Raw genomic sequence first — 66,308 nt, forward strand, 5'->3', positions numbered from 1 at the left:
AAGTTATCCTGTAAAAGTGCCAATTAAGACTACTGAGTCGGTAGAAGAGTATACAAGCTTACAAAGCTGACATTTAATGAATTCCTTCAAATACAAAAGAACTAAAACCTGAATGACAACTTGCAAATTAACTTTCCTCTTAAAGAACCTTCTGAAATACAGATAAATGAGGAAGATTCAGAACAAAAGAGTAATCTTTTCTATACCACCCAAGAAAGTTATTGCTCCCACTAGTAAAATCCTGCTTCTTCTAAGACTCTTCTGACACGCCTCTCCAGCCTGTCTTTTCTCTTTAAAACTACACATGAAAAGTGTGTCTTCACCTTGGCCTTTTCACATTAATGCATCAAACAGTGCTCACGAACTGTAAAAATACAGATATATCAGGCATATACCTATCAAAATAGAAAAAGCTCTGAAAAAAAGGAAACTTCAGAATAAAGCTCTGGATATTCCTGCCGGTTGTTTCACATTTTAAGAGATATGAGCTTGGTATCACACTCAGTTCTGTATTAGCCAGCCAGCATGTGAACAGATACCTTTGAGCCTAGTATTAGAATCCCCTGCTTCAGAAAAAGGAAGCCTTAGTCCACTTCAGAAAGCCTTAGTCACACAGGGCTTCAGCCGCCCCTGCTAACTAAGTTTGTGGAGCTGCAACTGGTTTGTAAACAGATGTGAACAGATTCAATAGAGGTTCTAACTTGCTTCTGCTGATTCAAGCCCAAATTTACCTTAGCTTAAACCATTTAGAAAGTCACAGATGCCACTTTTTTCAAAACATTAAAAGTATAATTGTTGAGTGAGGAAAAACTGCATCCAAGAAAAGCTATGATCCCACTCACTCTTGCAGGATAAGAGTCACTCATAGGAGTTAAAACCGAGAGTATGCTGTTCTTTGCTGTTGCTGCTGGGATGGTGGCTGTCCTTGTTGCTGGAGACGAACTTGCTGGGAGTAGGGATCCTCAAGAGATTTAACAAAAATTGTTGTTTTAGGCCCAGTCTTCCAAACAATACCATTTGAATCTATTACAGAGGACTCTACTGTAATGTTATGGGTGCCAAGTATCATAAAGTTTAACAGAAACTGAGTGCTGAAGTAGTCGTTGTGTGGTTCCACACTCTGTTCCATTTCATTGGTCATGTTGTCAATAGGAATCTGAGAACATACAGAGGGTTAAAATGTCATTTCATATAACCCATGAAAAGGAGTTATCTGCTCTCCAATGGAAGCAGAGCAAGATTGCTACCCTCAGTCTTCCTTAACCAATGCACATGTATATTTGAGCCAGTCTTGACATATTTTTCACAGTGACTGTGATTTGTGCATCTACCAAAAGAAGCAAATTGCTCACACCAAGTCCATTTTGTTCTAAGGTCCCTTTTTTTTTTTCCTCTCCATTCAGTAATGTCAGACTAACATTAGACACTTCCTAATCATGTTATCCCCTTAGAAGCAACTGAGGTAAACAAAAGAAACACAAAAACCAGAACAAAGCCTTTCACTAGTTACCATGTTAGCAGAACCTGAACTTCAAACACTCCATGTTTGATAACACTTTGATAATGTTGCTCATTCAAATTCACTATGCATCTCCTCAGGTGTTATTTAATTTGGAAAGCCTGTCTCCTCAACTCAAGGATTAAGAAATTTGGGGTAGAAATTTGGGCTCCCACCTTTTCTCCTGGGAGTTCGTTTGCTATGCACCAAGTCTAATTTTCCTAATCTCAAACAGATTCCTAGTGACTTATCACAAAAATCTCCTTTTGGAATAAAAGTTGTTGCAAGGGTAGACAAAAGAACAGGAGAAGACAGAAAGCAAGCTGAGGACACTGTCTGGTTCTGTACTCCCCATACCTTGTAGTCTTGTCCCGATTTGCTCTGCAGCACCGAAGATACGTTTAGGCAGACGGACTGGATTTTACGGAAGAGGCCGGGCTTCGAGCCGTGCTGAACTACTCCTTCCACCTTCAAGGCCAGTTGCTGATTGTTCTGCACCGCAATAGGCTCTGCAGGGTTCCTCGGAGATGGGGATAGAGCAAGCTGTAATACAGAAAAACAGACAGAAATGTAATCTTAGATCTTCTGAAAAGCCAAGGCAATTCACACATGAAAAGAAGCAGTTCTTAAACTTCATGGAGGGAGGTGGTAAAAGAGCTAGCAGGTGGACTGAACACAAAACTTAAAGCTGAGTATCATCACTGTGACAATTAATAAGCACATGAGAACTACCAGACACAATATTTATATCTGTTTCATTACTTAAAACGCTTTTACAGGGAAGGAACAATCTGCTACAAAATATGCACATGTACGCTCCAAACAGATTGAGCTGAAACAAGTAAAACACACCTAAGTATAAACATTTAAAATCCTAAGACTTTCCCTTTTCCTGGAAAAAAAGAGCACCTGAGTTCAAGGAAAAGTTCTCTCTTCTTCCCCAGCTCTCACTGAAGGTCACATATAGCCATTCTTACCCTGTCAACTGACAAACACTACAATTCTCTCCCAAGGTAATTAATGTTATTTTTTAAAGGAAAAGGAACAAAGCAAGCTGAGCAGAGTAGCTTTCCCCCAACTGGAACACTACCTAGCTTTGCAAGCTCAGAATCAAGGAAAGTTCCAAAGCCAGTAGCTTTTTACCTTTAAGGCTCTGCAGTCAAACTGAATCCCTATTTGCTTGTCCAAGTCACAGACTAATAGTTCCTCATAATCTTGTGTACTTATTACTCTTGCTGATCCCAACAAGCAAACACAAGTGCTATTTGCGTTTAAGCTCCTTCACTAAGGTGGCTGAATCTTTGTGCCTTTAGTAAGGCTGTATCAACTGTTATATCATACAGAAAAGACTCTATAAATGGAAATTTTAAATCCTATTTGAGCAGTACTTACCTTAATGCTTGTAGACTGCAGTTTTTGGAAAAAGTACCTTTGAAATGAAAGGGGTACCTTCAACAAGGCAATGACAGCACTGCACAGACAAGCTGTATGCTGTAATAAATGGGAAATCTTTTATAGCACAAAGAAAGCAAATCGTCTTAAAATACTATAACTACAGTAACTTCCACTGAAAGACTGAAAATGCAGTCCCTAAGGTAAAAGTCACTGGGATGTGATAGACTACATGAAACCTCTTTATTTTCTACCCTTTAAAAGTATTCTGCTCTGCAAATAAGCAGCCTTCTGAAAAGAAAAGCCTAAATCATTCCAGCTTTAATTTAGTATGTTTTTATGAGTTGTACGTCCTATTTCCCCATCTTCCTCCTCCCCAAATCACAGAGAACATCCACCCCCTCAAAAAAACAACAAAAAAACAACCCTCAAAGTTGGGTAAATAAACAAATAAAACAGCAAGATTGGCATCTACCACGTTACAATGGTTTAAATTAAAGCCTTTTGTCTATTCTTCCTTCCTCTGCTTCAGCATATCCCCTTTGCTCAGATGAGAAGGGTCAACACTACTGCAGTCAAGGAGCTTCAGTGGGGCATGGAACCTGTGATGCTAAGTTTACAGGATTTACCTTACATTGCACATAACTCATTTTACTGCAGAGCTTGGAATTGGTAAGGACTGATCAACTGGGAAACAGGGCAAGTAGATGCTATCCATGACATATGGACTACCCCATTTCCATCAGCACGGTCTTCAGCTTTACGATGCTCACTGCAAGTAAAAGAAGACCTACTAGCTCTGTAAAAGCAGCCTGTTATCAGCTCCTGTTTGCATTCAGTACACTTTACATTGTGTTGTCTGATGACCTGCAGTGATAAGAAATCCTATACTCACAGAACACTGCACTAACTGTCCACAGCTCAGAAACTGAAGCGAGGCTAGTGTGGGACTCTGCAGGGCTAGAGTTCCCTCGTAACAACAGCACAGACTAACAGAATATTCTTCACTGATACTCAGTGCCAAGGTGGAGACCTGACTCAGACTTGGTTATTACCTTCAAGCATCTTGACTTTTATCAGCATCTGCTATATTCTTAGTGCTAGGATTTAGAAGTATTACTTTTACTTTTCACCTGAACAGTAAGGTTACAGATTTTTTTTTTTTTTTTAAGTATTAAAGTCTCCTTAGAGACCACTTGTGCTATTAATGGTTTATGTTAACTAACTACAATGTGGTAATGTGGCCTTTGGTTTCTTGACCACAATGGATATATGGAGGTGGTAGGTGGTGTCTGGAACCTTCACCTACATATCTAAAAGCTGTTACTTGCCAAGTAAGAAACAGGAGCGTATTTCCTGTTGAGGGATTCCACTTCTTCCAATACGTGGTTAAATACAGACATCATCCTTCTTTCATATTCACTCTCAACATGTGCTGTCCCATTCGAACTATATTCTTGGAAGCTGGAAAATGAAATACACTTGTTGTGCCCGGTAAATTCCCTCCAACCCCAATACAGCTGTTTACTCCAACATGCCCAACACCACCATCCTCTTTTACAACTTTAGATTCACTAAGAGAGAACTCTATTTTTAAACCATCTACTCAGTTTCTCTATTTTCCCACTTTAAGTCTTGCTCTTTACATTTAAACCCTTCTTTACTATAGTTTATTCATCACTTTCCATGCTGCTCTCTTGTACTCAAAGCAATTAAAGGTCTAACTGAGATAGGGCAAGTAAGCATGCTCAAATTTGTATTTGTCTGCAGTTTTTAAGCTTTAGAAAGCTTCACAACTTGGTGACGTATGGAATAGCAGTAGGTATAAAATTTGGCTCACAATCAAATACTTTGAAAAAATTCTACCTGCTAGACCCCTAACTTTTGGAAGATCCACAGCTTCACACTTTTTACAGCTGTGATTAAAACACCTGCTACATGAAGCTTGATTCATGAGCAGGGCAAACTCTCCTGGGTTGTCCCCTTTTTATTCACATTATAGAACTGCACTTTTAAAAAGATGTTTAGCCACTTTATCTTCCATTTAATCTCAACTTGCAAGTTTCAAAACCTGATTCATCTTAAAGTTGCTTCCAAGTGATTTCTGTTTGGGAGCGTAAGTTATTTGTACCAAAGGGGGTGGATTTACATTAGAAATTTAAAATAAATCTGACATTTTCAGGACTCTGAAGGAAACTAAGCACAGGAGTGCCAAACAGCAGATATGACAGCTAACACGAATGACACAAATTAAAATAGTAATAAATAATAATAAATAAAATTATCTAATCTCTTAAAAAGAGGATATTAGAAAGTTGTTTTTTATTTTGATGAAAATCTGTATTTAAGACAAGTCCACTCCATCTCTTTCAGGAGCACAATGAGTACACAGAGTAGAACCTGAAAGGCAGTCCCTACCCTGCCAACTTCAGGACAGCTCCTCAAGCCTGCCCAGAGCAGAGTCACAAAGGTCCCTTGGGACATTTTCTGAATTCCCAGCTTGAAGCCCCAAGGAGTAGGGAATGAATAAAAAGCAGAGAAGCTGAAAGTAAAATATCAACCCACCTTGCAGACTCTGGATCCAAGATTAGGGCTTCTATTGCATGTGAAATCAACAGACAGCTCTGCTGTTGTCTGATATTAACATTAAAGATTTAAAAGATTTATAAACTTGGTACCTAAAACAGGAGATATGATATTTCATTACTAACAATATTCTTTGGTTCTCTAGTTTTAAAGAGGTAATCCTACAATAACTATTCCTTTAGTAAGTAGAGACAAGAACTACAAAAATCTCAATCTTTATGCTACTGGAAGTTTCAAAACCTAACTTGTTCAGAAACCAATTTGAAATAATAGCCCAACAATACTTATTTCCAAATATACTTTAAGCATCACTTTGTACCTGATTTTATGCTATTATTTGCTTCAATATTAGTTTGCGTCTGCCTTCACAGAAAATTGGCAGAAAATTCTGCCTGCACAAGAAGGGAAAGAGAAGGGGCCAAATTCTGAGCTTTTAAAAGGATACAATTCTACATTCCTTAGAGTCGCCGAGTCTGCATCAAAAGACGACTGATACAGATCCCCATACCGTGTAGCCAAGTTTCTGAATTCTTCCATGGAGAGTTTCATCTACAGAGACAACGTTACTAATCACACATTAAATGTTACTAGACAATTTACTAGACACATATAAACAAACAAGCACTTCCTCCCCCCTTCAACTATGCTACAAACTACAACACAGAGGGGATAAGACCACATACTCTGACAGAACATCTATAATTCCTACTTCTTCGCACACATGAAATGCACCAGGGTGACACAGAAGTTAGTCAACACTTTCCAAAGAAATATTGCAGCATGATCTTTAAGTGCATTTTCTTCCTTTAAACTAATGTAATCGCAGTGCATGAGGCATTCCGCAGCAAGATGGAAAGATTTCACTGGTTCTAAGCTGGTTTCTATATACATATCCTTAGAAACTGTGCATGCATGAATATGTGGAAAAACATGCACATACACACCTCAAGTGAGGCATGCACAAACCTCAAAACCAGGTCTGCCACAGATAGGTATTTTTACAGTCATAATGGAGAAAACAAGGCCTACTATTTAGCGAAACACTTTACTGCCACTTTCCACTTCTTTTCAGAGCTGAATTTGGCTTCTCAACAGGTACTCCAGATAACAAAACTGCACAAAAAAACCCCTAAAACAACCAACACGTGCCTGGTTAGAGATACGCCCACATCTTTGGAGATCATTTCCCGATGTCATAGCAATTGTTGTGGCAATAGCTGGTGGTGGGCTTGTTTTGAGGCTGTTGCAGGTACAAATGAGTTGAGAAAAAGCTTGCAGAAGGTCAATCCTGAGTTTCACAAACCCACACTGAAAGCTGAGAGGATTAAGCGGTGTACTGGCAGCCTGAAACACAGTAATAGGGAAGTCTGCAATGTAGGTCAAAAGCAAACATGGTAAAATAATTTTGCAACATCACTGAATTGTCTCATCAGACAACAAGACACTTCAATTCTAGAAGTTGCTTAAAAAAAAAATAGCAGATTTGCTCCATTTAAAATCATACTTGAAATGAACAACACAGAAGTTTATGTAATTACTAAACTGTATTTCAAGCACATCAGCCTTAAAACCAACATCACTCAAGTGGCTACAATACAATTAGGGGGCCTATTTCCTCTTTTCTGCAAGACCAAATCATCAGGCTTCAAATGACAGTGGTCCAGACATTCCTTGGCAGAAGAGAGAGGATACTGAAATGCTGAACAGACAGAAACACAATGACTGAGAAAGTGATTCTCTGCATCAGCCAGAAGAGAAAGAACTGGTTGAAGTAAAGTAACCTGCATCAAGTGGAAGGAATGAAAACCTTGATTTCCTTGGAACTGCAAAACAGACAGGAAAGGCAAGGAACCTCGTGTTTGATGACGGCAGAGACAGGGGTCAGTGACAACTGAGAATATTAAATAACAGAAGACCAAGAGGGAAGACACGCTGCTATTTCACAGAACTGTTATTTCTAAATAACTGTGCTCCCTGAGAGCTTATGTGACTCGTATAAGCATCTGTGACAGCTTAAGGCACCCAGGAGGGGGTAAACACAAGTCAAGCCAAAATCAGTCATTTTTCTTACACTGACACATTTTGAAAACCTTCCTGCCTGCCTCCCAGAAAAGGCAACTACCAGGATCCTCTCTTACTCACAAATGGATGCACGATATATTTATGCACACGATTCTCGTTCCTCACCAGGAAAGGCCACTTCTGGGCACAAGAAGTTATGATCCCTCACCGAGAGCAAGCTCTTTGCTGGCAAGAAACCAAACAAGTTTATCTCAAAACTTCACATCTGAGAACTACCCTGCTATTGACTAATGTGAGGAAACTACGAGCATTTTAATTAAAACTACTAAGCTAGATTTCAACCTAAGAAATGAGACTATTTCATCACTTGAGCATTTCAGCCCCTCTTATCACTTTGCTTTGCTTTCTCTAAGGGCATTTATAGAAATAAAATAAATGGAAATTGCTCAAGAGTTTATTCTGGAAGAGTGGTTTCAAAACCCTCCATGGAAAGAACCTCACTGTACTGTAAGTGCTCTACAAAGACTACATGCTTTTACAGAGAATAAAGAACCAGTACTTTATAACAGAAAATCCAGACATTTTTAGAAGCACAAATTAGACTGGATTCCTGTAAATGGAAATACAAATTTGCCTCATTAATAATACAATTTACCTTATCTTCTATGGATAGGGCCATGGACAAGAAATGAGCTACTGTACTTTCTGTGAAAACCACAGAAAGTGTTCTTTAGTTTAATTAAGTTCTTCAAGTAACACCACTGTTATCAGCACATTTGGAGTGCGCGCTGCTTAATGCTCTTTTCAAATTCCGTATCTTCCCTAGAATACCTGTAGCAAAAAATAAGCAGAAAGCTTCCAAGGAGATGCAAGTTCTGGGCCAAAAAAAAAAAATGAGCGAGCCCTATTTCTAAACTTTTGGTGACTACAGCAAGAAGCCTACAGCAAGACAGATGGAAACTGTGGCTGATGCACTTTACAACACATCCCCTGCCACACACACACACAAATCCAATCTCTCTTCTATAAAGTCACTTAACTTCTTCCAAGTGACATAACTCACATGAAAGAAAATTTTGCATACGGCAACACAAGAAGGATGAATACCAAGAAGAAACTGAGTAACTTCATGAGCAGGTGTGATGCTGTCTGCATATTTCACCCTAATGCTTCCAGCTGCAGGGTGGGCAACCACGCAGGCGTTGCCCATGGCCGAGCAGCCTGCAGAGCAGGCTGGCCCTGCAGCACCTGCAGTGCTGAGGCACACTCTGCATGGAAGCAGAAGCAACAGGACAGCTGAGAGGGAGGGGGAAGAAGGGAGGGCACAAGTCTTGAGCATCATCACGTGCCCTTAAGACATTTTGCTGCTTTCAAATGTTGAGTTGTGTACACAGTGTTGTCTCCTTTCACAGATGAGACAAACATGCTTAATAATTTGTTCAGAGTGATGCAATAAGTCAGCAGTGGTCTGCTGTAAAACCCAGTTATGTCTTCTCCAAAATCTGTACTTACTTCTCTAGACCACAACAGTCCATAGAGAAGTGCTTTTCTGAGTGCAATCTCTATGCAATGCACAAGATGCAAGGGCAGCATAGGAGATGAGAATAGTAATACTTCAACAGAAAAAAAAAAGGTCTAAGAAAAGGCTAATTAAATTACTGAATCACAGAATGACCTATTTAAGCAAATTGTTTTTCTGCTTGTATTAAATACGAACATCTAATTAGATGGGTTTCCCATTCCCCTGGTCCTTCAAATGTTAGAGAAATCTTGAAATGTTGAATTAAAAGCATTATTCACTCAGCCAAAAAAAAGCAAATACTTCAAAAATTATGGAGTTTTCTCTCAAAGGACACAGGCACGAAGCTCATGTCCTTCCTCCTGACTTCAGAGCAGTTTGTTAACAAACACCAACATCTGAACTGTCTTGGCACTGACAGTCCTGGTAATGGCCAACAGCAAGCAGCTTCATTCAAAAGACATACAAAACTCCACACATAAAAGTCTGCTTATGGAAACCAAAATATGAAAGAAAGCTTTCTGTAAAGTTGGGTCATCTCATGCTAAAAAGCAATTCCATTGTATGGGCCTGTGGTTCTCATTCATCAATGCCTTGCCCTCCCACTGCTTCCCCTCCTCTCCTCCTCCTCTCCTCACCACAACCTCGAGTTACTTTTACAACTTCAGCTGTGAAAAGGAGAAACTATCTACTTAAAGAATATGCAATCTGAATTCTGCTGACTTGAGAGATTGACTTGTCCTCCCTCATTCTACTGTATAGTGTTACCTTATATTGGTGAGGATTCCTTAGGATCCTATTGCCAAATACATGGCAGTATCAGTTCAGTCGGAGGAAGGAGGACAATTCAGTCCTTTTCCACATCTCAAAAAATCAGCAGTCAGTTTAGAAAAATTCTCCCAGATCACACAAAAGGGTTCTAGAAGTGCTTAAGTATCTTCACCACAGGATGTTCTTTCTGAAGATGCTGTAGGTTACAAGCAACTTTCCCCCTGCAATCCTTTCAGGAAGTCCACCAAATGCCAGACAAACTTCCAAATTTTTAGGAGATTTAAGAACAGAAACTAAATGCCTCTGCTACATGTGCACACAGAATCACCAAAGCAGAAGATCTGTGCTAACCGTCAGTGATGCTATTCCCTTGTGATAGGATTTTAAAGCCTCAGCAATGCAGGAAAGTGCTGAACTGTAGTTGTCCTCTTGCAAACCTGTCAGACACTGCTCTGCATGAGAGAACTCCTTCAAACTGTTCAGCCAGAAGTAAAAGTGTTCGGAAGCCACCTGAGTCAGCAGGCTTTGATACAGTTCTCTGGCCATGTCGTGGTTGCCCTGTAATGACATGAAGGTTTGGGAAAGGGGACAAGAAAGAAGGTTGGAGGTTTCTAAGTAACACACACAAATAAGCGAACAGTATCACCTTCAGTACTATGCTTCACATCAAACATAGAAACAGAAACTTATTCCAAACATTTGATAGCAGCAATTCTAGAAATAAGTAAAAGAACAGAGGCTTATGCCAAACAAACAGCAGCCTGTGTGCAGTTTATTTACACAACACAGCCCAACAAGGTCAGGAACAAATCTAGAAGTTTGCATTTGTTTTTGCTTTCATCTACGTCCTGTGTTTCCAGCATTTTTGTAGTAACATTGACTTGGAAACTATTCAATGAGCCCAGAGCTTAGAAGCATGAGCTCTGTCAGAGCTACCAAAATAGTGCTATGCTCTGATCTCTGCTCTGCAATGTGTTACTTTCTCTGGCTAAAATTACCCTGGCATCTTGTACTATAATACCTGCATAACTCCAACACCAGCTACAACTTCACTGACAGGAAAAGAAAAACAGAACCTTCTAGTTCCCTTCTTCACATTGAAGAAAGAGAAACTCATAGCAGAAGAGCCTCTATCACCTCCCAAAGAGCAGCCACTCAAAGCAGACGAGGCACATGTCCAAAAGAAGTATTGTGTCATTACTCTCCTCCTTCTCAAATACTTCGAAGAGACAAATGGCTAGAAAAGCCATTCTAATGGGATAACTGCCTTGAATGGCATTTATCTGAATCACCAGTCCACAGAATTAAGACAGAAAATGACATATTTATTTTTCTCTGTCCCGAGTCCTTCCATTTTCCTTACTTTTTCTTTCAGTTCAAAGGAATCGCCAGGCTTCCTTTCACCATGGCTAACCACTGTGCAGCCGGGATTTCACTTACCATTCTGGAGGCCTGCCTGGCTATCCTGTACGCCGTCCACCCGTTGGAGGCGTTCTCCAGCTGCTGCTTGATCACCGTTTTGATTTCTGAAGATAAAGCTGTCTGGCTGGAAACAAATATCACTGTGGCAAGAGAGACCTAGCAAAGAATAGAGGGGTGAGAAGGAAGTTGTAACTCCAGAAAGGTGGGGAAAAAAAAAAAAAAAAAAAAAACCCCAAAAAACACTTTCCTAAATTAGCAAAAATGATCTGCTTGGTTTTGAGCTCAAAACTTTATAGAAGGCTAAATGCACATTTTAACTGAAAAAAATAATTTTAGTGCTATCTTTTAAATACTTACAGTAACTCACGTATTTCTTGTAGATTAAAGCAAGAGTTTAAATTAAAGAATCTTTATTGTTGCTCTTAGCTAGTATTTTTGAACACTCCAAACTGCATTAACAGCAAGCTTATAATTTCTTCCTTAAAATTCATTTTCAAATAGACATAAGAGCATTTTTATCTCTTACTCTATATTAAAAGTCATGGGGAACTATATATAAATTGAGAAAGTTAACTGCCATTTTGTCTCTCTAGAAAGATTATTTCAGCAGAATATCCCAATAATTTGAGTAGTTAGGATCATCTGAACAGTGCCATCTGCTGGAAAATCCAACAGAATACATTGCACACTTCATCTATATGAGCCACGTGAGTGATTTTAACGTTGAACACTAGCGTACATAATTCAAAGTTAAAGCAATACTTAACATATGGCTATAGATTAACATATTTTGCACACAACAAACAGCTTAACTGCCTTTTTTTAAATAAAAAGCATCTACTGCAGTGTCCACAGACTTTGTCCTTTAGCACAATTCAACAGAAAAAGGAGATCTTACCAAGAGTTCCTGTTTTTTATCGGTCACAGAGCGCCCAATGACTTTGTAGAGCTCCATGAGGTCCCCTAGCATCCCATCTGCTAGCACAGGCAGCTGCATGGCGATGGCTGCTAGGCAGTGGCACATGAGGATCCTGGCAGCATCCTGGGCACTGTGCAGCTGGGTCAACAGGGATTCAACCACAGACTGGCTCAAGTGGGGACGGCACTTGACCAACTTCACCATGCACGTTAACGTGATCTGTAATTCACACATGTCTACAATAAACACAGGGTCTACTTAACACAAAAAAACCCACAGACACCTACCTGAAAATATGATTACAGAACTACACAGAAGACAGTATTTTCAGAACCATGTACTGTACAATGATGAGATCCCCTAAGAACACAGGCCCCTGTCCCTGAGTTCACAGCACAAGAACACATCAAAAACTCAAGAGACTGTTCTCCTTATCAATTCACCTTTACACATAACAGTAATGTTATCTGACTGTTTAACAACTTATGCAGTAAAACGAAAGCATAATAGCTCATAGAAGTGTTGTATTCAAGTATATTGTGCCCAATCACCAAAAAGGAGGTGATCAGTTCTTCTTCCACTCTGAACTTGTATTACTGACAGAGAGCAGAATAATCTTGAGCTCTCTCCTCACAGCGCATTATGCTTTCACCACACACAAGCTGGTGCAGCGTATTTCTTCTCCTATATGATCTCTTACTTTAGCTTCAAGCTGTGTCAATAAAAGAGAGCATAACTGTCACCTTCAAGGTTGCTTGAGCTCCTGGACTGTCATCTTGACTACAAAGGATAAGGAGAGATTCCAATCCAAAAACTGCATCTTGCTCCAAAGGCAGGAGATCTAATGGGGGGGGGGAAAAAAAAAAAAAAAAAAAAAAAAAAACACAGATAAAGTAAGTTTCCTCTTCCAACTTCTGATGTAGTAAGTGTAAGGCTTGCCCTGGGGTTGCACTGGTAACAGACACTTCCTAGCACTCCTAGCTTTATTTGTGTTAGAATTAATTCTGACATTCCATATCTCAGATAACTATCCTACCATCATGCAAACTGTGACATTTTTAGGGTGTGCAAAAAACTTTGGACTGAAACTTCTAAATGATTCATCACTCTCTTCAACAGATTTTTGTGCCAAAAGGTCTCAGCGGGAAGGCATTAGTCTATGGCACAGGCGAGACAAGCATTTATTGAGCAGGAGTTCTAATATGCTCATTTTCCCTAAATTAGAGGATGATAGAATCTTCATAAACACTGATGAAATTCTAGAAAACATTTTCTAGTAGGTTACAGTTCCCATGCCCCCCGGCCTATGGAAGGATCATGCTAGCACAGGAGAAGTTTGGGTGTAAGACCAGTTAATGTGTGGTAAGCGCAGAGGCGTGATTAAACCACCACAGTGCACTGTTTTTGCTTTCAGTTACCTTTTTCCTGGCAAGAAACTGTTATATTGGTCAGAATTCTCACTCCATGGGCTGCAATACCCCGGTTATTATGGTAACAGCACTCCTGGGCTAGTTTCACCAAATCAAATGATCTTGCAGTTGTAGTGGCTGCTCCTAAATAAGGACAACAGAAATGGCGCAGGAAACAGCAAAGTCAGTTTTAGCACAAAACCTTTTCAAACACAATTCTGCACAAAATCTACACTAACTTGGTTTAATTTCCTCTTCTTTAGCCTACCCTTTAACACACACCTGCACACTTACATATCTCCTATATTTACAGAGAGGGTCTCCGTCATTTCCTGATCTGCAAAACTCATACAAGTTAAACATGAGAAAGAATTTCGGGTCTAAAGGCTGGTATTTCGTGATGGAGTTGGAGGTCTTAAGAAAGATTATATCCAATTCCAAAAAGCTAGTGAGCATATTAATTATTAAGATGTCTCAGAATGACTGAAGAGAATTCACTAATTTTCTTAATTTCTTCATTTCTGCAGCCCATATAGTTGGGCTCATCATATTCACTTACTCATTGAGGCAGTCTTGCTTTCAGGAAGAAAAAAGAAACAAGGTTTTTATCACCATCATTCTAACAATATAAGAAGGAGGACTTCAAAATGCCTACTTTATTTCTCCACAGGGTTTACCTGTCACTGAAGCAGGTCATTCCCACAGAACTGTCACCTGGCTTCACTGTGCCAGGGTAGCACAGCAGCCCACTCTCACACCATGTCTCGCTCCATGCTACATTGCTCCATTTATTCATACTCAAAAAATCACGCACGTCCATGGTTTCAAAGCATCATAATGAGAAATACACATTCGTGATTTGAGAGGCATTAATTTTCCTCATTTTAGAAAGAAAAGCTGAAAACTCAGAGGTAAACAAAACTTTCAACTAGCAAACTACCTTCCTCCTCCACTCCCCCCAAAATCAGGAACAGAATCCAAGTCGATGACTGTTCTTCGGTATGCATAATACCATTTCAAGCTGCCACAATAAATATGATTCAAATCTCAACTAGAGTTCCTGAATTTAAAAATACTTTAGAAATGTGTCATGAAGCATTTAAATTAAGCCGAGTACTAGCAGTAAGCCAATACATCACAAAAAAAAAAGCCAGAGGCAACAAATTCCTATAGCTTTCTTACCTGGAGCACTGCTGAAGTACTGCTTAATGGCAATGGTTCCCGACAGCGTTGAAAGAACGGACAGCATGCCCAGTTTCAAGCTGTCATAAGGAGTATGAAGAGCAGATTCACAGAGTGCCTAAAGGTCAGAAGAAGGAAGGAGATATCACAGAATGGTCCAGCTCTCTTAGCTGCTTCCCATATGGGAGATGCACCAACCTCTTCATCATCTTCATAGCCGAACAAGAGACTCTCCATGTCCTTTTGTATTGTGGGAACCCAGAATTAGGCACAGAATTGGATATATGGAGGGAAGGAAGCCCCACAAGCTATCTGTTTGTAAAGGTTTAGTTGCATTTGCTTATGGCAAGTTTTGAGAATCAATCTCTTACCACAGAAAATTTTACACTGAATAAGTTAAAAATCATTACTCCAAACACCAGTTTTAGTAGACTGAAGACATGTCTTGTAAGAAACGTGGCAAGGGGTCTTGTACACTAGCAAACACCCAATAGGTTGTTTATTGGTTAAAAATAACAGGAAATAAAATCAGGTCTCATTGATTAAGTGTTGCTACAGCTTTTGAGAGAGCTTCCCAGGCTACTAATGGTGTATCGAGTATTTTGCGCTATCTTCTGTGGTCTCATAGAGTCACAAGGACAATACTGGTCATGAGAAAATAATTTTCTGAGACAAAGTCAAAATTACACTTGCCCTTTTCAGTACACCCTTCTACAAATCCCTTACAAACACTCTCAGTGTTACAAGAGAGCATTTAACACACGTTCAATACCCTAAAATGAACGAGAACATTCAGTTCTGATGAACTCTTCAAATCTTAGCTTGTTAGAAAAATTATTTCTGTACTGTAAAGATGCCTACTGCACTATATTTCTCAAATATTCTCAGATATTTCTCAAGTGTTCAAGTAATATCTAGTGACTCTGTCCATTGCAGTAACAAACAACTATCTGAAGACACACTGTTCCCTCCTTAAACTTCCCCTACTTTTTCTTTCTCCCCACTCTTTTTCTTCTTTTAGAAAAGAATTCTACAGCTCTTTGTAAATTTTTACAATAAAATTTAGCTTAAAAACGTGTAAACCTGAATATTTTCTCTACTCCATGTATGTGGTGTCTTATTGGCCAATAACTTTAAGTCTTGGATTGCAAGTCTCTTCACAGCCTTCCTTGGGTCATTCTTCAAGTACTGCAACAAAAGTTGAACCTATAACAAAGTAAATTCATTGTTTAAGAGGAGGAAATGCTAGTAGAAGGAAGTCTTTTCGAAAGCACTCACGAAGGAATTTTGAGCATACTCAGCTAAAGCTACCATGTTTGATCTGCCAGACTGCTTGCTATGAGGCAAAGTCTCTACTCAAGCTGCAGTGAAAACAGTTCAGCAGTTGTTTGCCACTATTCTTCTCTCATCCTTGTTCATTCACTCTTCCCTGCATCCCCTTGGTACCTAGGAGACCCTGAGAGCTTTTTCAGCAATCTCACCTAACAAATACTATAAAATACCCCCAAGAAGCTGTGTAAACTACTTGTACTATCCTCACTATGCAATGAGGAAGTATGCAGACATTTGAAGCTAACTTAGGTGTCTGCATGGTTCGCAGAGAACACTGCTATCAGCATATTGCAGATGCCTCAGAAGTTGCCAAAAACAATACAAACCATTTATAATGGATGTCTACCACATCCATCAGGATTTATTTTCAGCATCAGCTGGGATACACTTTCTTAAACTTGCTTTGTACTTTAAGTTGAAGAAGCACATTTAAGAAGAATTACCTGTTTAGGAATGTCAACCAAAGAGGAAGCAGCAAGCAGGGTAAACGTGTGCAGAGTAACAATGACCATCTTGGTAGAAGGATATGATGTTACCAGCTGCTGAAGCAGCTGCCGGGAACTGGAGGCCAAGCTAGCATCATGATGCATGTGCTGCAGAATAGGGATCAACTTCAATTTCAAGTCCACAGGTGTGGCTAAACCTGTAACATGGAAGGGAGACGTAGCCAAAGCATTAGCCCTTTATGTTGGCTTTTGACAAATACCGAAATGCATCATATGTCTGCACTGCTATCACTGTTCACAGTGCAGACTCCTTAACTAGTTTTAAATAACCTTAATGTTGGCTAGCAGCATAACCACAGCAGCATTAAGAGTTCTCAGAGGTCCCTGGGAAGGTGACTCTTTACTACGCTGCAGGTACTATCTACACTAGCTCATGCAAAGTCACTCGAGAACCTACAGAAGCTCACTCACCATGCTATAGACAGGCTTTGACTCTTTCCCAAGCAGGTATTTTGAAAACTTACATTTTAAAGAGGACACACAGAAGAATCAGACGTTGGGTTATTCATTAGTTCATTTAACTTCAAAACTGGAATTGTCTGAAGATAAGGGCAATGGCATTCTGGTAATATTTACACATGAAAAATGAAGAATTTTCAAAGAAAACACAGCTTTTTCTTTTATCATTCAATATACATGCATACCTTGAATCATCTCACTGATCTTATTACATATTCCTGCAGCAAAATCCCTGTAGAGAAAAGACAAAGTAACACATTCAATGAGCATCAAACAGACCCAATGTCACTTTTTAACAACAATAAGGAAAATTGCCTAATACATAATTTCTGTATAATAATAAGTGTGTTCTTCCACTTGCCCTTCCTGTATTTGTGAATTTTTCCGTAGTACATCAGGAAAATGTTAAATTTGGGTTTAGATTTCCTACAATACTATTCCTATACATAATTAAATGCTTTGCTACAAATGACATTGCTAACACTATGGGAGCAAACACTAAGTTTTCTGAATGATACTGTCAATGGAGTTTACATTCTCTGTAATACGAAAAAAAAATAATCTTACTTTGATTGTGCAGAGAAGTTAGCAGCAGCAAATATAGCAGCTTCAACTTCCACATTATCGTGGGAATCCAAACTCTGACGGATACTGTGATGTGCATTCTTCCTCTCTGGAATGATAGATGCCATGCTGCCCAGCATCCTACAGAAATAAATCACAGCAGAATCAGGAAGCGCAGTGACTATAAAGAAAGGGAAGTAAAGAAACCAGGGATGTGAAAGGACTAGCTAAAAGACTTCGCTTACATACAGATAAATGTTCATTCATGTCTATTACAGAGACAAGCAAATGAAAATAACAGTCATGTAATTAACATTAACAAACATCGACAGGTGGCTTCTGTTAGTGGTTTAATCAAACTACTTTTAACTTACAATATACATTTACATAATACCTTTGCACCTTGCATGGGCACAGTGAGAAAATGTTTTCACCAAGCATGCTTATAGAATTAAGAGTGCAATATAGTGCTGGGAATACTGAGTATTTTTAAGTTGACGCTTTTATGTTCAAACTCTGATATCAGCATGACAGATTAAATGCTAGAATGTATTAATGGCTATTTTCATACATACATGAAGCATATATTATGGGATTTAATATCATAAATTGGGTAGTCTTACGGGATAAAAGAGGACTTAGAGAGCTGTTCCCAACCTTTCTATCCCTCTTTCCATTGAGAGGGCAGAAGCATATAACTGACAACCATCTGGAAAGTCAGAAATGTTAACCACAGTAAAAGAGCAATGCTTCCAAAGTATTTCCAAAATCAGGTAAGCAAATACCAAACTTTCACCAACTGTTTCTAATATAATTTGCTGATCCAAGAAAGAGTTGTTAGTAGTAGTGGTGTAATCCCTTTGGTGTAAATACTAAAAAAAAGGAGCAAATTGAATTATCTATACTTTTATTAGGAATATCTCAGAACTATCTTTCAAATATGGAAAGTCAAGTATAATCAAAAATCAGGATGAATACAGGCTTTAGACTGATGGCAATTTTAGCAAGACTTATATGTTTAGACACAGCTATCTAGCAAGAAAATTCCTGTCCTTACACAAAGTTTTGTTTTAGTCAACTTTTCTTATGGCATGTTCCTTCTTATTGACACCACTCAAGGAGCACAAAACTGATCAAGATTTTCATACTGCAGAACCAATGACTATTTTAATATGTCTTTCACTTGACATATCTTGTGAATTGATAAACGATTCAAGTGTATTCCTGAGGTTTTCGGCAGTATGTCAAGGTAAGCACACTAAGCAAGTGTAATCTTATTTCATAATGCAGCAGGGAAACTATAAGAAGAGCTAGAAATATACTAGGCTCATAAATTTCTGAAGCATTAGGACATGAAAGCATAATCTCAAATAATTATGTCAAAACAGAAAAGAAATGGATGTACAAGCTAATAAAAACAAAACCCTATTAGCGTGCCCCACCTTTCCAGTACTGAAATCATTAATAGTTCTGAACAGACAGTTGAAAGCGCTTGCAAGATGCAGTTAAGATCATGATGCTGGTCCATATTACAAAGACAGACATCAACGCGACAGGTCACTGACACTAAACAAAAAAATCCTCTTTTAAACTCTCTTTGAAACCAAGAGGGCCAAAGGGAGGGATAATGTATGGGCACTTCCTTAAATATATTGATCAGGGATTGACAAACAGGAAACGTCTATGGCAATGAACAATGAAAAACAGGTGCAACTGTTACAAGGTACACATAAATAATTTTGTTTACAAGTCAGCAAAAATTATTTTGACGTATAAGGAAACACTTTGCTTTGCACTTCTGTCCGCTTCCGTCATTTGCAAATGTGTGTTGCACGTAGTTAGTATGTTATAGTTATGTTACAGCATTGTCTGCCCCATCTCTCACCACCATAACTTTCAAATAAACTTGTTCTTATCAACACCGGTCCTTAATTTTTTTTTACTTACTTTAAGATGACTGTCTCTGCTTTTAAATTCAAGTCCAACATGGAAAACACATCCTATATTTTATTCATGGTAATTGCAGATTTTTATTATTCCAGACTAGGATAATTAGCTAAATGAACGTGACGTACATGAAGTCTTTCTTACAAATACATACCGGAGTGTAATGGCTCGAGCAACTGGATCATTGCTATGAATTACTGAGAAAATTCTTTTCACAAACTCATCCACATTTAAGATCTTCTCTAAGTGCTTCTCACTCTGCTGAGTAACTTTGAGCACACACAGCCTCAGGAAGTTGTTCCTGTTAGAAAACACATCCTTATCTCTGTCAGACCATATTATAATAGAATTTCACAAACACACAGAGCACTTCAAGCAAGCAAAATTACTAAGGATATTTAAGTTAATTAAAACCAGGCAACATCTAACTATATTTTAGTGGACTGATACAGTTATGTATAGTTAGCTATGTATAAGTATATATATAGTTAAGGGAATATTAACACATTACTTCTGCTTTACAGTACATTTAACACCCAATTTAGGCCCAATTATTTTCCAGTAAAATTAATCTGTTGAAACCAATGAGAATGCACTGACATGGATACTTTTTTTGTAAGTTATTACAAAGTAGTTCTAATTCTGCCACACACATCATTTAGGCACCACGCACTTGGAAATACTACACATTGGCCTTCACTATGATGCAAATGCCAAGGCAACTTGCAGGCTTGGGGTGTTCACTTATTTATTACTTTGGATTGTGCCTACAGGGAGGGATTTGCATCACTGAACTTAAATGACTTAGTAAAAGGTGAATCCTTGATTCAGGATAAACGGCAGGAAGAAAGTGTCTCTGATCACTCACAGCCACTTACACCACTAAGGATGGCACAGACAAGCTTTAACTAAAGACACCTAGTCCTGTAGAGACCAGGGATCACTGTGCTCCTATCAAGTAAAGAGAAAGAAAACCAAAGCTGCCCAGATACCAACACAACAGGACTCCAGGCTACAAGACATTACTACAGGCTTAAAGCATCACAAACTGACCGACACTACTCACCCAACTCTGAACACATCAGCTAGCTTGAGGAAAGCCGAGTTAATGAGAATGGGGAAGGGGTATTTCTGGAAGAGCCGGGGGAAACGCACCACGGCTTCGCACTGCTCCCCGAGCTTGCCGGACCTGAGGCCTGCAGCGACAACGACAGCCGTTACTGCGGAGGCAGCTGGCCGCCCACGGCCCCAGCGGCCGCCGCTCGCGCGGGGCGTCCCGCGGCGGGCGTCCCGCCCCCGGCCATACCCTTGTCCAGCTCCATGAGGGCGGAGTTGGCATCCAGCTCCTGCTCCCCGTAGCCCGCATCGGCCAGGAAGGACTTAGTGCTGGCCGCCATTGCCACCCGCCGCCGCCACCGCGCACGCGCGACTGCCCTCCCGCCTTTCCCGCCGCGCGGCTTGTGCGCAAGCGCCCTCAGAGGGGAGGGCGGCACTGCGCATGCGCGCAGCAACGGCCGCGGCCGCCGGCGCGTGCTGGGGAGGGAGGGGCCTCGCGGCCCTGCCCCTCGGCGCCGCCCAATGAGAGGCGGCGGGCGGGCCGCGGCGGGCTCCGGCCGGCCAATGAGAGGGCGCGGCGGGTTTGGCGGGTCGGTTGTTTGGCGGGAGTTGGTGCCGCGGCGGGAGCACCGGGAGCAGCGGGGAAGGACGGGCTGGGCCGCGCGCTGGTCATGCTGTGCCGCTCGCTGCTCCGCCGCGCCTGGGCCGCGCCGCAGCGCCGTGAGTACCGGCCCCGGCTCCCCGCGCCGGTCCCCGGCCCTAGCCCCGATCTCCCGCCCGGAGCCGCGGGCGGCTCGGCAGGGCGCGTGCCGTTGCCGTTACGGTTACCGTTACAGCCGTTTCGTCCCTCCGCAGGTCAGGCCTCAACGTATCCCCTGCAGCACCTTCTGGAGAGCTACCAGTGCCGGCGGGAAGATGACCTGCTGTCCTATGGGGAAGTGGGCATGCCGGTGCCCCCATTCGGCTGCGCCTTTGCGTCAGGTAAAGCCAAAGATCTCTTAATTCATGTTATTTCCACGAATTCATGAGATCAAGTGGTTATTTTATTTTATTTTATTTTACTTTATTTTAATGGGAGCTGTTAATGGTGTAATCTCATGGAGGTACGGTATAAATTGGATCATGGAATTCCTCTATATCCTAACAGAAAGCATTCAGGTGAAGGTCTGAGCACAGAGCATTTATTTTAATGGCTCTCTAGTTCTTTGTCCGTGCCAGTGTGCACAATGACAGGGCTCAGCTAAAGACGTGACAAACTGGGCTTTGTGCAAAACGTGTAAAAGCTGGAGCGGGATGAAGGGCAGTGGGTGGCAATCCAGGAGGGGGGTGTATGGAATCATAGAATCATTATGGGTGGAAAAGACCTTCAGGATCATCAAGTCCAACTGTAAACCCATCACCACCATGCCTGCTAAGCCAGGTCCCATGTGCCTCATCTACATGTTTCCTGGACACCATCAGGGATGATGATTGCACCACTTCCCTGGGCAGCCTGTTCCAATGCCTGTTCACTACTCTTTCCGTGTAGAAGTTTTTCCTAATGTCAAACCCGAACCTCCCCTGGAGTGATATGCCACTAAATGTCCGTGCAGAGCTTCCCTACGATACGTAAGCGATGAAAGAAATAAATGAAGAGGCTCAAGTCTTTGGCCTTTTGGTCAGAACTCTTTCATTTGCAGAAATAACCTAGTACTGGCGTGAGCCTGAGTACCTTTCACTGCTTCCTGCTTTTCCAGCTTGGGCCCATAAAAAGCACCAGAGGTTACAAAGGATGGGTTGTAAAGTAATGATGTAAAGGAGGAACTATCATAGCTGCCAAACAGGCTGGTATCTGAGAGTCTGCTCTTGGAGCCTTTGGGTTTCGCATATATACGTAACAAATCCTGAATGGGGTGTCTAAAAATGCTGCTTGGCAATATTTCTGCATTTTGAAAATGTATATTGTATACATCTGTGTGTGAATATTACTTGTTTTCACAGCAATCTGTTTTTTCTATGAAAAGTGATCGTGAGCCTTGATAAAGGCTAGAGCGATGGCCATGATTTATCTACTTAATATACAAATAAATCTCAATTCCTTTCAGTCCCGAATTTGGAGCATGTGCTGGCAGTGGCAAATGAAGAAGGATTTGTTAGACTGTATGACACTGAAGCTCAATCTAGTAGCAAAGTGATCTTTAAAGGTAAATATTACATAGAATATGATTTTCATTTGATGTGACAAGTATATGATACTCTGGATTTGGAGAAAGCTTTTCTTAAGTTGCTTAAACATAAATATGCCAGTACTTGAATCCTTTCATATCCCTTCATGTGTATTGTTTATAGTGGTGTGAACACATCACTAGATTAGCAGTATTAAGTGAATTGTTCTGTGTTGTTTTTCATGCCTAAGGCAAACTGTTGACAACAAATTTTCTGATTTCGGTGTCTGATTCTCTTTTGCATTCTGCAAAATGCCTTCACGCTGCAATGCACTGAACTCATCTTGGCTTTTCTTTTTCTTGTCAGAATGGCAGGCTCACTCAAATGCTGTCTTTGACCTTGCCTGGGTACCAGGGGAACACAGAATTGTAAGAAGTCTTTCGCCATCTAACTTTATTTTTAACACTTTGGCAACTTGCTGCAGAGAACGACTAAAGCTTTTTATTCTTTCCCTTGAAGGTCACTGCTTCGGGAGACCAGACAGCCAAGGTGTGGGATGTGAGAGCTGGGGAGCTTCTTGGCATATGCAAAGGTCACCAGTGTAGCCTCAAGTCAGTTGCTTTTTCTAGTTTTGAGAAAGGTAAATGCTGATATTTCCTGCTCCTCTGTGGTTTTTTGTTTGTTTTTTTTTTCTCCCTCTTCTTTTTCCCTTAAACATCAATACTTGTAAGGGTTAAAAAGAACAGCTTTAAAAACCAGTGGTCACAAATAGCACAGACAGACACTGAGCAGTGACCTATTCAGTGAAGCAAAACTAACTTGCTGGGACTTTATTTAAGAATATAAAGTGTGTTCACTGTTAAGTTTTGCTATTTTCTGGGGGAAATATTTTATTATAGAATATATTTATATAATATTGTATTATTACAATTTGTTTTGGTTTCAAGGAATTCAGAGTTACAGTAAAATTGGGGCCTTAGGTGCCATGCTAGTATCTGCACTTTTCTGATCTTGGCCAGGTTTAAGACATAGCATTGGAATGATTCAGTTCTTATTCACATACATAAACATGTGAACAATCTTCACAATCAGTTCTTTCTAGAGTAGAAGTAAGGAAAGACTAGGCAGAGTAAGGAAAGCAGTCAAAAAGTGTTACAGGAATTGGGCCTGTATTCTGCTTACCTGGGACTAGCATCCAAAAATTGGGGCAGAAGAGCCAGAGGTGGCATTGTACTGGATTTGGTTAATCAAGTTAACACTCACTGCTAACAGATCTCTCCTTTTCTCTCAGCTGTCTTCTGTACTGGAGGTAGAGATGGAAACATCATGCTTTGGGATACCAGATGCAACAAGAAAGGTAACTGCGCTTTCAGATGTGGCTCAGAAGAGCCTAGAATATTGTGTAAGAAATAGTACTTGAAAGCACTTGTTGGAGTTACAAGGTGGCTTTTGCCACCTTTTAACAGTGGCACATTTGCAGAATGATCTACATTGTCTCCTTATAATACGCTGTGTATCAGTAAGGACATGCTAGGAGCACAAAATATTCTTAAGTAGCACATTATTGAGGTGGACTGGGTGGGTGTTAGTGATTAGTGCAGAGACTTGCACTTTTCTCTCTCTTGAGTTCTTTAGCTCTCAATCAGCAAATGAGCAAAAAGGGAGGCTGCACATGATAGAAATGGTAGGTACAGAAGTAAAGAAAATAGAAAAGTCATTATCTTCTATGACAAAGCTTGTATAGCATTCAAAGTTTTATAAAGTAAGAAGTACATAACAAAAGGATAAATAAATAAAAATAAAATTTTAAAGAGGAAATAGAGTGGAAAAAACACTACCAACCTTCCTTTGAATACCTTTCTACTCTGCATGATATCTGCCAAATGCTCATAATTGGGATGCATGCTGAAAACTGCAGAGTAGTGATTTCTAAAGGCAGTTTGGCTGTACCAGTTCTAGCTTCAGTGGCCAAATAACACTGACCACTGCAATATTTTGTAGCATATTATCCCCTCTTCTATTGTTCTTCTCATCAGTATGACGTATAGGTAAATTTTTGTTTTCAGAATGCATAAATGTTATTTAAAGGTCAGTCTCAGCCACTTTTTAGGAAGTTTTCCAACCTCCTGTCTGTTTAATAAAATGATGGCAAGATCATGTTGGCATTATTTTTTTTTCAGATGGATTTTATAGACAGGTGAATCAAATCAGTGGAGCACACAATGTGGTTGACAAGCAGACTCCTTCAAAAACAAAAAAGAAGAGGCAGAACATGAGAGGTCTTGCTCCCCTGGTGGTAGGTATCTAGGAGACAAATAAAACGTTGGTCTTTTGTTTGGAGAGCAATGCTATGTGTACTAGCGTTCTTAAGAAGCCGCAAGAAACATCTAGCTTAAATATGGTAAATGCTTCAATATCTTTGGCAAGGCATATTTTTGTGTAATGGCCACTTGCTATAGATAACTTTAGGCACTGTTTAATTATCAAACAACCCATGTAAATGAAAGCCATCGCCATGCAAATGCCAAATGAAAATACACTTTTCCCCCCCGCCCCCCAAGAGAGAAGGGATGGCCAGCATTCCTTTTTGTGGGGGAGGGAGTGTTCTATTTTTTTTCTTCCAATTTGACCGTACTAATGTCTGCCTCACTGGAGTAAGAACTGAGTTCATTTAGTCCACTAGGCTTAGTGATTAAGGCAGTGCTGGTTACTAATTGGAAGCTCTGGTTATTGCCAGCAACTGAACGATATAATCTTAAGGTCTCTCTCAAACACTTGCCATTCATTTCCATTCACTAGTGAGAGGTTTGAAGGACTGGTATGTTGTAAATGGCATCTGGTATTCCAGCTTCTTCTGCCTGTAGTGACCAGTTTGCTGGAGAACATGAAACTTATCCTGACAGAGAGAAACCAAGAGGATTAAGCTAGTTCTAAAGCAAAACTCAAGCTGGCCTGTGGCCAAGAAAACTGTAGATCCTCTCTGGCTAAGAGGTTTCCTTGGTTTTCATTTGGCCTTGAACTAAGCAGCAAGATCTTGTTGACCTTGAAAGAAAACAAACAGCTCTTTCTTTTCCTCTTAGGATTTCCAGCAGAGTGTAACTGTGGTGCTGCTTCAGGATGAGCATACTCTTATTTCTGCAGGAGCTGTTGATGGGTAAGGATGTGTGCCTGCCTGTGCTGTTCTGCATGTCCGTTGCGGCAATTAGGAACACAGTCCTCTGGCCCACGTTAGGCTTCTGGGTATTTTTGGTTTGCGATATGTTGCTTATAAGCATTGCAGGTGACTGTTCAATTAAAAGCCTAGAGCCCCTAGAAGTTAGGTTTAGGCCCGGATATTCTGGGGTATAGGCACACAAGATGCCTTCTGTGACTTCACAGGAAAGTCAGATCTATTTGACAATTAAAAGTAACTTTAACAGTATTGCTAATAGCATTGCTCCTAGGTAAGCCCTTTCCTAGAACATACAGAAACGGTTGTATAGCTTAGAAACAGATAGGTCCCCACTCCCTTCCTCAAGTTACAGGGAAGTAACAGCACAAAGAAGTTAAGAGATTTTTCTAAGATCACACAGTGGCCCACAAAGCTACAGTTACTATAAGATACCCGTGACGAATCAGCAGAGCTGTGCTGCCAGCTTGCATTACCTTAGCTGAATGCTGCTTTTCTTTCTTGCTGGAGATTATGTTAGTGGGACAAATTGCACTTATGTGGTAAAGGTTCTTTCAAGTGTCACTGCTATGGAACAGAAGAATAGTTCCTATAATCTCTGTCTATTGTTACAGAGCTATTGGACCACAATTAAACAAACTACTGTTAGACAGTGAGCTGCTTTGGGACACTAGAGGGTGACTGGTGCCGGGATGTGTGTAGGCGTGCTTGGGAAAATGTTGCCTTGGGTCACAAAGGATGCATTCTTTTGGGTGCCAAATCTGCAGCATTTTGGGGCTTGAGCAAACTGCAACAGTTTAACATGGAGATTATCCACTTGGGTCTTGATATAGGCTCCATGTGGTCCAAGCCTTTCTGGGGCCAGTATGATTATGACTCCTCTGCCTGCAACTCCTGACAGAGGCTTGCTCCTGGAAAGCAAGAAAAGCAGTGAAGCAATTGTCGGAATTATAAAAGCATCTTTGCTATTTCCTTTCTTTACCTGAGAAATGTTGACTTGCAGGGTCATGCTGTATCTTGTTTTAGCTACAGAAGACAGTACTGCCTCCTCATTCATTTGCTTTCTGTATCTCTCTGCTCTAGCTTTGCTCACTTGTGCTCCTTCTCACTGCATGCTTCTCAGCAATAAGAAATCTTTCTATATTTTTTCTGAAGCCTCTACCACCACTGCAAAGTAGACTTAAAGTTGAAAACACTTGTGTTTTATATTTCAGTGTGATCAAAGTATGGGACTTGCGTAGGAACTATGCCACTTATCGTCAGGATCCAATGCCATTCAAATCTTTTTGCTACCCTGGGACCAGTACTCGCAAACTTGGTAAGTTATTGGATGATGTATTTACCAAAGTGCACAATCTGAAAACTCCTGACAACCCTATTTCTTATCTTTATAGCCAATTATATATCAGACTGACAGGTTCAGCAGGATTTCTTTCATTGCCAATATCAAATTTTCAGTTTGAAGACTGCAAGTGCCCCATTGCTGCATCCTTATACCAATGATTTAAAAAAATCTGTAGGCTTCAATGGTGTATTTTCAGAAATGAAGCTGACAATAACAGTGCTCTCTAGGTAACATTTAACTAATGATTTTGGTGCATGAGTTGAAATCAGACCGAACTCCTTTGCAAAGAGAACAGAAGGAGATGGAGTTTTTGTTGGTTTTTAACAGCATAATCTTTGAAATTTGAGCAATACTTTAGGCTATTTCTTACCATAAACAATAGTGTTCTTGTTCATGCTGCTCTATACTTCTTTGTATCTTAACTCCTTACAATGCTGTAATCCACTACAGTAATTCCAGATGACTTGTCTAATCAACTTTCTTGATGTAATAATTGTTATCACACTCAGGAAGATGGGGGGAATCCTCTAGGAACTGGCTATGAAACAATTTATAGGATTAAGAAGAATCTTTCCCTTCCAGTATCACCAGCAAATTAGTGGATGACTTATTGTACTGAAGCATGAGGATTTCTATTTGTTTTCTCTGCTTCTACAATGGGATAGTCCTGTTATGCTTGTGTAACTATAAAATAACTGCTTTCCTGCTGTCAAGGTGAGAATTCTCTCTAAACTTCCTGAATTGCCATGAAATAATGTAGATATTGGTCTACAAACTTTACAGCTATAGCAAAAGCTCTGCCAAATAAATAAACTCTCCCAATGACAATCTCTCATATGTGATAGAAATTCTTTCTAAATTTCCCTCTCTAAGCATTCATTTGAATGTTTCCTAAAACAGTTTGTGTGGAGTTATTTCTTATGAAGAACTTCTGACTTTGTCTTTAGGATATTCTAGTCTGGTCTTGGATTCCACTGGTGCTAATCTGTTTGCTAACTGCACAGATGACAGCATCTACATGTTCAATATGACAAGTTTAAGGACCACCCCAGGTAAGAATGATATCTGGAATTAGCTGCAAGTGTCACATGCTGCAAGGTTATAAAGCTCATCCACAAAACCAGGCATCTGTATAATGTAGCAGCAGACAGCATGGAGTCGTGCTGCTTCAAGAGACCTCTGCTTCAAATCTGCTCTTAATTAGTAATGAAGACGACATTTTATGAACTGCAAGTGATTTGGTAGTATGAGGATAAAGAGCTTAGATTCAGCCTTGAGCGCTCATACTGTGCAACCAGCATCATAATTGACACTTGCTGGAGCCTTGTTTAGCAGTTCTCTTAGGCAGGCCAAAGACAAGGACTGTCTCATCACCTTATAGACTGATAATTGGCAATGCTAACAAACACGAGAGTAACAAGACAATTTTCTCCCTTGCAGTGGCTTTCAGAGAAAGCTTAAGGCAAAAGAGACCTATTCCATTCTCATAAGTCTAAAACTATCTGGGAGAAACAGCACCTGCTACAAGCGCTGTTCATCTTTAGCAATAAGCCAAGATGATATAAGTGCAAATACTCATTCGCCTAGATTGAGGCTAATAAAACTTTGCATATTGGAGCAACTCTGCTCCAATTACCTTGTAAGGTAGGAATGGTTATTATCTAGGTGTTCTACATATAAACCAGCTTTGAGTCTTCCCTGTACTGACAAGTTAATTTGGAAAACTCTATTAGGTGTGAATTCATATAAAGTGGTCAGTTGGAATGTTGTATTGAGATATTTTAAGATCTCACCCTCTTCATTCTAGTTTCTATAGCAAAACTCTATGAAAAAGCATCTTCATATTGTAGTGTCTTCAGCTTATTAGATTCCTTCAGTTCTGCATCTGTGGCCTTTATGTTGACAAGATGAGTCAAACTTTGATGCACTGAACTTCTCTGTCACGGGCCAATGGATGTTTCTCCAAAAGCAGCAAATCTTATCAGACATGTTTCAGTCAGACAGACATGTGATTTTTCACTGCCTTTTTTTTTTTTTTTTTTTGTCTTTCGTTTAATTAAAATTAAATGAACAATGCACTCTTCTGCATGCTCTTCAGGAAGACAGTCCAGTGGGAATGCTTCCAAAGCTGAGAAGTAGTGCGAATGTTAAATATTAATGGATCAACTGTTGCTTGTAACCCTGGGCTGTCACTGCTGAGCTGTGGAAGTATTCTCACTGGGCTGTCCCCCTGGAAGCATGAGTTCTCCCCAAAGCACAGGACGCTCTGCCTTCTGGCTCTTGGTTTACTTTTTGCCTTGTGCTGCCTTGTGTCTAACGGATAAAATCTAGAGAGAAATCCTGACGCACCCAGCTGGATTAAGAACATGTGAGTTCTCAGAATGGCTGTGGGAGCCTCCCGCAGAGGGCAGCACCGGCCTTTGGGCTGGTGTGACCAGCTGGGGAGGTTGCTGGGCCACTTTCCTCGATTGCAGCTGCTCTTATCTCATATTGAGACAGCTTTAGTTTGAAGAACGTGAGGAAATCATCCTGTAAAAGGGTTTGCCTATTTCCTCTGTTAGGAAGATATCACTGCTCTGTGAATACTGCATTAAAAGAGCTGCAGGTAAAAATCAAAGGATCTTTAGGAGTCTGGCAACTTTTTGAAAATTGTCAAAGGCAACATGTGGTCTCTAGTCTGAGTCACCTTCCTGCCAAACACACTATGGAAAGGGATTGAAAACCCTCCAACCATCCACTAAGTTGTTGCTTTCTTGTTGAAGTGTCCTGGATCCTGCAACATTTGTGGTTTCAACACTTCCGAGCTTTTTATGCCAGGGCTGGTAGAGGGCAAGTCAGTCACACGTGGTGCTAAATTGGGAAACTTGCCCTTTCTACCCTGATAAGAAGTCTGGATATAGTGCGGCCAAGTGCTCTAGATCCACGTTCAGCCCCTGTGTTGGCTGCTGGTGCTTCCGGTCCTCGCAATATGAGGAACGGCAGCTATTCAGGGTGATGGTTTCAAGGCTTTAGCAGATCAGCTGAAGCATTACTGAGACTTTAAAAATAGGCAATGGACAAATGCAGCTGCCGTAGTGTATGCATCGTTGATGAAACAAAGGTGCTGGCAGCAGGAAAAAGCAGTAGCAAATGCCTCTGCTGCTTTGGCAAAGGTAGGCCCTAGTTAGGTCTTCTACGCGGCTATCCCTGTTAATTTAGGGTGGTGATTGTGGCTGTGGAAAAAGACAAGAAACTTTAGCTAGTGTGTTAGGGTAGCCCAGATGATGTCTTCATCTTGTCTTGATCGGAACAAACAAAAGCTTCAGTAAAGCAGCCCCTGATTACTAATGGTATGGAGAGAATGTTTAGGGAAACCTGCTTTATATCAGAAGTACAAGGGCTCCTATTGAATAATACTTCCTGCTGCCTGGTGGCTGGGGCTTCCAGCCCTAGAGCAAGGGAGCAGCATAACCACTTTCTCTAGAGATGTGGCTAGACAGGAAAAGCCTGTAAGATCAGCGCTGCTTATGTAACCAGCTCCACAGCTGTGCATTGAGGATTGCTTTTATTTTCCTTTTTTTTTTTTTTTTTAAATATTTTTTTTATTTTTGTCTCACAGTGGCAGTTTTCAGCGGACACCAGAATTCGACCTTTTACATCAAATCCAGTGTTAGCCCAGACGACCAGTTCCTGATCAGTGGCTCGAGCGACTGCAACGCGTACATATGGAAGGTGAGGCGCTTGGGAGAAACCCACGGTTGCAGCCCCAGGCTGGCTGCCCAGAACTGCTCTGTTCCTTCCTTTCATTTGCTTTTTTGGGTTCGCATAGGGCCCTTCCTGCCTCCCACTCCTTCTTAACTCAGCGTGGGGTTTGCTCCTGGCATGTTGTGCTCAGAGTGTGTTGTTGTCAAAGCTCGATGTAACTATTTAATGTAAAACAGAACTAACCTGCTGCCATCAATATGTCTCTCATCCCTGCTTATTATTGGAAGTTGCTGATCTTAATCTGGTTTTAATGGGCATTAAAAACCTCACTCAATCTTGCTGATTTGGCCAGGCACGATAAGCAGACGGTTTTTGGTTCATATTTAGCGGTGGAGCACATTAGCAAAGACTTAACAGTTTAATTGTCTTAAAGGGCACTCTTTTTTTCCTCCCTTTTTTTTCCAGCTCTTGCTTCAGACGTAGCTTTTTCTCATGCTTAATTTACAGTAGTTAAACCCTTTGTATTACAGCAAGGGCTCAGTCAGAGCCTTCAGCAAAATTCCAGAGCACTGTCTGACAGCTGAGAGGCTTAGTCACTTGGCATCTTGCGCTGACGTGTAGGAAATGCAAATGTCACAAAGTTAATAGCAGGGACCTCAGAATGAAACATGCTTCGAGTCCTGTTCTCCATAGTTTACAGCTGTATGTCAAAGCTCAACATTCCTCCCGAGCTATGGGAACATAGTGGACTTTAAAGAAACGCAGGTAGAAACGTAGGTGACTGTTTCAGATGTTTTGTAATTCTTAGGGAATGCTGACTTTTCTTACCTCTTTCATGGCAAGATTGAAAGTAAAACAGAAACCTCCCTACTGTGGTTGTGGTTTGAGCATGTAGCCTCTTTGAGTCAGAGCTCACTGTTCTTGTCAGCAGCTAGCCTGCTTACTCAGACGTAGCAGGAGTATAGGAGCGTGGCTAGCCCTGTGTCAAAAGAGGTGGTGCAATTTTAGCCTTCCTAGTGTTCCGAGCTTGTGCAAAAATACCTGTGAAAACTTGGGTTGTGCATCTTTGCATTCACGTGTTTCAATTTCCCTGGAACACAGCCTGGGACTGGGCCAGGAGCATTCAAGGACACTGTAACATCTCAAAGTTTAAGCAAAGACATTTAAAATGCATTTGCCTACAGACAGCTTTATTGCTATCACATGTGGGTAACAGATGTTATTGCATATTTATTAAATAAATCATCCAATGATCATCTTCATTTAAATTCCATAGTCATGTTAGAAAGTAGGACTTTCAGTGAAACTCTATCTCATTTCAGATTTGTCTTATTCCGAGACTTCTTAATTTATTTTAAATGCAAGGAAGTTTTGCAGAGACTGAGGTGTATACATATCTTCCAGGGATGAGCACTTACTATGCTGTGAAAATGTGGTCAAATATTTCATGAGCAATTAAAAGGTAATGTCAGAAAGAGCTTAATGAAAAGCGCTAGCTCTCCATATTTAGGGAGGAATGGAAGGCAGAGCAAAGACATTGTCCACCCAGATTATTTCTTTGAGGAAATTTGGCAGCAGTGCTAAGTTGCGTTTGGGTCAAGGAAAGTGCTGAATGGGCAAGAATGCTGTTTTGGTCTGTTCGACATACAGCATCACTTTCAGGCAATAACATTTTGCTTTGTGTTGATTTTTTTAATTATTTATTTTAATTACTAGACTGATTAATGAACTGACTCTTGAACAACCTTAAGTTTATAAAAACCAGTGGGCAGAGAAGATTCTGTCTACAAAAATGATACATAGATGGTATCCTCTGACTCCCCGGATATAAAACATATCCTTTCTAGATACGTGCTTCCATAGCTCCATAGTCCTTTGAATCCTCTGCTATGGGCCACCCTAACAAGACGGTATTAAGCAACCCTTCGTTCTATATCAGTGTTGAGCTTTTATGCTTCTGTATCGTCTGAAGCATAAAATTAAATGTGCCATTTCATTCTGATTCTTGAAGACGGATACAAAAGCTGTTTCAATGAGTAGGGTACCTGATAAAACCTCATTTCCTCTCTCTCTGTGTGTGTGTGTGTTTTGTTTCTTGTTTTCTTTTTTCTCTCTCCCTACAGTTTCTCACTTGTTAATAGTCATAGCCTCCCATCAAATCGGGCCAAAAGTAGCATGAGCTGAGGCTAATCCTAACACGTGCATGCTGGCCAACTATCTTTGGCCAAGAAGAATGGGTACTGCTGTAATTACGTCCACCCCACCCCATGGGAACACTGTCTTTGTGGTCTCGTAAGCAGGAGCTGTTTCAAGATCACTGTCCTTCTCAAGGCAGGGGCCCACTGGCCAACTTTGGCCAAAAGCTGAGGTAGATAGATGGGTCCCCTCGTTGTAGGAAGTTTTTCTTTCTTAAGGTTCAGGGCTAAATCTGAGTTTCTGGACTCTAGCATTCCAGTGACATAAGGAAATGTAAACATGTAAGTCTTGTAATTCTGTTTTTTTCTAGGACCCAAGGAGAAAGATGCACTTTATTGATAATATAGTCTAACTTTTTTTCTCCTTCAGATTCCAATGACTGTGTTTTTCCTTTTGTGCATGATAGTATAAACCAGTTGTAAGCAGTTTAAATGACACTAGTGTACTGTAAAATCAGTATAGATGCAGAATTTGGCCCAGTAAGTTTAATCTCTTCCTCTGCTTTCCTCTCAGCAATCAATGGCCACTAGACTGCTATTGTGTCTATGCTATGTGTGTATAGCAAGACCGCTTTTAAGTCTAAATGAAGGTGTTCTCTGCAACAAGCTCTCCTGCAGTTTATTCCCTAAATAGGGATTTAAGTTTCCATGGTATAGCATGTTTTGGCAGACAAGGGAATACTCTGAATAAGGCATTTAGTAGGTACTTAGTTAAGTGATTGCCTCTGCTATGATGGGGAAAAAATGGCCTGTTATGGTGAACCTGTTTGTATCAGAACAACTTCAAGATTCTGGAAGTGTACTCAATTTCTGCTTTGCAGGCTGTTACAAGAGGGGATTCCCAAGAGAAACTTGTGCAGAAACTCAAAGTCTTCCCCAACATCTTGCGTCTTCCTTGGAAATCTATATGCGGCATCTCTTCCTTTTCCCACATGGGAAAGGATCTGTTCATTCGCTTAGTCATTTATGCAAATCCTCCTCACAATGTCACATCAGTAGTGGTGACTCATAGCTCCAGAGAGCATTGCCTGCTGGAAGCATGCAAACCGTGGATGTAATCTGTTTGTGTGCATTTGTGTACGTGTGTGTGTTTTCTTCCTCAGGCCACCTAATGCTAGCTTCAGCTCTCACTTATGTGAAGATTAATGGTAAAACTGTAGAATAGGAGAAAGCTTTTTATGAAGGCTATAAGAGAAAGGGGGATAAGTTTAATGAACATGTATGTTTTAAGTAGGTTTTTATGAACTCTTAAGGCTTCTCTGATCCAGTTGATTGGCCATAAGCAGTACTACCACTTGGCAGCTACACAAATAATAATTCTAATCCCAGCAAAGACTCATCTCCTGGATTTTTTTTTTAATAAATCATTGACCTAAGATTGGGACACTTCTAAAACAGCAGTAGAATATATTTGCCTCTTCTAATTCAAAGTAGGAGTTTCCCGCACCATTAAGCATCTTGTCTAGAACAGCCAGGATTACTTAATGCAATAATATGCTTGCTTAGTACCTTGGGTCGACAACTCTCGAGGCAGAAGACCTATGCACAACAAGAGCTAACCAAATGCTTCCAGGAAAGTCAGTACATCTCAGTGCTGACCAGCTTCACCTCTAGAAATGAAACACTGACTGTTTCTTAGAGCTCAGTTAGTCATTGTCTATCAGAAAAGATTGCCCATAGTCCTTGTTGTGAGGACGCTTTATGAATGAAGAAGGGCCTCTGACAGTCCATCACGAGGTACTGAAATGAAACCACGGGCTCACACTATATGGGCTATTGAACAACTGCCATGGAGTAGCTATCTTTATTAATGTCACCCCTGTGAAATTAATTTCCTCCTTGCTTTAAGACTTTAAATCCTATAGAGAACATTGTCTTTCCACAGCTGCTAAGAGTGCAGAAGCTGCAGTGACTTTTGGGAGAGTTTGACACTTTTGAAGATATCTACTGCTGAAAAGTTCTGGGGGTAAAGGCATGGAGATTTACAGCTGAGTTCTCTCAGCAATAATGGAATATGGTGACAGGCATTTGGTTCATTTGTCTTATATGGAAAAAAACAGAAAGTATTCATATGCTTCACAGATGGACTGTGAAGCCCTTTTACTTATGTGTACAAAGAAATCAGACTGCACATCTGATTTTTATACTGCTTTTCCTATGGAATTTTTAAGGTTTCTGAGCCCAGCCTTCTTCCACGGATGCTACTTGGTCACTCTCAAGAAGTTACCTCTGTTGCTTGGTGTCCTTCAGACTTCACTAAGGTTTGTCTTCCAGAAAATTGTCTTTCCTGTGAAATAACAGATATGTCGTGACAACATCTGCTTTTCAAAATTTAAGCAGAGTTTGTTTATTTGGAAGGCTGTTCTTTGCAATAGCTTCCAAAAATATCCAGTGTGGGAGGCAGTAAATCAAACTTCTCACATAAATACAATATATCAAAACTTCTTATTATTTTCAAATAATTTGGACTATTTAATAAGATCTAGCAAATTGTAAATGGATGAAGGCTCCTCCTGATGAGACCTGGTTACACTAACTAAACTGTCTGTGTAGCTATTTCTTCAGGGTTTTCATGAGCCAACAGCTTGTTTTGTGGTTCTGTACTTGTCTTCCTTACCTACATGCACCAGATTTATACAAAGTGGCAAGAAGTTTTTAATGTCCTTTCAAGAACATGTTTCTTTGTTTGTTTTTCCACAAGTATTTATCAGAGAAACCCATGGTAGAATCCACTAAGTATAACTAAAAGGAAGAGAATTATGGTAGGAAGATGCGTAATACAGTCAGCCTAGCTCAAAAAGAGAAATAACCCTGAAAAATCCTAGAGAGATCCCTAACAACAACTAGTTCTTTTCACCCAATAGCATTAAGCAATTCAGCCACTTCCCCTAACTTTTGCTATAGCACCAGGACTTCAGAATAGATTTGCAGTGCAGGAAACAAGGGTCTTGCAGACAAATGTACAAAGAATTTTTCTGGTTGTACAGGGTGTGCAGGAGTAGTTCATATGAAGTATTATTATACTAGATTAAATGTGGTACATGTTGTCCAGTATCTGGATTATGATGGTTTGGAAATGCAGAATAAGGCCACCTTTAAAATCTTTGTTAATGCAAACAAGTAATAGTTAGCTATCATACAAATTCTGAAGTATAAAGACAAATGAAAACATTAAGAAAATGTTGAGAAATGGTAATGTTATGAAAATTTGGGGTATGATTTGAGAGGCAAAATATTGATTTGAATACTTGAAGTTATTTTAGAGGCAGAATTGCTTTCTCTAGGAACTGTATTGGTGTCACAGGGGTCAGAGTAGAGACATTTCCCTGTCCAGATTACAATGAACTTTAGACACAGCATTTCCTTTTTCTTGCTTCTAATTCACAAATGAGTCACTAGGTAATTGGTCCAAAGAGCACCATAAATTGTGGGATAGACAAGTTCTGTCGCTTCTCTGGAACAGGTGCCATAGATCATTGTGGAATGCAACAAACCAAGGCTGGAATCTAGACTAATGTTTCTGGTGGAGTTGATTTCTCTGCCAGATACTGCTAACATCAGGGTCTGTGGAGAGGTTCCTCAAGGCTACTGCAACAACCTTCAGTGTCTTCAGTGTGTTGCAGATGTTTGTCCCCAAGTCTTGAATGAGAGAGGCAGCCCTAGATGCAGGTAGAGAAATGTCCTAGGTTGTTTCCAGTTTCCTGGAGCATATATGGTAGGGCATGACTAGATGGCCTTTTTTGTCTGAGTGGCTGAAATTTCAAAATATGCTTTGGCCTTCTCTGCTACACTGCTACATGAACGAAATGAGGTTCTGTTGTTTCGTTTGTTTTGTGGGCAAATCCTGTACCCCCTCGACCAGCTGTTCTAGATCACTTAGCCTGTGAATCACTGGGTATAGCCTGGTTGCTCCAACAGATTAATTTATACCATAGATTGCCACATGCTCTGACGACAACACCGTGAGGATTTGGCGTTTACGACGTTGTCCTGCGGAGGAGAAACCGGCATTCAGCAAAACTGACTTGGTAGGCTGGGTCACGCAGAAGAAACCAGAAGATCAAGGTAGAGTGGGTAAGGACCTTGGGGTATCTTGTTCTTTTGGGTGTTCTCTGTACCAGCAGAAGCCTTTTGCCTTCATCTTCAATATCTTTCATAATGGTGAATAATGTGTATAATCAGACAGATACTTCTACTACTAAGTACTTCTCCACCAACTACAGGAGCACAACTCAACTATCTTACAGCTATGCTAAAGTCTCTATGACCAAGAGCTGCATGTCAAATATTTATTAACACATTATTGGGCAACCAGATCTTTGCTGGGCATCAGCAGCATAACTGATAATTGGGCAGCCAAAGCAGATGTCCAGCACGGACTTCTTTAACTGCCAGAGCTGAAACACAGAATCATGGGCTTCAGAACTGAGGCCTTGCAGCTCTGAATAAAAAAAAGATTTTGTTATTAGCTATTACCACCACTTTTATCATTATTGTTTTTATTTATTTATTTTTAATCACATAGTACCTGAGAGACAGAATGTCACTTTTTTGTTTTGGTATTTTATTTAGTTAAGGACTAGTGGCATATATAGAGCCCTGGAAGTCTGAGTTTCCTCCTGCCCAGCAGAGGAATTCTGCACTGTGCTTTTTTGCAACTGCTATTGAGTGTCACATTTTTTACTTTGCTTCACATAGTCTTGAGGTACTGACTGTTCTATCCCAGTGGAGCTAAGTGTAAAGACCTAAACAGCCATAGCCAATCACCATGTGTACATAATGTTCCAAAATTAATCAATAACATTCATCCATTCACCTGTTAAAGCCAGTTAATGAATACCATACCCTTTGAGAAAGCCTATATAAACTATACAGCATATTTCCAAAATTGGCAGATCTTGGCTTTATCCCTCTCAAGAATATCTAAATTTGGTCAAGATCATTCTGATATGCGTATGCAAAGGCTTCCAGCAGTAAAGTTCAGTATATGTAGGGTTGTCTCATTTCTGAATTATTGCTCCTCTGCAGAAGAATAGGTAGTCTAGACAGTACTGAAAACCAAAAGAAAGCAACCCCGCATCATAGCATTACTCTTGACTTGTCTGAAAGTTGCATTGTGTTATGTTAGTGAAGATGAATGGAGAATACACCCCTAAAAGTGGGGGATGTGCATCCCCCACTTCACTTTCCCCAAGTGAGATAAAATGGGCTTCTCTGTGTAGTAGCTCTGAAACTAAGTACCCTGAGTATACAATAGCTCTGCAGCAGCTGGTGATGTGACTTCCTGTGTTCCACCTTTCTTTTCAAGGCACTTTCCAAATTAATTTCACCTTGGCTAGCACAAATAGAGGCTGAAGGTCTCCCAATCCCACTAATGGCATAACATTGCTCACCGACAAAAGGTTAGATGAACAGTCTTGCAGGAAGCTTGCAGGACAATAGGAGGGAGAGTGCCAGGTCTGCTCCATAGCTGGTAAATTTGTGTGTGTGTACACTTTGCTTCAGACAAGTCTGGGAAATCACTTTGTCTACTATTTTCAGCAGAAGAGAAGTAAGCCTACGTCTAGCCTAGAATCCTGAAACCTAGTGTAATTTGTATGCTGAACTTTACAAGTCAGCTTTACCTATTATGCTAGAAAAAAATAGCTTATTTCTCCTTGCTCTTGCTGCATTAGAGCAACACAGGGGGAAGAGGAAGTACACAGACCTGCAAACACAACAGCAGGCTTCCTGCTGACCTTGGCTCTTGAACACAAAGCACGTGCTGTTAGAATATACAAGTTATCTGCAGAGCCTGATTCAGAGCTGGCAAGCTGAGTACTATCCCAGACCTGCTAAGATGAGATCAAGGTAGTTCCTCACCCATTTATGTGGAACAAATTAAGAGACTGAGGCTGTGTGTTGACTGTTGACCTATATCATGAAGCATGGCAAGTACAGCTTCCTTTTCTTTGCAAATTGTTTCTGTGGTTTCACCAAGTAGCACTACTTTCCCTATATTTTTGCATAACGATATTTCTGGAGTTGGCCTAAAAGAGAAAAATTCATGACTCTTTAATCTGGAGGTTCATAATGTCACTCTAGAAAACTTGCGGCAGAAGGGAGAGAAGACAGGAAACATCTGAAGTACCTGCTTTAGTGTTATGCAGGTGGACTATAAGTATTTACAATATTCATTGCAAAGAGGTTTGTACATCCTAAATTGAATAGCATTATAAGTGGAAACAACGTGGATCTGGCTTAGCAGAAGCCTGAACAATGCTTACAATAATCTTATAGAAAAGCCTGGTCTTTATGCTCTGTTTCACGGACTTCAGGCTGTAGTTGGTTTGCTTTTCATCATGGCATCCATCCAACCAGACAGTTTGCTTTTTTTCTTTGTTCCTCCATTAGCTAGTGACTCCACAGTGTAGCTCTAAGACTGTGGCAGCTCATGACTGAGAAAGCTCCTGCCCAGCTGCTCCTGCCATATTTCTGCTGTATGAATTTGTAGATGGTCATTAGGGAATGATTACTGCTGAGCTTGCTAGCTTTCTTCTAAGAGCAACTTTTTAAGTGCCAACTAATTCTCCAGCTGAGATATTGTCTTGTAAGTGCTCATTAAAGCAAAGATTAGGAGAACCAATCTTGGCGGTGATGTTCTCTACATCCAGATTGAAGCAAGTGGTTATGAAATAGCACATTTCATCAGGAAAGTGCCTCTGTCTCTACTCTGGGCTTCAGAGTGATTTGTAGTGGGATCTATTAATAAAGGATACTATTCAGTTTACTCTGATGCACCAGTACTAATACGTATGTATATATTATTGTTGTAAAAGGAGGGATCAGAAGGAGGTTTGTATGATATGTAATCAGGATCCTGTGGCGGTCACTCGACATGCTACCTATGATAGTCCAGCCTTCTAAAGGAATGGCAGGGCATTCCCACTTCCTGCTGCCCTTACAAAGGGCTGTACAGTTTAACATCTAATGCTGAGAATTAGGAGTTCAGGTTAAGCCCCTGGTATACAGAAAATGCTTAGAGCCCTTCTGCTCTGCAGTAGAAATGTGTGAGGTAGCTAATGTGCTACTCCCCTTCAGTTGCATCACCTCAAGTGAGGTCAACTGAAAGGATGCATTTAACAGACCCACTAATGTATCCTCTGCTGGAGGGTGATGGGGATAATATTGCTGTAGACCAAGATGTTTGCTACCTATTATTCCCAGGGTTACTGTCAAGGTCCTAATTCCCTACTCATAAACCCACCTATGACTCCTTTGTTTTGTGTTTTAAGAAGCTACTGTCTTAAAAGCAGGGGCTTTTACACAGTAGTTAGCGAGCTCCAAAACCATTGTGACATACTTGTCTGGGGATCATTTGTTTTAGAGAAATGATTTAGCAGTCAGAGATTTTCTTTTCTCTAGAATTTAAGTTCTTGTGCAGAAGGTGAAGAATTCCTCACGTTTGCGTGTGTGTGCTAAATAACTGGCTACTATCTTTGTACTAACACAGCATTGCAGAAAATGCCCTAGCAAAAGGGCAAGAGGGTGAAAGCATGTCCTTTCCTGTTCTTTTTATCTTAAAATATACAGCTGTTAACACCTGCCTAGGAGCATTACTTATATAGTAGAGCATTCTCCTGTAAGGCTGCCTTATGATTAGCTATGCTACCTGCTTGCAGTATTTTTGTCCCTCAACTTAATTATGGAACTATGGAGAGTTTTATTGCACTTAGGAACCTAATCTTGTCCTCAGAGAACTTCTCAGAAGACAGCTATCTGGACGAAGCCATCGCAAATCTTCCAGCAGGACTAGATAAACTTAGAAGATTCAAGACTCATTTTGTCTATCCATCAGTCTCTTGGCTGTAGTTCACATAAGCAGTACTAGTTAGAGTAGAGATAGAAGTCAGACATCAGATAAGCATTCTGTTTTATACTTATCAATGTGATGCAATATTTTTAAATAAGACTTGTGTTAGTTTAACTGAAATTAAGAGGATTTATGCAATCTGTAACTCAAAAGTGCATGTCTGAGAAGTGGGGTCAGCACTAAATTCAGTTTCTCCTAGCTCAGATGTACTTTTTTATCTATAAAAAGACTGTTTTTAGTCTGCTATTCTGTGTTCCTCATTAGACAACTTGTTTCTCCTCACAGGTCTGCCAGCCAGCCCAGAGAGCACCCCGGCCAAGGTTTGCACTGTGAGCAACCCATGTATTTCCTCACCTCGTCCAGCTGCCTGTGCTCCCAGTTATTCTGGAGATCTTCCTCTTTCTACAAATACTCCAACAGTTTCTCTCAAAACCCAAATGGCCACAACCTGTACACCAGCAAAGCAGAGCAGAGCCAGCCCATGCGCTTCCCCCAGGCTGATACCTTCCTCCAAAATGTCCATTAAACACTGGGTTACTAGGACTCCAGGCTCATCTCCTTCAGACGTGGGGAAAAAGGCTCCTTCTCCTAGGAAAGCCCTGGCAGAAGTCACACAAGGTCTCTTGGAGACAGCTTGCACTCCTAAAACAACACACTCACAGCTTGAAAAGCGTGCCAAAAGAAGGCTTGATTGCAGCAAAGAAGATGACGTGGGGCAGAAGTGTCTGCAGACCTGTAGCTGCGTGACTGAACTGGACCGTGTGGCTAAGAAATCCAAGCTAAATTTATGTCATCTGGCTGCAGGCCAAAAGGCTTGTGAGGAAAGTTCTCTAAGTCTGGCAGAGTTGGATAATGACCATGAAGGCTCTAGCCACAGCCCAAAAGAGCCTTCTTTTCCTGGAAGCCCTCTGAATCCATCAGGATTTCAAACTCCCCCTCTTTTCAGATCTCCTTGCGGGAAAGGGACTGGCATAGTAGATAAAGAAAACAGTTCACCTGGAAGAAAAAACTGGCTCTCTGCTCTGGGAGAGAAGTTAAAGACTGGCAAAGCTGGCAACCGGAGTGCATCAAACAGCCCCCCATCATCTTGCAATCCTGGTGCAAAACGACAAGAGGCAGTGGCCACTTCACCAAGAGCTGTAAGTAGAAGGGTCAGTCATGGTGGTGGTGAAAGAGGTTATCGCTAGTTACTACTGTTTCCTTGTTGTACGTGTTTGGTTGTCTCCTATTCAAGCATTTCAAGAAGTATATGATCTCTTTGATTACGGACAAAGAAAAGGAGACGATTTCTGATTGAAATAAGCCTTGATACTGTTCTAACAAACATCTTCATCTACTAATCCCCTCTGTACAGGAAGAGAGTTTGCAGAATCCTCTGGTCTCTCATCTGAAAGGAACAGGAGCTCAGAAATCCTCACAGTTCCCAGTTAGGTGTTCTAAGGATGTAGCCATCATCTGAAATAAAGCTCTGCTCCAAGAAGTATAATAATGACAGCACCTTTTCTGGCAGATGTACTGTTTATGTGTGTTTACTGTCGTATCTGCCTATTCATGTTACTGCAAAGTCACTTCAGCATTGAAAGAAGCAGCTAAATCTTATTCTAGCCCAGGTAGCAAAAGAATTTGTTAACCTGTGTTAAAATTGTGTGGATAAATTCTGCCTTTGATTCCTTCTGCTGGAAACTAATAGAAAATGAAGGTGTTGCAGAAGAGTCAGAGGGCAGATGTGACCTACATAATCCTGTTTTTGATGTATGAGAAACTCATCCTAGGATCTGAAAGTTAAGCTTGTAAAGCAGTTAAAAAGTAGGCATGGGAGACAGAGGTTTAACATGCAAACTGAGATACAATGATTAACTTTCTAAAACAAACTCATCTGTTTGCTGAAATTGGACTCCAAATCCTACAGTGTCCATAATTTAGATTCTTATTTCAGCAAACCTTATGTAAATTTTCAATCATCAAATTATAGTGTCATTCTCCATTCAGTATCTGATGCTAGAAGTTGTTGCCATGACTAAGTGTTATTTTGGTAAAATCTCCTGCTTCACCTAATTTCATTTTTTAGCACTTCTGTCAGATATGAAGTGGGCAAGCTACCACTCCATACCTTGGAAGTCATGCATAGGATTTGAGCTTTCAGGATTGTGGTTGCACCAAGAAGTCTTGGTTGTAAAAAACCTAGACCTGTTTTGCTTGATGCTGAACTGTATGAATAGAAGTCACAAAGATTTTTCCCTGGAGAGGGATTACTAATGAAGAACTCTCTTCCCACCCAGTACACTTTAGCTCAAATCTCAGGATGCTCTTGGTCTGGGCTGCATGCAAAGCAAGGTGCTTGGAGTGCCACCAAAACTCATTGATCTATTGTATGTTGGAAACCTGCAGCTCTATTGTCTGCTGTAGCCAGCCTTAAAGTGTAGCCAGAGTGATTCTCCCAGGGCAGGAAAGCAGCCTCGGGTTTTAGCCAATGTTTCCTGTAGCTACTAAGCTTCTTATCTGTAAGACAAACAGATTACAGCAAAGAACCTCTCATTGAGAGTCTTATTTGAGGAGCTAAACAAACTAGAGCAGTGATGGAGGGGAGACTTCAAGATTCCTGCAGCACATTAAGTGTTAATGTTGAAAGGTTTCTTCATCCTGTTTTTTTTTTTTTGTTTTTTTCCTAGGCTGTAAGCAGTTCAGTTTCCATGAGGAAGATCTGCACATACTTCCACAGAAAGCCACAGAACGACTAGAGCGGTGTGTGGCGGTTGTGCTGGTGGATGTCGACACTGTGGTATCAAGACCAGATTTAGCAACAGTGTCAGAGTAATGCACTGGGATTACACAGCTTGTGGTCAGAGCTTAATAAACATGGATTTTTGTTCTCCTGTTTTTAAATCTGTTAACACTTGAAATCAGCCGAGTGTGGAACACTTATACAATGTGTATGGAGACTCATGGTTGCTTAGTGAGTCCAGATGATGGACTTTTTCAATGCATTCTTTTTGTTTTATAAAGAAAACTTCCCATGTGTTGATTGATAAATGGCAAAGGCAGGAACATATTTGCTGTGTGTTGTTGGCAGGCACGCACAGCTTGTCAGTTCGTGTTACTATCGTGCTGGTGAAGCCTTCTCTCCGCCCGAGTCCTGTGGGAGCCTTTGCACCCTCTGGAGCAGCGCGAGCTGGGAAGCCTGGGGAGCAGCTCTCAGCACGGGCAGCCCCAAGGCCCTTGGTGCCAAGTGCCGCTTTCACGGCTGGTCCTCTGCTGCAGCAACGACTCCGACTTTTGGCAGGAAGGTTATACGGGTGGCTTCCTGCAAGAATGAAAGATTTCTAACTGGCCTGTGTATCTGTCTCCGTCTGATAGCACAGCTGGTGATTATAGGGCATGAAGTATAGTCCTTTTGCCATCCCCTTCCCTCTTGCTCTGAAAACTCCTGTATTTACAGACTTAGCTGACTTTGGAGCCAGCAGCACTACAGCTGTTAAGGCTGACAATCTGTTACCTCTTTGAATTAAAGTATGGCAAGCTGTGTTACAAAGGGTTAGTTTAATCTGTCTGAAATCTGGCATTCCATAAAAGATAGTTGCTCTGTGACCTCCCAGAGGCGGCTCTGTAGCAAGGGCCCTAATAGCTGCTAATAAACTGCTAATCACTACTAAAAATTCATAACACTTTTATAAGCAGCATTTATAAAATAATAATTTGTAAATTTGGGGGGGGGCACTTGACATTTTAGAAAGCACTTGCCGTTTTACATATTAGTAATAAATGTAAGTCATCAGTGATGCTGATAGAAAAAGGTCACTAGCTTAAACGAGGTCCCAGTCCTTCTGGCTAATGATACGAACTAAATCATAGGTTTCCATAGGAGTAGCTAATATAGAAGATCCACAGCATAAACTGCAGCATTTAGTCTTGCTTCTGGTATAATGTTTCCTAGAAGATAGTCCCTCAATCCCTAGTAAGTTTTCATACTGCAAAACTATTGAGGTAATTGAATATGATGTGATTCAAATACAACAAGTTTTCTATCTGCAAATTTTACACATGCTCTTCCAGAAAGGGATTAAAGGAAAACATGTTGGTTTATATCTTATTTTATTTTTTGTGGACTGTATTTTGCAAGGAAATATTTTTTGTGAAAGCTCTCTTACAACTGTAAAGCAAGAATAAAATAAATTTAAAATGGTTATCACTAAGTTGCATTTTTTTTTTGCAGGAGCTGAGCTATGAATAGGAATAGAACAACCTTCAGACAGATTTAATTCTGTCTTAATTGTAATTAATCAGAGCAACTGTGTATGGTTCGAAATGCCTGCAGGATTCTTCCACTGAGTTTGCAGACAGCAAGTTGCAGTGTAAGGAGATCTGGATGCTCTTGAAGCACCTGAGAGTCTGGTCAGCAGTTCTGAAAGCAATAAGATTTCAAGATCCTCCCTCTCGCAGTATTTCACTTCTGCAGAAATAGCCCACGTTCAAACCATTATCTTCTGTAGCTTGTAAATGATTATCTAGGAGGATAAGCACTTGCATTAATCATCTGCATACAAATATGAAATTCTTCCTCCTTTTAATGATAGCTAGTGGAACAGCTGCTTTTATGAACCACCAGCACTAATTTCCCTCCTCTTAAGCTAAACTCAACTTGTTTGAGTTTAAGAGAAGAAACTGAAACTTAGGTCCTATGGCCAAGCACCTGAGTCTTATAAAATCACGATTGCAGAAGCATAGAAAAAGAATCACAGATAGGAGTCCTACATCAAGTGGTTTAAGGCAGCAAGTGCTGTCTGAGATGCTTGCTGAACTAAATATCAGGAATTAAGGACCTCTTGTCCTGAGCCAGCAGGCTCTGTTTCTGAACCATTTTCTAAAGGGTTACCAAAAGCTCTACTTCATGTTTTGAAGTAGAAATGAAAGCTTTTGTGGTATTCCCAATGTCTCTCTCCACATATATATATATTTGTGTGCATTATAAATATATGTAGACCTACTTTATATATCTTGCTGGGTCTGCTACATGGCCACACTCTGGCCTCACTGTCTGCCTCTGATTGCCACTTGGAGACTGGTTTCTGCATGTGTGTGCGTGTCCAGTGATGAGCACCTGGAAGAGCACGGATCCAGGAGCAGCTGTTGGATGCAGTGTGTGTGGATGGATTCACGGTGCACATGTACGCATGTATGTTGCCTCCCCAGTGCAAGAAGGACATTGAGTTTCTAGAGAGGATCCAGGGGAGAGCTGCAAAAATGATTGAGGCACTGGAGCATGTGTCGTATGAGGGAAGACTACGTGAGCAGGGCCTGTTTAGCCTGGAGAAAAGAAGGCTGAGAGGAGATCTGATCAACATGTTCAAGTATCTGAGGGGTGACTGTAGGGAGGAGGGGGCCAGGCTCTTCTCCGCGGTGGCCAGTGACAGGACAAGGGGTAATGGGTGTAAGTTGAAACACAGGAAGTTCCATCTCCATGTGAGGAAGAACTTCTTTCCTGTGAGGGTGACAGAGCCCTGGAACAGGCTGCCCAGAAAGGTTGTGGAATCTCCTTCTTTGGGGATCTTCAAAACCCACCTGGATGCCACCCCGTGCCACGAGCTCTAGGTGTTCCTGCTGGAGCAGGGGGTTGGACTAGATGATCTTGAGAGGTCCCTTCCAACCTCTACCATTCTGTGATTCTGTGATTCTGTGTGTTCAAGTGAGGTAAACCTCAGTTTACTCTTCCATTCCCATTTTTGCAGGAGGTGTTAAGTATCCAAAAAATAGACTAATAACAGTCAGATGATCTCCCTCCTCTGTAGGACTGCAAAGCCAGTTACACCGTATGTTGCAGCGATAGCAAAGCAGGCCTGTGTTGACAAGAGGTTTGGCAAATATTGGCAGATTGTATTACTGAATTATTCAGTGTCACCATTATTTTTACTCTGCTAATTTTCTTGGACTTGCTGAGGGAGGAAAGGAGAGTATATACAATGAGATTAGAGAATTGATTGGATTCTTGCAAGCAGCATGTGACAGAAATAAACCAAACAAGCTCTGATTTGTCTGAGTAGACTTTGATTCGCTGTAGGTAGCTGATAGCAAGGTGGTAAATGAAAGCTAGAAGTGTTGCACTGTAGGAAACCAGTTGCTTGCACATGAGTAATTTTAAGAGGTGAGACTGGAGTAACTGAAGAGAAAATTGACATTTGCAGAAGTAGGCAAAGGGGAAAAAAATCAATCCATCTAAGAATAAAATTCAAAGAACAAAGCACATTGCATAAGAGATTCAATTAGCAGGAGACTATATGTTTCCCATGCTTGTTACTGAAAGAGCAGGACTTGGAGGCCACATTCTGCCTTTGAGCCACACTCACATCCCTATCCTACATATTTTTTCCCTTTGTGAAATGGGATGGTTGTCCATACTGGCTGGTTCTTCCAATTCAGATAGAGTAGGAGTTTAAAGGCCTTTTCCTGTCCTTTTACAATCTGTCACCCTTTCTCCAGAATAAGGAGTGCCCGCTCTGGTTTCGCCTAATCTGCTTTTGGAAAGCAGTACGTTTGACATAGGATTAAGGTGAACTGGAATAAGGCTTTCGTGTGTCAGCACAAGCCTGTCTTTGCCCTGGGTTACTCAGAAACAGTTATTCTGAAGTAACAGTTCTCTCTAACTCCTACGTAGGCGGTCCTTGAAGAAAGTGATGCGAGACTGCTAGGTGAGGGGTATTACATAAATGCAGTGTGTATTTTCAAGCGAGAAGGCAGAAGGAATTTTTTTCCTACTTGACAACTCCCTAATTTTCTCAACCTGGCATCTCAAGCCCCATCACAGGGATATCAGGCAAGGCAAATGGCTCAAACAGTATATATATACAAGGTATATAATATATACACACACATGCATTTTTTTTCTTAGCTCTGGCGCAAGTGAGCAGAGGAGCAAAGGCCTTCGCTGCTCTCAGGCAAAGGGCCATTTTCCACGGCAGTGAGGGCAGCACTAGTTTTCATGCCTTGGCCAGACTGGCAGCAAGGTGGCGAGCTTGATGTTAGCCATGGTACATCCACTGGTCTTTTATGGAACTGGTTTTAATGTATATCACAAGGGGTGATCTGAGTGTCTCTTTTTCCTCACTCCTTTGAGCTCTCTGTTGTAATACTCTATGGGATTATTCTTCAGCTGACCAAAGTTCCTGCTAAATTCAAGTAGTCTGTGTCCAGAGGGACTTGGACAGACTGGACAACTGGGCAGTGAAAAACCTCATGAAATTCAACAAGGCCAAGTGCAAGGTCCTGCACCTGGGGAGGAATAACCCCAGACACCAGTACAGGCTGGGGACCAACCTTCTGGAGAGCAGCTCTACAGAGAGACCTGGGTGTCATGGTGGGCGACAAGTTGACCATGAGGCAGCAGTGTGCTCTTGTGGCCAAGAAGGCCAATGGGATTCTGGGGTGCATTAAGAAGAGCGTCTCCAGCAGGTTGAGGGAGGTGATCCTGCCCCTTTACTCAGCCCTGGTGAGGCCACATCTGGAGTATTGTGTCCAGTTCTGGGCTCCACAGTACAAGAGGGATGTGGAGCTGCTGGAGAGAGTCCAGCGCAGGGCCACAAGGATGATCAGGGGCCTGGAACATCTGCCCTATGAGGAGAGGCTGAGGGAGCTGGGCCTGTTCAGCCTGGAGAAGAGAAGGCTGAGAGGGAATCTGATCAGTGTCTATAAGTACCTCAAGGGAGGGAGTGAGGAGGATGGTGCCCGCCTCTTTTCACTTGTGTCCACCAACAGAACTAGAGGAAATGGCCAGAAACTGAAGCATCAAAAGTTCCACAGGAACTTAAGGAAAAATTTCTTAACAGTGAGGGTGACAGAGCACTGGAACAGGCTGCCCAGAGAGGTTGTGGAGTCTCCTTCTCTGGAGATCTTCCAAACCCGCTTGGATGCAGTCCTGTGCCACGTGCTCTAGGTGACCCTGCGTGTGCAGGGGGGTTGGACTAGATGACCTCTAGAGTCAACCTTAAGCATTCTATGATTCTATGTGCTCACATCTGTGCCCAGAGAACAGGCATTTTCCACCTCCTGGTGATGTACAGCTGGAAAGTGCTCCCCAGTGGGATAGGCCCAGACTTGGGATACACATCCACCAAGTCGCCGAAGGCAGCCAGGGCAAATTCCCCATTCAGGAGCAGAAAATGAGGCATTTTGGGGAGCTGAGATCCATGACTTACACCATCAAAGCCTGAGCGCCAAGCAGACATGCTCAAGCAAACCTCCAGCTGGGCTGCACTGACTGAAGATCTTGCCGCTGCCCTATGAGTTTCAGAGAAATTTCTGCTTACTCCGTATTTCCCTACAAAGTAGATCCCACCTACAGCCAGGCTGTGGGCTGAGAGGAGAGTTGCCTTGTGTCTCCGATTTCACTTTAAAAAGCAAAAGCAAAACTTGAGCGTAGTCCTTCTGAACTGCAGTGTCAAAATACATACCAAAATGGTGCCGTGGAAATATTCGGAGTGCTAAAAATAGGCTGGCATTTGAATAGCTGTGGAAAAGGGAAACATTCCTCTCCAAAGCCGGCATAACCAAAGCTGTTTGTTTTACATACTCTTATTTCCACACAGGACTGTCCTTAGCACCCAGATCTGTGAGCTGCCTGTGGGGCGGTGTGAGCCCCGATCCCACGGCAGGGCAGTTCCCGGCGTAACCGGAGCCGGGTTCCCACTGCTGTCACCTGTCCTCCTGGCGAGGCCTCCAGCCCAAGCGTCACCACCAGCGAACTGGAAAATGTTTGTGCTGAAGGAAACTATGAAGGGTGAGTTAATGAGAACAAAAATCACAAGTCAGAGCAGCCCCGGGGAAGAGACAACTGGTATCGTCATACTGCAGCCTCTGATATTCTTCCGCGTTATTTTAAAGGCAGAACATGCGGCTTTATCATGGCGAATGATGCGTTCACCATGCTCTCGGTGTCCCATGTTGGTGCACTTGCCCTTTGCTTATTTTCTGTCCCTGAAGTCACACTATGGCAAATCACACACTAATATGTAAGTCCCTGCAACATCCTATCACAACAAAGCAAGGAGACCTAAGAAGCACTTGTTTTTCTGACTGAACTGTGAGTAGCAATTTATTTCCTATACCTCTTCCATCAATGTTCATCTTTAAATATGACAGACTTATGATACCTCCTATAGAAACATTGCAAAGGGCCACAGAGCACAGTGGTAGTACATGTGCCACATTACAGGCCTGGGAACTAATGCTAAAAGGACTGATGAGGACAGTGGTGTGTGAACACAGTGGAAAAGCGAAAAAGCAACAGATAAATTTCTTTTTTTTTTTCTTTTTTCTTCTCTGCTTTAAATCTCAAACCTCTTGTATGCCACATTACTAGCAAAAGGTAGAGCCTGGCTGTCTCCTATGGTACTTTACATGATCGTTACGCGTGTGCTTCAGAACAAAGCCACCTTTGTGGCAGATGACTGTAACCGCCACTTCACGCTTTTTCAAGGCCCAAAGCTTCCCCATGCTCTTTCTTGCGGGTCTGCCTTGCTGAACTCAAGCCTGGCTTTTTGCTGCCTGCCTAAGGTGGTTTCTCTGTGTGCAGGGAGAATCATTTTGAAGGGCTTGCTCCGAAGTGCACTGGAGCAAGGTGGGGAAGCACAGGCAAGGGGACAAGATAAGCTGTGCAAACAGAAAGAGCAGTTCAATTTTCTCCAACTCTATCTCATGTCAGCTGCAATTCTGCTTTCCCTGGGCAATTTTACCATAATCACGATAGGAATATGGAAAATAGGAAGTGCTGGAGCACACAGCCCCACCTTGAAGCACAGAAAAAAAGGAAGAAATGTGCTCGCTTGGCCATAATATATAGAAAAAGGCTTCCTCTGCTTGTGCTCGTGAGCTTTCAGTGACTTGTTGCATTCCTCTAGCTAACACTCACAGCAAGAACTTACCATCCCTGTTCAGGCACACCACTGAGATGCTTTTGCTTAGCAAGCCCGTGGCTGAACTGCAGTTTGGGCTTCTTGTGCTCGTTCACAGCCCGAGGCGTGAGAGCAGCAGGAGCTCACGCGCCTGCCGGCGTGTGGAGGACGGCACCTGAGCGCCGTTCCTGCCAGTGCTGCGGAATAACACAGTCCTCTGTTGGATATTGGGCATTTTTGTGCCTCTTCCTCCTCCTTGAGCATGAGGCTAAATCTGTTTAACCTGGTGGCACTGGATACTTGCAAAATGTTTTAAGGTCGCTCTGTGGAAGGCCATGTATCCTTTGGAGACGCACATTGCCAGGCCAGGGTCCTGGGTAGAAGGAGAAGGGAGCGTGTCCCACAAACGTCTGCGGAGGTGAACAAGCCAAGGGGTGTCCCAGCCCATCTGCAAAGCCCTCGGACGTGAGCAAGCCTCTTCTTTGACCTGCTTTGTAACAACCCTTGGCACCAATGCCACAGCGTTCAGGATATTAAAATGCAAAGCAGATGGGTCTCAAAGTATCTTTCTTAGAGAGACTTACCTTCTATATATTATTTTTTATTATTAGACACTTACATTTTAAGGTACCGATGGGAGGGAAGTTACACCTTGTGAGAAGCATTGCGCTGCTCACAAGGGCTGTCTCCTCCTGTGAGCGTGGCGCTTGCTGTGCGTTTTGGCTTCTTGGCATGCGAGCGGGGCGAGGAGAGGCTGCTGTGAGCCGGGGCCCCGGGGCGGCTCTGCAGGCAGCCGGCACGGTCAGTCTTTCCATTTCATAAATATGGCAATAGCGTTTGCACAAGGTCAGAGCCAGGACTAAATTCCACTGCTCAAATAGGAGCGAGCCGAGTTTCATTCACCCGCGGCCCTTCCAGCTCCGTGTCAACGCCGTTCGTTAAGGGTGACCTGTTACGGGTGACCTCGGAGCTGCCCTGGAAACCAAATTCACTTGCTATCTCCCTTGCAAGCTTGCGAAAGCAGCTCAAATGCAGCTAGTGCCCATGTCTGTGGATCTGCTGCTCACTCCAGCCGCCGGGCAAAGCGATGAAGCCCCGGCAGCGTGTGGCACCTTCCCCTTCAGAAAGCAAGAAACTGCCAAAAGGCTTCTCTTTGGCTCAGAGAGGAAAATGCTGTTCCCCATATCTGGAGTTGCAAATAGGCTCAAGCGTTTGCCAAAAAAAAAAAAAGGCAATTAGAGGCTCTGCTCATCCATGTGCAGAAGAGACAGAATTGTGGCATCGTAAGGCAGTTTTTAAAGCCTGGCATTTCTACAGCTCTGAGCACATACTTTTGCAACTCGAACAAGGGAGTGAAAGAACAGTAAATACTCTCTGCTTGTATGTTCGGTACGACAATCAAACATTAAAGGAACATTCATCTCTCTCCACTACGTCTTTCCCAAATCACATAGAAAAGACTTAGTTTGGAAGATCTGAACTATGCCAAGGTTGTTCAGGTTAGTAAATTATGGCAAATCGACTGTCTATCTGTACAGCAACTCTGCTGAACATGGGTGTGAAAGGAGGGCAGACACAAAAACCTCCTGCCCAGAGTTGCTAGTTTTTATGGAGTTCAGAGGAGGAAGTCACCTGGCAAACACACATTTTATTTGAGTGATGAAGCTGCCTCCCTTCTGCGCACCGGCGTGCAAGATCTGCGAGGACTGGCCCTATGGCTGAGGCTAAGTGAGCACTCACACATTTATCTCTGGTGGAACAGCTGAGAGAGTCATTTGAGGTCATGAGGTTTCGAGTCGGGAGAACATGCGCTGAAATAATAAAACAGCTTTCTGCCTTATGGGACAGCGGATCACGTTGGACAATAAGAGTTTAAAATCTCAAAGCTGTTTGGGTGAATTAGACAGCCTTGTCTTTACGCTGGTTTGTATACCTCAATAAAACTATTCTCCCCCTTTGCTATACAGAAGCCTGGGCTCAGTAAAACTTATGTTGCTCCTTCCCACATCTTTCTCTGTTCCTCACTTAAATTTTGATGAAAGGTGAGAATGTGCATATATACTTTCTAAAAATAATGTTGAATTTATATATGCCAGGCCATGCGCTACTTGGAAAGCCCTTAGAGTCAGCTGCTGATAGGGAGATAGGTGGGCAGGCGGCTTTCTTCTCTCTTTGCTTTTTTTTTTTGCTTTTTTTTTGGGGTGCTTTTCGGGACTACAGCACAGAATTTCTCAAACTATCAAATAATTCTTTTTTGAGAATAGTTCAGATAAATTCTGCTGTGATACATGCATAAATAGGAAGAAGTTGTTTTCAGAATGGAAGGTGGTAAAATTTACATGAAGAAACACAGATGTTGAAAACTGACCCCAGAAATCTGGTAGTTCATTACTGTAAAAGTGTAGAGCCACTGTAATCCCAGCCTATAGAAGCAAATTTCGAGAAAAAATAAGCAAATTACATCCAGTTCCAGTTCCTGTCACTTACACTACCAAAGAAAGATATTTCCTTCCCTAAGGAATTGTCAAGTCTAGATAAGGACTGATGAAAGCACAATACAATTTAGGTAAGCCAAGTATCTGGTTAAACTTTAAAACGTACCTGCAGAATTGCCAGGTACCCAATTGCTTTGAGCAAGAATATGCATGTCCAACACGCATCAGGGATACCTGCTCACCGCTGTGCGCTCTGTTCCCTCGGTGTCTCTTCGCGGGGCCCTCAGGCCAACCTGGAGTCTGTTGGCTGCTTGTTTGCGTGCGCAGCCCCCTCGGTGCCCGCACCGCGTGTGCACTGACGGCGCCCTCGGCGGCCTCTATCAATACGGTTGCTTTTACTTACAGGCCATGCAAGATCTTTTTAGACACCGAGATGATAAGCAGCGCAGAGAACCTGTTAAGTAGCAGCGTTCGCCTCTGGTGAAAGCGCTAAGAGAGGAGGAGCTATGGTGATCTCCACGCAGCATAAACAGAGTTATCTTCAAGGGAGAAAACATCCATCTCCTGGCTTGCAGGAAGGGTGGGAATTGCAGTGAATTAACTTCCTCTGTTTGCATCATCATGGGCTTAATGTGTTTCTATAATGAGTTTATAAAGAGATGTTCAGATGCCTACAAAAAAATTTCTTCTTCTATTTTCTTTTCTAAATATGTTCTCATTTACCAGACTGAGCCTTTAGCCAGACTCTGAAGTTTTTAATGAAAATTTTGCCTAAATAATAAAGTTAATAGTGACTTCAGGTTTTGGCCCTGGATAAAAACAAATGTTCCTCCTGTGGCTGAAGAAAAAAAAAATCAATTGATGTGAAGCATCTATGTGGTCACTGACACAATAAATCATTTCAGAAATCCCTGGCCACTGATCTTTTCATTGCTGCTCCTGACAGCACCAAGCAGAGCCCTATAGTTTGAAAAGGACATAATACATGCTTTAGAAAGCCCTTAATTACGCAATTTCTTTTCCAGCGCAACTCTGCCAATTCCTCATATGACTAATGCATGTTTTTAAGAGAGCCTCATATCGGGACCCCCTCGTGTGAGACACCCATACACATAAATACAGGTAAGCTGGAGTACTACATCGCAAGTTCTGTCAATGACTGCTCATGGGTCTTGCCTGCCATTGCCTTCCCGAAACCTCTTCAGGGCACAGTTTTATTCTCCTGGGTGCTGTATACCTACATTAATAGAAGTGACCGGCACAGAAGAAAAAAAAATCCCAGAATAATCTGCTGAATTTTTTCTCTTTGTTGAGTTTGATATTTTGTTCCCTGATTGTTTTAGCATCTCTGCATGGTGGCGACTGACTTCCTCTGGGTGGGTGAGGTGGAACAGCTTCCTACATATTTTCTGGCTCTTCTAAAGAATACGAAAGGAGATGCCTCCTCCAAAGCGCAGGAACATCCTGCTCCATGAAGACTCTGGGCGCACCATGTTTGTCAGCTCATCCTGGCCACACATGTGCTCTCCCAAGGATGAGCCCTTGGGAGATACAAAAGGCAGAGAACAGCAGGACTGGCCGAGCTGCACAGTATCCTCGCCTCGCCGAGACGTTCAGACAAGATGCATGAGGTGCTACCAGAGAGGATAGACATGTCACTAGACCAAAATCTACGATTTTTTTCACACTACTGAAGGAAAATGCTGTGGATACTTCTATAAACTAGCCTTTTATAGAAAGCATGACATCAAAAAGATGATTTTTTTGATGTTTTTAAGCAGTTTGGGAGGGCATTGTAACTCTGTTGGTAGCCTGTTACCACCATGCAAGGGCTAGCACTTCAGCAACAGGGAATCTTGCTGCCCAGGAGAACTGCGATGGCTTTTGAAAGAGACTGAAATAATTTATTTCTCAAATATATTGGAGGAAAAATATATAGGTGCTATTTTTTTTCTTTGCTGGTGACCACAGCTTTACACAACAGGGAAGGAAGGAAGTGAAGAAAGCGGCTTGTCTTGCTCTGTGAGAAGGGGATCTCTTGAAACGTCTCTTAGGGTACTTAGGCAAGCCCTTGGCATATGCAGAATATCCTGGGCAACACCAGTCATAACTCAGGGTGTTTGTTTCCCCTTTTAAATACAGCCCCAGTATGCAAACACTGGGCATACTGAAGCAGGAGAAGGCCTTGCCAAGCGGCTGCCCTAAGTTATGTTTGTTTTATGAACCAGATTTATCTGTGCCCAGCTCACATGGAGATAAGAGTAAGGTTTACCTGCCCTGTACCACAGTTGAATTAATTGCACATGCTTATTAGCTAAGTTGTTCATAGACATTTTTTTCTCCTGTCTTAAGATGCATTTATGGTCAGAGGGGAGAAGATGCAGAGATGCCATGTTCTGAATCCTTGTATCTGCTCCTTGAAGGGAGTCCAGTTTGATGGCTTTTATGGAGAAATCTCCAGGTCAGCTGTTCATACAGGATGTTTTTCCACAGTACTGGGATCTGTTTCCCTAAGCCTTTCCGCAGGCTCCCTTGAGGCACTGGGAGAGGTGTCTCTTCAGGTCAAGCTGCAAAGCCAAATCATTCCTACGGGCAAGTCTTTCCCGGTGGCCATAAGAGTGGGGAGAGAGACAGGAGAGACCCGCAAAGGTTCTCCCAGCACTGAGCACATTTTCGGCTGTTGCCATTTGAAGTTCAAAGCTTTCTGCCTGGCAGCTGAGCAGGAGGCTTTCCAAAACCCGCAGGAGGCCGGGAAAGCGTCCAGCAGCACACGGAGCATCCCGGCGCAGACAGCAGAGCTGGCAGGCGAGCGCGTGCGGAAGGGACCCCTTTTGTCAGTGCCAGTCGCTGTTTCCCAAACACCCACCCTACCCTGCCGTAAAAGACCACTCCTCACCTAGCATATGAGCCTCTCTACCCGGCCGAGGCCGCTCCAGGCCCTTTTTAACAGGCAATACTTCCTATGAACCATACTACAAATTGCAAACGGGCTTATTGCAGGGATAACGACTCATCACGAGCCTGAATTTCACAGGACCAGATCTTATATTTCTCCTTGAAGTCCTTGCTACTGCCTTGTTCCTGCCAAATCCCTTTCTGCCTAGCTCCTGCTCTTACATTCAAACTCCATTTCCTGTGGCTTTGCCTTGGCTAGGTTTTGGGCTCTTTTTTTTCCCTTCTTAATCCCTCAGCCTTCTTTTGCTTTTTATTTTTTTCTTTCCCCTCTCAAGCTTGTGACAGAGCTTGCATAAGCAGACTTCTGCACAGCACTTCAGTGGCAACGCCGTGGGTCTGCCCAGGGCCAACCACTTGCGTCTGCAAGCCTGGGGAGAGGCTGAGGGGAACCTTCCACATTTAACTTGGAGCATTGAAATCATTATAATGGACAGTGTTTTCAGAAGCTGCCTTATTTTTATTTTTTTTAATGCTTATTAACGATGATATCTCAAATTGCCTGCAAAATTTCAGGCACAGACTTTGCATGTCTGCAGTATGCATTAAAATCAGTTCTTCCCAAACTTCTGTGGTAAGCAGAGAGTTCAAGACTCTCCTTTGCTTCACTTCTCTTTCCAGAGTGGCTGTAAAAACACCCGCCTTGGAGGAGCAAAGGGCTCCTGCTTATGCCTATCCGTGGAAACCCAAAGGATGCAGGGGGCCGCGTTCCCAGCCGCACGGGCCCGCGGTAGTTAAGCAGCCCTGGCTGCCTCCCCATCAGCGCGGGCCGGGACCACATACTTTCCTGGTGAGCTGGCCGGGGCAGGTAATGAAGCCGGCGCTTCCCTGTGCAGTGGGAACAGCACCGTTGGGAGCCTCTCCTCCCAGAGGAATGCTGCAGGATCCATCGAAACGAGCCTGCGGTCACCCAGCGTTTCGCAGGTATCCAAGTGCGCACTCAGCACCGCCGGAGCCTGCCAGGGCTTCCCACAGCTCCCGGGCAGGGAGCCAGCGCTCTTGCTCTGGGAGGTAAGAGCCTCCTCGCCAGAGCTAAGAGAAGGTCCTGCCGCTTGCAGGAACGATAGAGCAAAGCCAGAGCAAAGCCAGAGCAAAGCCAGAGCTAAGCTGTCCCTTGTTCCCTCCACGGGAACACGGTTGTGCCAATAAGCACAAGCCCCTATGGGCTTTTTTTTTTTTGCTCAATTTAAAATCCTCCCAATTACTTCACTGGTCTCTCAGCTAATATCCCATTGATTATTGTTGCTAAACTCCTCCTTGACAGATTAAATATTTGGCGTGCCTCAGAGGAAATGAGGAGCGCTCACTGCGCTGCTGCGTGTAGAAATGCTTCTCATACCTCTGGATCCAGCTTATCTTTCCCAAGGGCTGGGGCACGCCGGGTCTTAGTTACTCTTTTCCCTGGTATGTGGCACCGTATTTCTGCCTTCCTCCGCAGAGGAGGGAGGGCAGAAACTCTCCCCCACACTCAGTCAATGTACTAAAGTTAGAGTATTTCAGATATGTTATTAACGTTAGTGTTATTAATTGTTTTGGAACATATTATTTTACTGACTTATGATATTTATGGACTTTATTATGAATCATCTAACTACTCCCTTCAGGCATTATTTCCTTTTAAGACAGAGATACATAGTAAATGCTTGAATCTCGGGAGCTGCTAGGAGTTCGGATGTATGTGATGATGATGAGCATTTCCTTCAGGAACTTCATGTTTCTGGGATATTCTTAACATCAAATTCTTGCGTCCCTAGGACATTCAAAACTCCCAGGAGACCTAGGAAAACTGCAGTCCAGCCAGGCCCCTACGTTCCCACAGTCGACTTTCTACACCTCATTAAAGGAGTGATGCAGGATTTATTTCCAGAGCTTCAGCAGCCCAGCACATGAAGGGGAAACCTTGCACAACCGAAACAGTACATGCAGTTAAGGACATACAGCAGTAAGAGCAGGATTTTACAGCAACAGGGAAATACTGCCTAAATTCTTTAACAGGGAAAATATTTTTAAAAGTGACACAAAGCAAATGAGACCAGTCTGGATTCTGCCCGAATCCAGTCGAGATTCCGGAGTCATCAAGGATTCCTCTGTGCTTATCGGACCTGCTGCTCAATCACACCAGGGCAGAGCAGGGAGCTGGTCCTGCATGGCTGCAGTTGCCCTGGAGTGGCTCAGTCCAGCTGCACAGAGCAAAACGGGGTCTGCTGGCATCAAGTACTTTATAGCTCTGTACGCAGAGGGCAGTTTTTACTGGCAATATATATCAACAGAAAAATCATCTCCTTGGCAATAAAATCTCAGCGTAGACTAGATATAAATCCCAGCTAAAGTCACGCTTACGTTAACCTGCTTAGTTCACTCTCTATCCTTATCTCGGCTCTCCTTCACCCTCCCTGCTGCTCTCCTGTGTGCACTTCCATAGCTTCCAAACCTCTTCCCAGATCTGAATCCACCTTGGACTCCTCCCAGTCCTCTTGCAATACTTGCAGATCAAACCAGCCCATTTAAATCTTAGTTTTCTTTCCAACAGCCACTTCCTCTCCTTTCCTATCAGACGAATTAACAAACCACCTGCAATAGGAGGCCAGCACAAGCCCAGTTATTCCAGCAGGACAGGTGGGTGTTAGGCAATACTGTTACCTGCTTATTCCTGCCCTTTGTATATTGGAAGAGATAAAATGAGTATAACTGGAGGAGGTGTAATTTTTATTCCTGGCATCAGACTGCCCACCAGCCTATTTTCCATTGCAAAGAGGTTTCCTTAAGTGTAGACTACTTTTCCCCACACAGATCCTCTCTAAGGTTCTTACACATTTGGATGTGTCAGACATTTGAATGGGGAATTAACAGACGCCCCACAAAACTACGTAAGGTTGATTGATTGCTTGAAGGGGATCGGCAACCCCTCGCCCCCATGCTCACACCAAATGAGTCCTTCTGCAAGGCAAGGACGAGCTGCAGGCCGGAAGGGGCAAAGTCACCGCTCTGAAGCGAAGCCTGCTGCTGGGCTACCTCTGGGCTTGTCTCCTGGCACAGTTGATGCCAGTAGCTTGAGGAAGCATCACATAGGAAAAATGAGTACGCAGCAGAACTGTCTAGTTACATTACTAGAGTCTCACTCCTCGGGGAGATCTCCTGCAAGCCCTCGTCCTGGTAAACTTTAGCATCGTTTCTCTGCCGGTTGCATCAGCCACAGGTTGTTTTTCATACGGGAAGTGAGGAGGAACTCGGTGCAGCCCTTGGCGGCGGGCTGCCTGCAGACAGGTACCTTCCCAGCTGCGTCGCAACCTGCTCGGGAGCCAGCCCGCCACCCTGGCCAAGAAAACTCGCTTTTGCCTGAAACACCTCCAGGCGTACAGCTCTGGCAGCTGGGGAAGCAAAGGCCATGCAGTGTTGAGTACACGGTGGGGATTTGATTCCTGATTGCTTGGTGTTGATCATACGAATAACCTAGTAACAACCCAAGGAGGAAGTTCGACTAAACTGACATGCCTGTTAAAGAAAATAATCTTCAAAATCTGCCTTCCTCCCACTTTACTCAACTTGAATTAGAGCAGGGAGACTGCAAAACCCACACAGCAGAGACAGGGAACGGGAGCGTTGTGTTGATTTAAGCATTAGCCAGGACCTTGTGATGACCCAGCTCATAAAGATTAAAAGTACTCTAATCCTTGAGCTAACGAAGCAGGTGTAGTGGATAGGACTTAAGGTTGGTAGATACTTCAGTTACAGTTTCTATACATTTTGCCATAACAAGAATCTGTTTGGCTAACTGGTGAACTTATTTTTCCTCCTTTTCCCCCAGCCTGTCTGGAACTAGCTGTTATCCTCTCATAAGGTCTTGATCCTGCCAGCAGTTCTGAGAGGGACACTAAAGGCTGCTATACGGAAATGGCTTAGCTTTCTCCCATCTGGTACTCATCTTTTATTTACACTGTAAGCTCTTTACTAAGGGCACAGACAACTTCTTGTTATGGTTTGCACACTGGATTCTAACTACAGCTCCTATATTTCACTGAGGCCACTGGCTGCTGCTGGAATGAAGGCAAAAGAAAAATAACAATCCGAGGATATGCAGAGAGAAAATCTAATGGTTACCTGAGGGAGGGGAGGGGGAAAGAGAGAGATGGAAGTAGTCCAATGATAGATGACCTCTTGGAAAGTTACACGACAGTGAAAGGGACAGCAAGCAAGGCACCAACAGCACTCATGACCAAAGGAAAATAATTATGCTACTAGCGGTTGCAAGCAAATATGAAATTTCTGTAGAAAGACGGTTACTAACTGTAACTTTTCCAGTTCTCCTTACAGACTTCATACCTGGGGGTTCCCCTCTGCACAGTGCAGGAAAGTACATCATCCTAGACATAACTACGCTGCCAGCCTCATACGTACTGGTGTTTTGCAATCAAAGTAGCAAAGACTGCAATTACTCGCTCATCTTTCCAGTCTTTATTTTGAAGAAGGTAACACTCCCAGCTAGAACCGAAATGATTAAGACAGCAGAAACTCTGGAGCAGATGAGTAAGTAATAACCAGCTGACTCATTTCCTAATTCAGAAATCTCTGGAAGCCTAAATAAACCAGTCACAGAGCAAAAGGCTTTATCTTTCTGCAGCTTCACCTTTTCTTTTTACTCTCCATGAAGAGAGCAGTCTACAGAGAACGGGCCTTGCAGCAGCCAGCTCTCAACCAGCACCCCTGGTCCTTTTCTGCCGTGCAGCTCCCCAGCCACTTTGCCCCAGCCTGTAGCGCTGCATGGGGCTGTTGTGACCCAAGGGCAGGACCCACCACTTGGCCTTGCTGAACATCATACAGTTGGTCTCAGGCCATCGATCCAGCCTGTCCAGATCCCCCTGCAGAGCCTTCCTACCCTCAAGCAGGTCAAGCCTTCCTCCCAGCTTGGTGTCATCTGCAAATTTGCTGAGGGTGCCCTCAATCCCCTCATCCAGACCATTAGTAAAGATATTAAAGAGGACTGGCCCCAACACTGACCCCTGGGGAGCACAGCTCGTGACTGCTCACCAGCTGGATTTACCTCCCTTCACTATTGCTCTCTGGCTGGCCAACCAGGCAGTTCTTCACCCAGCGAAGAGCCCACCTGTCTAAGCCATGAGACGCCAGCTTCCCCAGGAGAAGGCAGTGGGAGACTGCGCCAAAGGCCCTACTGAAGTCTAAGCAGACCATGTCCACAGCCTTTCCTTCATCCACTAGGCAGGTTCTCTGCTCATAGGAGATCAGGTTGGTGAGGCAGGACCTGCCTTTCATGAACCCCTGTTGGCTGGGCCTGATGCCCTGGTTGTCATGCATGTGCTGTGTGATTGCCCTCAAGATGACCTGCTCCATAACTTTCCCCAAAAATGAGGAGTGTGCTGCTCGGCCTCCTCAGACACGAGACTGCCTAGAATAGACAGACTTTACTGAAAGCAGCCAGGCTTCACTGTGGCAGTTTCAGCCCATACAAGAATTGCTCACTGGAAATTACATTTTTTTGCTTAATCCCTACTAATCTCAATTAACCTTCCAAAGTAGAGGATAGCGACATTTTTCAGAAACAAACTTTTCCTACAGAATATACTGGATCCTACCAGCCACTGCTGACACCAACCTGCTTTTCTCTGCAAACATGTTGATTTGGAAATCCTAGAATCACAGAATCACAGAATCGTTACGGCTGGAAGGGACCTCTAGAGGTCATCTAGTCCAACCCCCCTGCACACGCAGGGACACCTAGAGCACGTGGCACAGGACTGCGTCCAAGCGGGTTTGGAAGATCTCCAGAGAAGGAGACTCCACAACCCCTCTGGGCAGCCTGTTCCAGGGCTCTGTCACCCTCACTGTTAAGAAATTTTTCCAGAATTCAAGGAGCCAAAGACTAATTTTTACTACTTTTTGCTTTGGATGTACCCACTGAATTCACTACAAGAGTAAATACATGATAGAGAAATGGTTCACATCACCTTGAGGATTAGCAGTCCGGATTTAGGAAGGTAAGAGGTAAAATGCTAAGGCAGATATAAAAACTATGTCATTTGAATGTAATTTGCATATCTAATAGAAGATCCTTGGTAGTCTCAAATCACCACGAAAAAAAAAAAAAAAACTTCACTCAGAAGTGAGATCCAGAGAACATTAACATTCAAATTAAGAAATACAAATAATGGAGCTAGTCTACATTATTCATAAAGGCTGTCCCTGTGAGAGACCTGAAGAGGTTGAGCTTTCTGGAGGTTCAGCCAGTGACGTTCCCCAGATTCAAGCATTGCAACCCGTATGTCACTCATTGACAGTGGACTTCACACCTATGGCAGAGAAACCCAAATAAAAAGAGGAAATATTTAATAGCATAAATAACCAATAACAAGCCTGAGCAGAGGAAAAGAATTTCCAAACCTATGAATTAGTTGCTTCTTTCTTCTATTCATATATATTACTCATTTGTTCTCAAGATTTTATCGTTTCAAATTTGAGTATAGCAAATCTTCCCCAAATCATCACCAAAACATAAGGTCTACCTACAGCTTGGGTTATTATAGAGTGTGCAATTTTGAGCTAATTCAATTGTTAGCAACAGCTTTGCCAGCTTTGTGGATACACTGGTGATTCGAAACAGGCCTGGTGCGTGTTTGCCTGCTGTGGCAGAGGGAGCAGAGCCACACGCAGGAGCTGCTGGCTGTGCCAGCCCCGGGAGCTGCCCTGCACCTCCAGCCTCGTGGAGGGTGCTCGGGTGCACGCCAGGCTTGGGACTCCTCAGCCCCCCCAGAGTGGGCAGCGGGAGAGGCTTCCTGCCATCACATCCTATACCTCTGGCAATACCTGTTTTTTATCTTGCTATACTGTCTCGTAAGCCCTTCTCCTGCCACAGGCTTTATTTCCATCCCTATAACTCCTCTTCTGTCCTCCAATTTTTCAGTCACTACTCAGTGAACAGCAGCAGCAAAATCAAAGTTTCTAGCTCAAAAATGATTTCTAATGAACCTGGACAACACTTTCATTTAGCACATCATCTTTTCCTCTACCTTCATCTGACCTGCATGCTTAGGACCTGACGCTGGAAATGCCCTTATGCAAGGCTGTCCCCATTTATCCTGTCTGTGTTGCTTCTTGCCTGGCTTTCCTGTGAAATTCTTGCAAAATTCCTGCTTGTCATTAGCATGACTGTGCACACACAGCCTGCTCAGTGCAAGCTCAATTGCCTTTCATCCAAGGTGACACATTTACCTTTCTCCCTCCCTCTGTATTTTAGAGATGGAAACTTTAACTTCGTCTGACTCCAAACATCTGACTGAACCTCCTGAACACTAGTGCCTGGTTGTTCCCTGTTGCTGAGAGCATGACAACAAGCTCAGCCCATCTATAAACTCTCTCCGCTGACTGTAGAGGGAGCATAGATCCCTAAATCAGGCACCAAATGCCAACAATTGTATGTGTTGATTCAGGTGAGTTCAGATGAGTTACTCTTTGGAGTAATTACAGTATTTCTGTAGGTTTATTCAATACCCAGGGTCATGACCTGGAGCAATACTGAATATGGACAAAAAGGATGTACAGGAGCTGTAGGTATGGTGTAAAGGCACAGTAGTCTCTCAATCCTTTGCAGAAAAAAAATGCCCTTTGCGGACTCCATTCTGCACCCCAGAACCTCATGGCCGGTTTCCGGCTTATTGACCAACAAACTCTCTGGGTGGTTGAGAGGGGCCAGTTCAGGTCCTGGATTCTCCTATCTGAGCTAATACCCTAGTGAGCCCTCAATCAGGAGTGTTCTCTACAGACATAGTGGGAAGACATTCCATAGTGGGAAGACATTGATAGTCAATGTTCTTGGTTTTGTTTTGTTTTATTTTGTTTCTCTTCACCACTACGGATCTGAGCATTTCTTGAATCGCATCTGATTCTCTCCTGTACAGTTACCCTACACTAAGCTGGTGAGCACAGCCAGAGGATTTGCTTTATTTGTTTAAAATATGCTTGCAGCCAAGAGATTTTGAAAATCATGCTCTTTTCTATTTGCTGATGGAACACTCTGGGATGACATATCACAAAAACTAGTTGAGCTGCTTTCCAGAAGGAGATATATCATAAAACTAACTAACTGACAAAGAAAAATGGAAAAAAGACAAAAAAAAAAAAAAGGCAGAAGAAAAACAGTACAAGGTAATAACATAAACTACCAGGAAAAGAAAAAAAAAAAGAGAGAAGAACAGACAAGAAGATATGAGAGGAGAGCTCACCTCACTCTTTCGGTGCACAAAGCACTTGGATGTGGGCAGCAGTATTCACACGAACCCACTACGTAAGAGCCCCGTTGTGCAGCTGCTTGTTCTCCTGCTATGCGCACTGATCTAAGAGCAAACTCTACTGTTCCTTGCTAGAACAGAAGAAATTATTGCTGGCTGCACGCTATGAAAAATAGTGAGTTTCTATTTGTATTTATTTTTCCTGGACTTTGGAGGGTCAGTCCTATTTCTGAAATCCGATTTATGCTCATCCTAGTAGTTCACAGCAGGTGATGGTTCACTGTGAAGATGACAGTGCCTTCTCCTTTCAAAAGAGATGTGATATAAGCTCTTACTGATTGGCATGAATATGTATTCAAACAGACAGTTTCTCAGAGCTATCAAAAGTTCCTACATCTCTGTGGTCCAGGCATCATGGTAGAAATAGGCAGGTTAACTACCTTGCAATTTTTTTTCTTCAGAAATATTCTCCGTGATTCTAACTTACGGATCCTGGCAAAAGGTTGTGGGAATGCTACTGCTATGTTTGGTCTTGAATGGCACTGGTAGTAGTAAGTAGTGAAAACTGTTTCTTCTTACTGGCCACTGAGATAAATTAGGAGAAAAGAATAAAGAGTGTATTTTAACATAAAAATTACCACATATACACAGCTTATCTAAAAGATGTCCTAATGTCGCATGCTGCAAATTCATTCTCACTTAGTAAAATATCACTCAGAGCTAAACTGCAAATTATGAATAAGTGCCTAAGTCTAATTTTGGATAGCTGCATAATACTATGCAGACAAGGCTAATTAGTCTTGGGCACATCCACCAACTTTATGCAATATGGAATTTGGGTTTTCTGTCATGCATAAAGAAAAACAGATTCAAACATCTAGGATCCATGAGTCAAGCTGGGAAAATGAAATGAAGAAATGTAGAAAGAGCATTTCTTACATATTCATGTTTTTCTCAGTAAACATGAAACCAAAAAGTATCACTAGTCTCACAACCTATTTGGCAATGCTGAATGGTGAAAATAAAGCAGCTCAATAAATCAGGGTTATCTGGAGTATCCAGCATATATATTATCCTAAATTAGCTGGATTTGTTTCAGATAACTATCAGGTCTTAAGACACACATTCCTTAAGAGTAAAGCAAGTTTTGTTTTCAGAGGGGCTGTGCCCCTCTACTAGTGCATAAGGTAAAATCCTATTTAGCTGGCAGCTTTATCTCAACACAAAGCAGGTACAGTTATATTTCTACAGTTTTTGGATCATGAGGAAAAAAAAAAAAAAAAGCCCTGTTGAAACTAATCATGTTACATAAACCTTCTGCAGAAATCTCAAGGTAAAAAGAATGTTTGCATATAAATTGAACACCTTACCCAATGTGTAAGAGCCACAGGAATTTATAAAGACTGAAGCAACTTGAATGGCAAATTTCAAAAAGTTATCTTCTCTACTAAATTAAATTAACTATGTGAATAAAGCATCAGGCTCTTACTCAAAATTCCTACTGCCTTATTCCTGGGAGCTTTACATCGAACACAACTTTAAACAACAAATGATAACTGGAGAGCGCAAGGAGTCTTCAGCCGCTTTCTCTGCTCCTGCAGTGGAAGCTATTGGCCCCAACAGGGATGAACAAGCAGTTTGTGAAGCAATTAATCCTTAGCACTGACGGGAAGAGTAAGAGCAACACGGTGAGCATACTAGCACTGCAGCTTGCAGTCAGTTGGCAATGCCTTCCCTTTTAAGAGCATTATAAAATTGTGCATTTCCTTGCCTTGCTGGGAAAACCTAGCATCAACAATTCTTGTGAGACTTGTCAAGGAAGAAGCAAAATG

At 42.3% G+C, this 66,308-nt stretch overlaps 2 protein-coding genes across 2 annotated transcripts; one reads left to right on the forward strand and one right to left on the reverse strand.

Moving 5' to 3' along the window:
* Nucleotides 1–867: 867 nt before the first annotated feature.
* INTS7 (integrator complex subunit 7) lies at nt 868–20,959 on the reverse strand. The gene is made up of 20 exons (XM_088531864.1): nt 20,835–20,959; nt 20,595–20,724; nt 19,683–19,829; nt 17,585–17,722; nt 17,203–17,249; nt 16,496–16,695; nt 15,804–15,926; nt 14,721–14,838; nt 13,548–13,682; nt 12,873–12,970; nt 12,109–12,348; nt 11,229–11,366; nt 10,140–10,346; nt 6,626–6,820; nt 5,922–6,025; nt 5,456–5,524; nt 4,222–4,354; nt 2,891–2,989; nt 1,856–2,041; nt 868–1,156 (listed from the first exon to the last, which is right to left on the reverse strand). Exons 1-20 carry the CDS (start codon nt 20,923–20,925, stop codon nt 872–874), a joined length of 2,883 nt encoding a protein of 960 aa, XP_088387990.1. The 5' UTR covers nt 20,926–20,959; the 3' UTR covers nt 868–871.
* Nucleotides 20,960–21,450: 491 nt separating this feature from the next.
* On the forward strand, nt 21,451–43,941 carry DTL (denticleless E3 ubiquitin protein ligase adapter). Its single transcript, XM_088532188.1, has 14 exons — nt 21,451–21,565; nt 22,669–22,767; nt 23,096–23,157; nt 23,249–23,369; nt 24,021–24,086; nt 24,910–25,025; nt 25,810–25,883; nt 27,113–27,216; nt 28,191–28,295; nt 30,842–30,954; nt 35,294–35,383; nt 37,058–37,196; nt 41,260–42,113; nt 43,644–43,941. The coding sequence occupies exons 1-14, from the start codon at nt 21,529–21,531 to the stop codon at nt 43,710–43,712; spliced, it is 2,049 nt and encodes a 682-aa protein (XP_088388314.1). The 5' UTR covers nt 21,451–21,528; the 3' UTR covers nt 43,713–43,941.
* The last annotated feature ends 22,367 nt before the right edge of the window (nt 43,942–66,308 follow it).

This window comes from Tinamus guttatus, unplaced genomic scaffold, assembly GCF_059628265.1.
Source record: "Tinamus guttatus ecotype Peru unplaced genomic scaffold, ASM5962826v1 Tinamus_guttatus_pri_ptg000033l, whole genome shotgun sequence".
Taxonomy (NCBI): Eukaryota; Metazoa; Chordata; class Aves; order Tinamiformes; family Tinamidae; genus Tinamus; species Tinamus guttatus.

What these genes read in the sequence shown, in the direction of transcription:
- INTS7 (XM_088531864.1), bottom strand. Translation starts at nt 20,925, where the DNA reads ATGGCGGCCAGCACTAAGTCCTTCCTGGCCGATGCGGGCTACGGGGAG. An exon ending in GCTGATGTGTTCAGAGTTGG is followed by an intron (nt 19,830 to 20,594) that starts GTGAGTAGTGTC and finishes GTTTTCTAACAG; the next exon opens with GAACAACTTCCTGAGGCTGT. An exon ending in AACTTCTCTGCACAATCAAA is followed by an intron (nt 17,250 to 17,584) that starts GTAAGATTATTT and finishes TTTTCTCTACAG; the next exon opens with GGATTTTGCTGCAGGAATAT.
- DTL (XM_088532188.1), top strand. Translation starts at nt 21,529, where the DNA reads ATGCCGGTGCCCCCATTCGGCTGCGCCTTTGCGTCAG. An exon ending in TACCAGATGCAACAAGAAAG is followed by an intron (nt 24,087 to 24,909) that starts GTAACTGCGCTT and finishes TTTTTTTTTCAG; the next exon opens with ATGGATTTTATAGACAGGTG. An exon ending in GTCCTTCAGACTTCACTAAG is followed by an intron (nt 35,384 to 37,057) that starts GTTTGTCTTCCA and finishes TTTATACCATAG; the next exon opens with ATTGCCACATGCTCTGACGA.